This window comes from Castanea sativa, chromosome 1 (assembly GCF_040712315.1).
Source record: "Castanea sativa cultivar Marrone di Chiusa Pesio chromosome 1, ASM4071231v1".
Classification (NCBI taxonomy): Eukaryota; Viridiplantae; Streptophyta; class Magnoliopsida; order Fagales; family Fagaceae; genus Castanea; species Castanea sativa.
The window spans coordinates 30485399-30556790 of record NC_134013.1 but is presented as its reverse complement, the minus strand read 5'-3'; the positions used below and the strand labels follow the sequence as shown (position 1 = coordinate 30556790).

Sequence of the window (71392 nt, the reverse complement as noted above, 5' to 3'; positions counted from 1 at the left end):
CAAGATCTAGGTATGTGAGCACATTCTAATACATTACGTTTTAACTTTTAAGTCATTGACCTGTTTACAGATATCATTGCAAGTGATATCATGAGAATGAAATTCTTATGTAGGTCTCTGATGTTGTGTGTCTCAGCCCTCAATATGGCCTTTTAGATTAAAATTAAAATTATGTTTGTAATTTTGTTACTTTGAAAAGTGCTCCGATCATGTTTGTGATAAAAGAATTCCATAGATACAACAATTGTCTAATGACATGGAGTTATACTATCAATTGAGGATTTGCTTTTGCCATAAGGAGCTACTCTCTGAACAACTTATAAGTGAATAAATGGTGTAGTCACCATAGGGTTTTGTGTATTCCAAATTTAAAATCTTTATAACAATTCATAGTTCAATGAATATTTCACCGCCTGTGGACACAATACACATAGTTGTTGTAGGAAAATCATGCCTAGTGAATGCAATGCCAGAGTATGACAGCAGTATATGATATTCTTGTCTTGAAAATTTGGATAGGATCTCATATAAATTGCTTCCTTCTGAATCAAACCTATATTTTGTGTTAATTCACTAAAAATGGTCCATCTTACTATCCAGTTTCTGTTTGTAAGCTGACACTGATAACAGTATTAGAAATCTAGTTTTGAAAATTAGAATAATAAATTGCTTCCTATAGAATCAAACCTTTATTTTGCATTAATTCACTATTAGTGGTTCATCCTGCTATCCAGTTTCTGTTTGCAAGCTGACCTTTATCTTGCTGATGATAACATTATTAGATATTCTTGTTTTGAAATTTTAAATAGGATCTCATATTAATTGCTTCTTCTAGAATCAAACCTTTATTTTGTGTTAATTCATTATTAATGGTCCATCTTGATATCTAGTTGTTTTTAATGATCTCTATCTTACTCATGACTATTTATACCTGCACCAATTTAATATTGTAAATTAGCAGCTAGGATATATTAGCATGTTGAAAGCATTATGCTTTACAATGTTAATATTTTCTCTTCCTGTTTTCTTAGATTTTGAGTTTCTGAAATTGAGATGGAGACTACATTGTCTTGATGCCTACTTGCTAAGGGAATTTGAAATTCTGAAGAAGAGATGGCAAAACATCGGTTGAGGAATTCTATAAGGTCCATTTTTGGGAGTCATCTTGATTCAGAAAATGATGAACAGCTAAAAGGAGATAAAATAGGTGATTTTCTTTATCAAGATAATGTTAATCCATATCTATTTTAGATGTAGTCGAAGAGTATTTTGTGCAGTGAAATTTAATGGCAACAATTGGCTTAAGATCAATGTTAAATTATGATTACATGTTTTGCCTTAGCATCTTATTGTTGGCCTTCCCCTTATTAACATTGATTGATAATCAAATATAACCTGATTATGCAGAAATTGAGGGCAAAGTGAAAAAGATCTTGAAGCTTATCAAAGATGAAGATCTTGAAGAAAAAGATGGTACCCCAGAAGGAAACTCCAAAAAGGAACCACTTACTAAACTAATTGAGGATTTCCACCAACAGTACCAATCACTCTATGCACGATATGATCATCTAACGGGAGAGCTAAAGAAAAAAATTAATGGGAAACAAGGAAAGGAGGACAATTCTTCGTCTAGCTCAGACTCAGAATCAGATTATTCCTCGAAGGACAAAGGCAGTAAGAATGGACAAGTGGAAAGAGAAGTTCAGAAAATTAGAGATGACATTAAAACAGAACTTGAAGCAGCACTTCTAGAAATTGCTGACCTGAAGAGGAAGTTGACGGCTACAAGTGAAGAAAAGGAAGCTCTAAATATAGCATATCTTGCTGCTTTGAGCAAGATACAAGAAGCAGACAAATTCATTGAAGATATGAAGACTGAAGCTCAAAAGTTAGACACTGAAAAATCGAATCTTTTGGTTGAGAATATTGAACTGAATAAAAAACTTGGGACTGCTAGTAAGATAGAAGAAGAACTCAATAGAGAGAAAGATAATTTGATCGTAGAGAAAGAGACTGCCATCAGAAGGATTGAAGAAGGAGAGAACATTACAAAAGGCTTAAGAACCATGGCTGATCAGCTGAAAGATGAAAAAGTAAATCTAGAGCAAGAACTAGAAGCTGTTAAAGGGGAAATATCAAATATAAAGCAGCAGCTAGAATCTGCAGAGCAGCAAGTGTCAGATTTAAGCCACAATCTGAAAGCTTCCGTGGAAGAGAATGAATCTTTAAGCTTGAAATTTTCAGAAGTCTCAAATCAGATTCAGCAGGCACAGATCACAATAGAAGAACTTAGGGCTGAATCACATCAGTTAAAGGAGGAATTGGGTCAGAGGGAGAAAGAACTTTCAAATTTCAAGGATTTGCATGAGGTGCATGAGAATGAGTCATCTGCTCGAGTAAATGGATTAGAGGCACAAGTAAGAAGCCTGGAAGTGGAGCTGAAGTCGTTGCAAAACCAGAAACGAGATATTGAAGTACAGATTGAGATTAAAGAAACTGAATTTAACAATATAAAGCAGCAGCTGGAATCTTCTGAACAGCAAATTTCAGACTTAAGCCACACTCTGAAAGCCACTGGGGAAGAGAACAAATCTCTAACCTTGAAGGTTTCAGAAGTCTCAAATCAGATTCAGCAGGCACAGATCACAATAGAAGAACTTAGGGCTGAATCACATCAGTTAAATGAGGAATTGGGTCAGAGGGAGAAAGAACTTTCAAATTTCAAGGATATGCATGAGGTGCATGAGAATGAGTCATCTGCTCGAGTAAATGGATTAGAGGCACAAGTAAGAAGCCTGGAAGTGGAGCTGAAGTCGTTGCAAAACCAGAAACGAGATATTGAAGTACAGATTGAGATTAAAGAAACTGAATTTAGCAATATAAAGCAGCAGCTGGAATCTTCTGAACAGCAAATTTCAGACTTAAGCCACACTCTGAAAGCCACTGGGGAAGAGAACAAATCTCTAACCCTGAAGGTTTCAGAGCTTTCAAATGAGGTTCAGCAGGCACAAAACATGATACAAGAACTCATGGCTGAATCAAGTCAGTTAAAGGATAATTTGGGTGAGAGGGAAAGGGAATTTTCAACTCTATCTGAGAGGCATGGGGTGCATAAAGATGAGTCTTCAGCTCAAATAAAGAGATTAGAGGGGCAAGTTACAGAACTTGAACTGGAGCTGGAATCGTTGCAAGACCAGAGAAGAGAGATGGAAAAGAAGATAGAAAGTAAAGCAGCTGAAGCAAAACAACAGGGAGAGGATAATATAGAACTGCAATCCCGAATTTCAGAACTTGAAAAGATGTCAAAGGAGAGGGAAGACGCGGTTTCTGCTCTCACGAAGAAAATTGAGGAAAATGAGAGTGAATCCTTGTCTAGAATAGCAGAATTGACAGCACAGATCAACAATCTGCTAGTGGACTTAGATTCTTTGCGCACTCAGAAAGTTCAATTGGAAGATCAGATTGTGTGTAAAAGTGGTGAAGCATCATCTCAAGTCAAGGGCTTAATGGATCAGGTCAATGTATTGCAGCAGGAACTGGGGACCCTAAATCGCGATAAAAGTGAACTGGAAATGCAACTTGAGAAAAAAATTCAAGAAAATTCGGAGTACCTGGTTCAGATAGAAAATCTGAAAGAAGAGATTTTGAGCAAGGATATGGAGCAACAGAAAATTTCACAAGAGAGAGAAAGTTTAACAGCGCAAGTGAAGGATCTTGAATTGGAGGTGGTCTCTATATGCAACCAGAAAAGTGAACTTGAAAAGCAGATAAGTGCTAAAGTCCTTGAGAATGGTCAATTGATAGAAGAGAAGGTAGGGCTACAGGACAAAATTTTTGAACTGGAGAAAACATTAACTGATACAGGGGTTGAGTTCTCTGCTCTCCACGAGAAACTAAAAAGTGGAGAGAGCAACACTTCTGCTCAAATAACAGCCCTGGAATCAAAGATTAACAGTCTACAACAGGAGTTCAATTCCTTGCAGACCCAGAAAAATGAGATGGAGTTGCAGTTCAAGAAAGAGAAACAGGAACTTTCAGAAAGCCTGACCCAACTGGAGAATCACAAGATTGACTTAACAAGCAACATCACAGATCATCAGATAATTCTGAAAGAACAAGAAGATGCATACAACAAGCTGAATGAGGAATACAAACAGCTTGAATTTCAGCTTCAGGAATGCAAGGTAAATCTCAAAGTTGCAGAGAAGAAGATTAAAGAAACAGAAGAGGAAATCCATAAGAACATGGGATCCAAGGATGAGAAGGTGGCAGAGTTGGAACAACTTGTTGAAGACATTAGAAGAGACCTTGAAGAAAAAGAAGAGGAACACAGTACTTTGGTTGAAAATGTGCGCACAATTGAAGTTAAGCTCCGCCTGTCAAACCAGAAGCTCCGGGTCACTGAACAATTACTAACTGAGAAGGAAGAAGCTTTCAGAATTACAGAATTGAAATTCCAGCAAGAACAGAGAGTGCTTGAAGACAGAATCACTAGATTGTCTGGAATAATTGCTGCTAACAATGAAGCTCATCAAAGGATGATAACAGATATCTCAGAGGGTATAAACAGTACCATGACAGGAATGGAAACAGTGATCCAGAAATTTGAAGACGACTACAAAAATTATGAGAATTGCATCTTGGAAATGTCAAATGAACTTCACATTTCCAAGAACTGGGTTGTGGAGACAAATAAGGAGAAAGAACAGCTAATGAAGGAGGTAGAGCATCTTGTGGTGCGGCTGAAAGATAATAAAGAAAAGGAATTAGGGCTAAGAGAGAGGATCGAGAAGCTAGAAGTGAAGGCAAGCAAGGAAGAAGCAGAGAACGAGAAGCTGAGTAAAGCAGTAAACGAACTTGAGAAGACAGTAGCGGAATTAGGAAAGACGATGAAAGAAAAGGACGATGGTATGTTGGGTCTTGGAGAGGAGAAGAGGGAGGCCATAAGGCAGCTATGTTTGTGGATTGATTATCAACGCAGTCGCTATGACTATCTAAAGGAAATGCTTTCAAAGGTGGCTGCTAGAGGTCAGAGAGCAAGCTAAGTAACCTGTTCATTCTACATTGCTGTGTATGTCCATTTTAGTTTTGCACCGTGATTGTTTTTATTTATTTTTCATTTTTTCGTTTTTGGACAAGGCAGGCCACTGTGTTGATAAAACATTTTAGGTGATGCTTGAAACATAATTAGTCAGCACATATACAAAATTTGGATGCCAACTTAGCTTTCCTTGTTCTCTAATCTAGCCTTTCCAGACCATTGCTTCCTATTCGACTAACTACAACTTGAGGTAATGAAACGTGGAATTATATTGAATCCAGGAACGGCTCTTATAGGCAGTATTAAAAACCATAGGGGCTTTTGCTTGGAGGTGATAACGGGGTAGGGTGTGTATGACCCTAGGTGACTTCCCCGACAACAAAGAATCATTCAACATGATAGTAAAGTTAATAGCATCTTCAGAAGACTTGGAAAAAAACTTCAGAACAATTTATATAAAGAAAAATACAATTTACATCCTACAAGATTGGTAAATTATCATTTTAGTTCACTATGTTTAAATTGTCGTTTCACATTTATAAAATTCTTTAAAATGACGTCATTTTTTAAGAGAATTTACAAGGTCTTTTCAAACAACAATGGACAGAATGACAAAAATAATACATTGTAAAATTACCAAATTAAGATGATAAATTTAAACTTAATAGACTAAAATGACGATTCATGAAACTGATAGGGTGTAAATTGTATTTTTACCTCTTAATTAGTATGTAACTTCTTGGATTGAGGATTCCTCAAAACTATTTTTTGCCTAATTGCTCACAAATAATTTTGGTTTTGCCACACACCATCTTGATGAAAGATACTGGGCATTCATTGCATCCTTTAATAACATGTTGCCCAAAACCAAGGTTTAGTGCATATTTAGCTATGCCATCAAATAAATTTTTTTTTAAAAAAAAGAAGAAGAAAGAAACCCAATGCCTCTCAAACAACTATGGGCATTTGACCATATCCAAGTTTGCTTAGAGCTGCAACTACAATTTAAAATTTGATTATTGATAGGTATTTGATTTCCTTTTTTGCATTATCATTTTGTGCTACGTGATGATGAAAACTTAAAGAATTAATTACTATTATAAGAAATAATTAATAGTAATAACAAATAATTATGACGATGATGTTTTTTTGTTAATTTATTATTATTATTGTAAGGACACAATTCAAGTTCCCAAACTACGACTGGGAGAAAAATGGGCTTGAAAGACCTTTCTTTACAATGAATTTGTAGAGGATGGGCTTGTAATTTAGATTTCAAGGATGGTTTAGACAATTACAAAAAGAACGGGCTTTGGGCCCAATAGAACAGAACAAAGAATCGTTTGCAAAGAGTAAGACTGAGAAATCGTCCTCGGATTGTGTCCGAGGATGGTTTCTAATGATATTTCTCAAGTTTGGATACAAGTGTTGATTATCATTTACTATTGGCTCTATCTCTTTTACTCAGAAAAGTCTCTCTCTTCTTCGTATGCCTTTCCTCCTATTTATATCCTTTCCTTTCCCTTCATCACCTTCCACTTTTCTGGTTGCAATCCCCCTTTTTGGATACTTGTCCCATCCATTCTTCCCTAAAGCCCGCTGGGATTAGGGACCAAGTTCCAAGCTCGATGTTCAGGTCCCATCCTTCCATCTATACAGTCAGTGTATCAATTTACAGAGCTTTTAATGTATGGGCGGTGGTAGCAGCTTTATTTTTAGACATTCCACCGTTCTTTCTCTCGCCCTCCACGTATACCGTGCATCCCCATAATTGTAGGACTCATTATAATATAACCCAGGGATACCAAACTTCTCTTTCTATGTCCTCGGCCTTGAAATCCGAGGACAAATCTACTCCTCGGACGTGTTTGGATATGTAAATAGTCCACGGCCATTTTGATGTCTTCGGATTTTGGGTTTCCAGCCCAAAATACTTCGTTGGGCCATCCTTCATATGCTATTGGGCCCAATACCCCTACAATAGCCCCTCGAGTTTCTTTATTTTTTCACCTCGGGAGAAAAATAGAATCTCGACTTAAAAAGACCCCGTTACCTGCAGACTTTTGGCAACATTGTTGACAGAGATAACTTCGAATCACCCATCGCGTGTTCCCAATGCTTCGGTATGCGAAACGCCCCCGAATTGATTGTTGGCGCTTCTATGTCCCCCACGTTTCATTAATATGACACATATCCAACGGTCGAGAGCGATTCTTGGGTTGAGGCGGGAATTCGCCCGCTTTAAAACATCTTCTCGACATATAAATACTAATTTTCTTCAAAATTCTTCACACTACGAAACCTCATAACGTACCCGCCACACTTTTCATCTCCCCGTACTCTCTCTCTCGTCTATCAAGTACCCTGTCCGAGGTGACCGTGCTTTCTTCCTTTTTAAAAGTAAGTTCTTCAATACTCCGCCCTCCTTTATCGCCTTTTTGTTTCTTTTGTTTCTTTTCTTTCCCATCTTCTCTTTTCACTCGTGTCTTTCATCCTCGGCATAGTTATTTTTTCTCCACACCCCGCCTTTTTTCAAAAAGAATGGGTAGATTTGCGTCCCCGGTGGATTCAAACGAAAAAATAGAACAGCTTAAGGTTAAGTACAAAATTTCTGATGTATCCATTAGGTACCGTAACGAGGAAGAGTTTTATACAAAAAGAAAAACGGGGAAGTTGTAATCCCGATGATTGCGTTCATCGAAGGAATGAAAATCCCACATGGGAACCGTGACTAGGGATTATCTTAGGGCTTTTAGGTTGGCTCCCACCCAAGGTGCCCCAAATGTCTTTAGGATCTTAGGTTCCATAGACGCTTTTTAAATGAGAAGATGAACCTAGGGCTCACTCACCACGGCGTGAACTGGGTTTATAACCTCCATCACCTAAGCAAAAAAGATGAATATTACCTAAAGTCTAGACACCCAAGTCTAGGCTAATTCAATGTCTGCCCTGAATCAAATAAGGGCCTAAAATGACTTCCTCGATCATATCGAAATTGGCACGACGGCCTCCCCGTCCGACAAGGGAAGTGGACTCCAGGTGAAGTTTCTTTTACATACTTTTATCTTTCGTCTTTTTACTTACTCTTACCCACTTTTACTTGGACAACTTCGCAGATCCACACGCAGCGGATCGTCATCCTAACCTTGTGGATTTCGGGCGATTGGATAGGATCCTACAAGCCGAGATCTTCGTGCACACCGACGGTCAACTCCGTGCGGCTCATCCGATCCCCGGCTACACTCCAATATCAAAAGCCTTCGGGGCGCCGAAGTGCGTGATTAAAGCCCGCGATCCTCGTCTTCTCGGATTAGCGTTGCCGTGGAGGGTTTTTTGCTACCGGGGGGACTACCATTCCTCAAGGTACCTTGGTCACCCAACCAATCCAACCGCCACCATTTGTTCCAAACTGGGATTCCCACGCTTCCTTTCTCCACAATTTTAACCTTGGTGAAGCCGCATCTTCCTACCTTACCGTAAAGGAAGAAGAAGAAGAAGAAGAAGTTGACGTACTGATTCCGAGAACGCAGTTCGAGGTTTTTAATCAACTCTACTCTCCTGACGACTCAACTTCCATCCTCGGCACTTCTACCCCAATCTCAAAGGTTACTACTGAAGAACTTGATGTTATGGGCATTCAACGAAAGATTAAACCCAGCCTGAAAGATGTCCCGAGGTGGCGCCTCGACAAGGACCCTAGAGTCCAAGAACCTCCAAAAGAGGTGCGCCTCGACCAAGAAAAGGGTGCCGACAAACGCCCCGAAGCTAGGCTTCCTCCTCCTCCTCCATCCTCCCAAACTCAACGTGCCAACATAGCCGATCTCAAAAGAAAAAGGGATCAACCCGAAAGGGAAGGAAGTCGTGGAGGTAGGAAAGGGTTCTGTATCCAAGGAGCCCGAGGTTGAAAAGGGTGCAAAGCAAGCCCGCACCATACGTACTAGGTCGGAAAGAAGAACCGACTCAACAGCGGTCGTACGCGCCCTCGTATGGCTTCCTCGACCTTTCTATGGACGATGAGGTCATTACCGTGGATGCGTCCATTAGAAATTCCGATGAAGGGATACGGCCGCATGCGTCGCGGATGCTTTGGAGCAAGCACGTTACTCCCCGAGGATATGATCGAGCCGAGAAAGAAAAGGACCACACCGTCTTCATGACTTTGAAGAAGGAGCTTGCAATGGTGAGTTTTCTCTAAAACCTTGACTTTTGTTTTTATTTCCTATATATATCTATACGTCTAAGGTTTATATGTTTTGTTTGTAGGCCGTTCAATTCGCCCATATGGGCGGAAGAGATTGCCATTAATTCCTATAAGTCTCCGAGGCCGAGGAGGCTGTGCGTGAAACCGCCAAAAGATCTCTGGACCTTCATAAGAAGAAACTGCAGGAGGTCACGGCAAAATTGGCTAAGGTTGAGAGTGCCAAGGCGGGCTTAGAGGCCGATTCGAAAACGACGACTAAACAAAGCCGAGGATCGTGCCTAATGCTTCGCCAAGCCGAGGATAACCTCTTAGTAGCACGAAGGCTCGTAGAGGATCTTAAGAAAGATCCGCACGAGTCCGAGAAGGCCAAAGAAGAAGCCATCAAGGGCAAATAAGAAGACATTGAGGAGAATAAAAAGGCTGAGAAAGCAAAGGAAGAGGACGAGAACTCGAGGGACAAAGCCGAACAAGACGGTTATGATATAGGCGTGAAGGAGGTCAATGAAACCTTCAAGGCTCGTGGTTCCCGAGGTAATGTAGGTACTCCGCCTCCAAGTGTGGAATGAGGCACTTTCCCAAGCCGGGGGGCCGATGCCTCTTCCACTCTTTGGAAAGCGAGTGTCTACTATCCTCCCGCAATTCGCGCTTCTTCCATTCCCCGACACTGCACAAGAAGCCGCCTGTGGATCATCCGAGGATAAGGGGTGATTTGGCCGAAGACTCAACTCTTCCCGAAGATGCCCCCGAACAACTCGACCCCGCACAACAAAAGGCAATTGAACACGTACAGCCTTCAAGTGATCTTCGGGAATCTTCAAAGGAAGAGTTGGGTGATCAAGCTAACCCAAAAACCATGATAGATGATCCCAAATGCAAAGTAATTGCCGTTGGAGTCCTCTGGCCGCCCTTCCATCTCCTCAAGACTCCAAAGGCCCTCTTGAAGATTAAGCTCAAAACAGTGACTCCTTGTTGTCTTTCCTTTCTTTATTTTTATTTTGTCTCCAAGTGTATTACATAAGTATAGGTGCAAAAGTACTTTTTTGGAATTTAATACAAGAATGAATGTTTGTTTTTTAGATGATTCTTATACATATATTTTTTTTTGTTTTTATGCTGATCATATCATTCCATAAATATCATCTTCTCGTCTTTTACCAAAGTTACTAGCAACAACTTGAATTGAAATTTGATACTCCAGAGGATCGAGTAATTGATCCGAGGATCGAGGCATACCAAGTTTCACTTGACACTTAGATGAATAAATTTAAAAATGTTAATTTTCCCAAAGTAGATGATCCGAGGACCCGTACGTAACTTAGGTTCTCGTTTAACACTTAGTAAAGAATATCAATTTAGACGAGGTATGTGGTCCGAGGATCCGTGCATACCAAGTTTCACTTGACACTTAGATGAATAAATTTAAAAATGTTAATTTTTCCCAAAGTAGATGATCCGAGGACCAGACGTAACTTAGGTTCGTTTAACACTTAGTAAAGAATATCAATTTAGACGAGGTATGTGGTCCGAGGATCCGTGCATACCAAGTTTCAGCTAGACACTTAGTTGAATAAATTTATACTGTTTAATTTCCCAAAGTAGATGATCCGAGGACCAGACGTAACTTAGGTTCTGTTTAACACTTAGTAAAGAATATCAATTTAGACGAGGTATGTGGTCCGAGGATCCGTGCATACCAAGTTTCGCCTTTGATACTTAGATGAATAAATTTAAAGTGTTAATTTTCCCAAAGTAGATGATCCGAGGACACGTAACTTAGGTTCTCGTTTAACACTTAGTAAAGAATATCAATTTAGACGAGGTATGTGGTCCGAGGATCCGTGCATACCAAGTTTCAGCTTGATACTTAGATGAATAAATTTAAAGTGTTAATTTTCCCAAAGTAGATGATCCGAGGACCGACGTAACTTAGGTTCTCCGTTTAACACTTAGTAAAGAATATCAATTTAGACGAGGTATGTGGTCCGAGGATCCGTGCATACCAAGTTTCAGCTTGATACTTAGATGAATAAATTTAAAAATGTTAATTTTCCCAAAGTAGATGATCCGAGGACCAGACGTAACTTAGGTTCTCGTTTAACACTTAGTAAAGAATATCAATTTAGACGAGGTATGTGGTCCGAGATCCGTGCATACCAAGTTTCAGCTTGACACTTAGTTGAATAAATTTAAAATGTTAATTTTCCCAAAGTAGATGATCCGAGGACCGTACGTAACTTAGGTTCTCGTTTAACACTTAGTAAAGAATATCAATTTAGACGAGGTACGTGGTCCGAGGATCCAGGCATACCAAGTTTCGCTTGATACTTAGACGAATGAAGATAACGAATATAATGTAGTTTACAACAAAGAACGGCCGAAGTGCCCTTTATTTAGTAATAGTACCTTCGTAGATTATTTACATTCCGTGGACGTTGTACAACATTCTCGTCCAAATCTTCCAGATTGTAGGCCCCTATTCCCCGCGACCGAAGTAATACGATAAGGTCCTTCCCGCCTTGGGCCCCAATTTTCCCCACGCAGGATTCTTCATCGTGCCCAAAACTTTCCTTAATACTAAGTCACCTGGTCCAAGAGGTCGAAGTTTCACATGAGAATCATATCCTCGCTTGAGCTTATGTTGATAATAAGCTAGTCAACCATGGCGCTTTCTCGCCGTTCCTCAACTAAGTCTAAGTTTCTCATTAATAGATCATCATTGCTATCTCGAAATAAAGGAGCTTTTCTTCGCAGTCGGGAACCCAGCTTTCTAAGCGGGATTATTGCCTCGGCTCCATAAGTCATGGCGAAGGGTGTTTCACCCGTGGATCTTCGTGGTGTAGTTCTATACGTCCACAAGACATGTGGCGCTTCTTCCACCCACCTCCCTTGGCGTCACCCAACCTCTTTTTGAGTCCGCTCACTATTACTTTGTTGACAGCTTCGGCTTGCCCATTTCCTCGGGGATAAGCCGGAGTTGAATATCTATTCGTAATGCCCAGGATCAAGCGCCAGATTTCCGAAAGGCTTTGCTATCAAATTGTAAACCGTTATCCGAAATGAGTATGAGGGATGCCGAACTCGGTAACGATATTCTTCCATACAAACTTTTTTTGCTTCCGTGTCTCCCGATGTTTGATAATGGCTCGCTTCAACCCATTTGGTAAAGTAACTCCGTTCCCACGAGAAGCCACCGTCGGTTTCCCGTTGCTTTGGGGAAGGGTCCAACAATGTCCAAGCCCCATCGGGCAAAAGGCCATGGGCTAGATAGAGGATTTAGGACTCCACCTCGGTTGATGTATGTTTGGAGCGAACCTTTGACATTGGTCACATTTCTTTGCATAATCTTGCGCTTCTCTCCGCATATTTGGCCACCAATAGCCCCGATAAGGGCCCCGTGAGCTAAAGACCTTCCTCCTGTGTGACTTCCGCAAATCCCTTCGTGTAGCTCTTCCAAAAGTAGCTCGTTGCCTCGGGGTGTATGCATAGCAAATATGGTCCCGAAAAGGAACGTTTGTACAATTTTTGGTCCTCGGACAACCAAGAAACGAGTGGCTTTTCCGCGAACCTTATCCGCTTCAGCCTTTTTCTCCAGGTAGGATGTCATTTCGAGAAATGTTACTATTTGATCCATCCAACTAGGTCCTGCCCTAATTTGAAGAATTTGAGTGGAGTTACCATCCGTCCCGGTGGGCTTCGACGGATCTTCAACGAGGATAACTCGTGGTAGACTTTGTGCCGAGGACGTCGCGAGCGTGGCTAATGAGTCGGCATGGGTATTGCCACATCCGGATACATGCAATAGTAGAAAGACTCAAATTTAGATTGCATAAACCCGACCCGGGGTTAGGTATTCTCGCATGGGAATCCCTTGCTTCTAGCTTCCCTTCTACTTGGCCTACCACCACAAGATAGTGAGTCCGAGAACATTTGCACCGCCTTTCCTCCCATTTTATGAACCATGTTCATCCTCGCGAGGACCGCTTCATACTCGCTTCGTTGTTGGTGGCCGAGAATCCTAATCTCGTGGATTTCTCAAAAGTAATACCCTCTGGGGATATCAAAACTAATCCGATACCCGATCCCCTCTCGATTTGCCTGCTCCATCAACATGGACTTTCCATAACGGAGGCCCTTCACACGAAATCATGCCTACCGATTTTTACCCATGCCTTCTTGATAGTCTTCTAACGAAGGCTCGCAAACTCGCCACAAGGTCCGCGATGACCCGCCCCTTTATAGAGGTGCGAGGCATATACTTGATATCGAAAGCTCCTAGGACAGTTCCCCATTTGGCAATTCTTCCCATATAATCTGCACTTCGCAAAATTGATTCGAGAGGGAGTCGTGTAAGAACAACAACCGTATGAGATCTGGAAGTAATGGGGAAGTCTTCGTGTAGCATGTACCACGCCCAAGATAGCTTTTTCCAAAGGGCAAATAACTCCTCGGCCTCATGCAGAGATTTGCTTACATAGTACACCGGTCTCTCGGATGTTATTGTCATCTCTGATAAGAACAGACTAACCGCATGTTTAGCCACAGCAATATATGCAAACGAATCTCATCAACCTCTCGGTCGAGACATAACCTGGTGGTCGCGAGAGATATTCTTTTAGTCGTTGAAAGCCGTTGCACACTCTGGCCCATTCAAAACCCTTCCATTTATTTAATAACCGAAAGAAAGGCCCGCATCTGTCCGCGGACCGAGATATAAATCGGTTGAGAGCAAAGAAGCCATACTCGTTAGTCTTTGCACCTCTTTAGGATTCCGAGGTGGGTGTAAGTCGCTTATTGCCTTAACCCGAGCAGATTCACTTCAATTCCTCGGTGAGTCACCATATATCCTAGAAACTTGCCCGACCCCACACCGAAAGAGCATTTAGAGGCATTGAGCCGCAATTTATACTCTCTTAGCTTCTGAAAAGTGTTGCTCAGATCTTCCAGATGTGCATAAACTTCTTTACTCTTTACTACCATATCGTCCACGTATACCTCAATATTTTTTCCTAGCCGTGCCTCAAACATCCTCGTCATCATCCTTTGGTAGGTAGCCCCTGCGTTTTTCAAGCCAAAAGGCATTACCTTATAATGATAATTTCCCCGTAGGAGTGACGAATGCCGTCTTCTCCCCGGGTCCTCAACGCTAAAGGTATCTCGGTGATAACCTTGGAAAGCATCAAGAAAACTCATCCGAGGATGTCCAACAAGAGCGTCAACCATTGATCAATCCGAGGCATCGGAATGAGTCCTTTGGGCAAGCCTTGTTTAAATCTGTGAAATCTACACATACTCTCCACTTCCCATTCTTCTTTTTCACCACCACGTACGCTAACCATTCAGATAAAACACTTCTTTGATAGCCCCCGCCGCTTTCGAGTTCGAGCACTTCCTCTTCGACGGCTTCCGAATGTTCCTTTGAGGACCTCCGAGGTGGTTGCCTCCTCGGCACTACATTTGGATTGACCCTTAAATGATGACATATGAAGTTCGGATCAACCCCAGGGGCCTCATACGCGTTCCAAGCAAATACATCCATATTTTTCTTTAAAAATAAAATCAGCTCGTCTCTCTTCCCCGCGGCATTGAACTCCAACCCGGAAGAACTTTTCAGATCATTGTCTATGATAATTTTCTCCAATTCTTCACACGTTGCTTCATCTACCTCGGCTATGGGATGTGATTTTGATTGCTATGCTTCACCGTTAGCCGAGGACGAGTCTCGGTTCGACGACGAGAATTCCAGCCGTGACACATGTCGAGCCACAGACGACTCCCAAGTAACTCCACCACCCTCGATCTCCCGAATGAAATTTGATTTCGACATGCAAGGTTGAGGAAACAGCCCCTAACGCATGCAGCCAAGGTCTCGCCACAATAGCCGTATAGGAGAGCAGGCATCGACTACGATGAAATCTACGTCTACTACCTCCGGACTCCGATTGCACAAAGCCTAATCTGTCCCTTTGGAACGGACAAACTCTCCCTTCGAAGCTTATCAAGGGTGAGTCATATGGCATAAGATCTTCAACTCTTAACTTCAAGCCTCTAAATAGGTCGTGGTACATGATACGCACCACTACCTTGATCAACCATTACCCTCTTTACATCATAGTTCCCAATTCGAGGGTTACCACTAAGGCATCATCATGAGGCTGGATGGTCCCCATCTTGTCCTCTTCGCAGAAACTTAGGCTCGGCAGGATACTTGCCTTGATCCTCTTCGGCCGATCCCGTGACTCCTCGGCCAATGTTCGAGCAATCGACATTACCCCGAAAGCGAGCCGAGCGCTCCTACTGTGTGCCGCAAAAATGACGTTGATAGTGCCTAGGAGGTCCTGGATGAAGGACCGTCGTGGTTTGCCACTCCCGATTGGTTTCCTCGCCCGTTGGGTTGGTAGAAGCTGCCGCCTTTTCCCTCTTTAACCAATTGTTCCAGATGATTCCACAAAGTGCGACAATCCTCGGTGGTATGACCTCTCTCCCGTGATAATGGTGCGGGAGATTTTGGTTGCGTCTCAAAGTGGTCCCCCGCCATTTTATTTGGCCATTTGAAAAAAGGCTCATGCCTTATTTTCTCCAACACTGCCGCACCGCTCCCGAAGACGGTGTTGACCACTTGTGGGGGTATGTGGCGGCCTGCCCGGAAAAATCCCGCGTAGGCCTATTGTTGTTGTATCGCGTCCGACCCGAAATCCCTCCTTTCGTGGGATAACCTTCGCCTTGCCCTTTCCTCGCTGATCTTCCTCAACCCTTTTGTACTCGTCGATGCGATCTAGCATCGGGCCGACGTACGCTCCGACAGTTTCTTCGTTAAGGATTTCCTCAAGTCATGCTCGTTGGTAGGCCGACCTTGAAGGTCCTTATTGCTACATCGTCAAAGTCTCCGTCAATTTCGTTGAACATTTCCCGCACCGGTCCGAATATGTTTTCAGGTTTCCCTTCCCTCATGGCCATGGATAGTAAAGAATCCAATGGACGAGGAACTCTACCGCACGTGATAAAGCGAGAACCAAATGCCCTAGTAAGCTCTTTGAAAGAATCAATGGAGCCTGCCCTTAAGCCGTCAAACCATCTCATGGCTACGGGCCCTAGGCTAGAAGGAAAAATCTTGCATAACAAAGTTTCATTCTGGAATGCACCGCCATTCTGGGCCGAAGTGGCTTACGTGCTCTACGGGATCCGTCCGACCATTGTAAAGAGTGAAGGCCGGTTGTGTGAAGCGCCGAGGCAACCTTCCTTCTTCCAATCTGCGCGCGAAGGGTGACCGGAGATTTGGTGCAATGCTCTTCCCATTGCGTCATTTCCTAAGCCCCAGGGGGTAGTCTCTGCCACGTCTCCCATGCGGATTGTCTTCTTCGGAAGAGGCATATTCACACAGGGGAGTTCGGATCTTTGCCCGTAATTGTCATCCTCGGATCCTTCCGAAGAGGGGTCGAGAGGTCGGAGGAGTTCTCCTTCGCCTCTCGTGGCGCAATCTCCTCTTTAGGCCGTCAATCTCCTTCGCATGGCCACGGCATTTCTTTCATAAGGAGCTCTGCTTCCTCCTTGCGAATGACTTGCACTTCGATGGTATGTGTAGTATGTACACTTCCTCTCGGTTCTCTCCGTGATCGGGATGCAAGGAGAGATCCTCACGGCGAGAGCCCACGGACTCCGCACTGCGTTGTGGTCCTGATCCTACCATGATGTCCTAAACTTCCTTAAAGACTAAATTCCCACAGACGGCGCCAATTGTAAGGACACAATTCAAGTTCCCAAACTACGACTGGGAGAAAAATGGGCTTGAAAGACCTTTCTTTACAATGAATTTGTAGAGGATGGGCTTGTAATTTAGATTTCAAGGATGGTTTAGACAATTACAAAAAGAACGGGCTTTGGGCCCAATAGAACAGAACAAAGAATCGTTTGCAAAGAGTAAGACTGAGAAATCGTCCTCGGATTGTGTCCGAGGATGGTTTCTAATGATATTTCTCAAGTTTGGATACAAGTGTTGATTATCATTTACTATTGGCTCTATCTCTTTTACTCAGAAAAGTCTCCCTCTTCTTCGTATGCCTTTCCTCCTATTTATATCCTTTCCTTTCCCTTCATCACCTTCCACTTTTCTGGTTGCAATCCCCCTTTTTGGATACTTGTCCCATCCATTCTTCCCTAAAGCCCGCTGGGATTAGGGACCAAGTTCCAAGCTCGATGTTCAGGTCCCATCCTTCCATCTATACAGTCAGTGTATCAATTTACAGAGCTTTTAATGTATGGGCGGTGGTAGCAGCTTTATTTTTAGACATTCCACCGTTCTTTCTCTCGCCCTCCACGTATACCGTGCATCCCCATAATTGTAGGACTCATTATAATATAACCCAGGGATACCAAACTTCTCTTTCTATGTCCTCGGCCTTGAAATCCGAGGACAAATCTACTCCTCGGACGTGTTTGGATATGTAAATAGTCCACGGCCATTTTGATGTCTTCGGATTTTGGGTTTCCAGCCCAAAATACTTCGTTGGGCCATCCTTCATATGCTATTGGGCCCAATACCCCTACAATTATTATTAAACCATAATAACGAAAGAATTCCCTTATTTTTGTGACCATTTTGGGAGAACTCATTGTTTAAATTTTAATTGTCACCAAGATTGTTATGAGTTAACCACTTATAATTATTTTTAAAAACCAAATATTAGAATGTAAGGTGCTTAAAATGGAATCTTATGGGAATGTGACTTACAAACCAATTACTCTGTAATTTTATATCTTATATTATAAAAGAACCATCAAATTTGACGTAAGCATTAAATTTGTATTACCCAATAAATTCGTATTATCCAATGTGATATTAGTACCATTGAATTTGTCCAATAATATAAAGGGGCATCAAATATGACGTAGGTACAATCCTATGTGATATTTGTATTATCCAATGTGACATGGGTACCATCCAATTTGAATTAAACTATTAAGAGGATCATATGTGACGAATCTATACAATTATGTATAGCGTAGTTACAATCATATGTGACGTTAATAGTGAATACTATCCAATATTATATCCAAGTTAACTAAAACATAATGGAACCAAATTTAATTGTTTAGTAATGCATTCAGTTGGCATAGAATGATAAAACATTCTCTGACCCAAATGATAATGCAAAAAAGGATATCAAATACAAATCATCACATAGCACAAAATGTTAATGAAAAAAAGGCGATCAAAGTGTGGTGCCTCCTTTGTGTGAGGCCGTGGTGTGTATCCCTCCTCCACCTCGTCGTCTGAAGGGTTGTCATCCATGATTAGAGGAAATGATGGCAGAGGAACTAGAAGAGCTATGGAAAAAACTGACATTCATTGAGGATGAAGATGTAGGGATAGTACTAGATAGTAGTAGCACTAAAGCAGCGAAAGAAGTGGGTAAGTGTTGTACTGTGATGAAGATTCTGACCCAAAGATGCATAAGTTTGGATGTGTTGTGAAAGAATATGAGAATGTTGTGGAAGCCAAATAAAGGGGTCCAAATTTCTGAGATTGATGAGGATCTTTTCTTGGTAGAGTTCGGTGATGGGAGAGATAAAAAGAGAGTGATTGAGATGTGTCCTTGGAGCTATGAGAAACAATTAGTCCTTATTCAGGACTTTGAAGGTGAACTTACCCCAAAGGAGATTGAAATAAGATGGGCTCCGTTCTGGATCCAGATCTATAATCTTCCTTTGAAGAGCAGAACGAAGGAAACCAGGAAGGCCATTGGCTCAAGTTTAGGGCTAGTTTTGGACGTTGATGTCCTAGAGTCTGGGGTTCAATGGGGCAAGTGTCTCCGAGTAAGGGTGCGGATCAATGTGAAGAAGCGCTTCGTGCGCGGTAAGAAAATTACCATTGAAGGAGGCGAGAGCAGGTGGGTGAGCTTTAAATATGAAAGGCTCCCCAATTTCTGCTATAGATGCGGCCTTCTGAACCATGCTCTGAAAGATTGTAATGAAGGGCTTGAACACAGCAAAGAAGAAAGGATAAACGTCCTTCGATACAGAGCTTGGCTGAGGGGCGATCTGATACGTCGGAGTGGAAATGAGATGGCCAGATACGGGGTCAGAAATGATGCCGAGGGTAGCTTTGAAAAAACAGAGGTCAGGATGGTGAGGACGCCAAAGGTGTCAAACTTACCGAGGAGGGAAATGGGGGCTGGCAGGACTCATGGGTCTGAAAAGACAACTCTGAAGGTCAGCAACCCGATGCTAGGTAGGGATGACACAGTCTCTCACACACCCATGTCAGAAGATTTGCGTGAGAAAGAAAATCTTGAAAAGGAGGTAGGAAAGATTGAGGGAATAGAAGCTTCTTTGAGAAGTCAGGTTCAAGTACAAAGTTCTGACCAAGCTGAACCTATAGTTGGTATGCAGTGGGAGACAGCTAACTTTCAGAAAGTTGATAAAGTGCAAATGGGTGCTTTGGCACCAATCATAAAGCTTGAAGCAAAGGTGGGGGTCCCAACTAACTTAGGCCCTGAATTAGGCCCTTTTGCTATGTGCTACGATAAAAAGGATGGGAGGATAGCGGCGCAGACAAAGGAGAGTGTGGGTGGTGAGTGTGATGGATCAGGATTGAAGAAGCCCGTGGGAAAGAAACCTATTGGGCCGACTTTAAGCCCTAAAAAACTCTCTAGTATGTGCTTTGAAGTAAAAAGCCCACAACCACCTCTACGTGAAGTGACTAATACAATTGGGTCTTTGCCTACATAACTGATTAGCCAAGGAGGAAAGTGGACTAGGCTAGCACGTGCGGCCCCTGAGGGTAAGGAGAAGGAGAATGTGGTGAATAAGGTGAGGGTACGCCCACCAGCTGAAGCTTCTGACTCCTGAGCACAGAAATGCAAAGTGGTGTGTAACAATGGTTTTGATAACCTTTCATCGATGGTGGTTGTCCCTCAGCCCCGCTGTTCGCCATGAATTGTTTGAGCTGGAACTGCTAGGGGCTTGAGAACCACCGGCAAGTTCGAGAGCTTTCAGACATAGTGAAGGCAAAAGCTCCCAAGGTGATTTTCTTGATGGAAATAAGGAAGAAGAATTCATATTTTGAGAGGTTGCGTTGCCGGTTGAAGTATGATAATTTGTTCATCGTCCCAAGAAAAAAATTGGGAGGTGGCCTAGCTTTATTATGGAACAATGATCTGAATTTACATGTCAGGACTTTTTCACCATGGCACATCGATGCGGTGGTAAATCTAGGAATTGATGACGCCTGGCGTTTGATGGGGTTCTACAGAGCTCCGAAAGCGGCCAACCGGGAAGATTCTTGGTCAGTACTTCAACATCTTGCATCTCAATTTGTGTTGCCATGGGTGTTTGTTGGAGATTTTAATGAAATTGTAAAAGTGGATGAGAAATCGGGTGGGGCTGTGCAGTCTGAGAAACAAATGCAAGATTTCTGCGATTGCTTGGATTTTTGTGGTCTAAAGGATCTGGGTTACTCGAGTCTGCCTTTTACCTGGCGCAACAGGAGGTATGATACTGGTTTAGTTTGGGTTCGCCTAGATAGAGCAGTGGCAACAGTTGAGTGGATGTTAAAATTTCCCACTACACGATTGCATCATTTGCTGGGTTTGTCCTCTGATCACAAATCCATATGGCTGGCTTCTGATGATCCCCATAAACGGTTTTCCCGTGCTCAGAAGCCATTCAGGTTCGAGGCAATGTGGCTTAATGACAAGCGTTGTGAGGGAGTGGTTCACTCGGCATGAGATATGAGCATTGATGGCGATCCAATGTGCAAGGTGATGAGGAAGGTTAGTGATTGTCAAACCCAACTCCAACTGTGGGATAAAAATGATTTTGGGAATGTCAAGATAACCTTGGCACGAAAGAGGAAGGAATTGATAAAGGCAGAGGGTGAATCCATGACTGGTAGGTCACATGCCCGTGTGAAAATGCTTGCTAAGGAAATATCTAAGCTGATGGAATTTAAAGAGCGGATGTGGAGTCAGAGGTCAAAAACAGAGTGGTTAAAGTATGGTGATCAAAATACCAAGTACTTCCATTGTCGAGCAACGGAAAGAAATAAGAAAAAATTTATTTCGGGGCTTGAGAATGAGCAAGGAGATTGGATAGAGGGGGAGGATCAGATTGGGGAGATGTTTATTAGTTACTACTCTATGCTTTTTTCTATGGCAAAGCCCATTGAGTTGGAGTCGGTTCTTAAGGGGGTGCAACCAAGAGTGACAGAGGCTATGAATACCGAGCTGCTTAAGCCTTTTGTGGTGAAAGAGGTTCAAATGAAGCTGGATACAACTCCTGGACCAGACGGCCTTCCTCCCTTATTTTATAAGAAGTTTTGGGGTAAGATAGGCATTGAAGTTTCAAAAGCAGTCATTTCAGTGCTAAATTCAGGTATGGTCCCAGCAAACCTTAACCACACCTTCATTTCATTGATTCCAAAAATCAAAAGTCCCAGGAAAGTCTCGGATTTTCGGCCTATCAGTCTGAGTAATGTGCTGTATAAATTGATAGCTAAAGTATTAGCAAATCGGCTTAAACCCTTACTGTCTAATCTGATCTCAGAAACTCAATGTGCCTTTATGTTAGAAAGACTTATTACTGATAATATTCTCATTGCTCACAAGACATTACATTGGTTGAAGGCTAAGCGAACTGGTAAGATGGGATACATGTCCATGAAGCTTGATATGTCAAAAGCTTATGACCGTGTTGAGTGGGTCTATCTGGATAAGATCATGGAAAAAATGGGATTCAACAAGAGGTCGATTAGTTTGATTGCTGGCTGTATCCAATCTGTTTCGTACTCAATTATGGTTAATGGGCAGCCTCACGGCCTTATTAATCCAAGCAGAGGGTTGCGCCAAGGCGATCCATTATCGCCCTATCTTATCCTATTGGTGACGGAAGGGTTACATGCCCTCTTTAAAGAGGCTTTGGAAATTGGAGATATAAGGGGAGTTTCCTTATGTCCGACTGGACCACAAGTGTCTCATTTGCTGTTTGCAGATGACAGCTTGATTTTTTGTAGAGCCATAGTAGCAGAAAGTGTGAAGATACTATCTACTCTCTATAAATATGAGCAAGCTTTGGGACAGAGTGTTAATAGAGGTAAGACCAACCTTTTTTTCAGCTCCAATACTCATCCCCAGGTTCAAGAAGCTATTCAAACCTTCTTGGGTGTCCCTGCAATTCAGAGATATGAGCAATATTTGGGATTGCCTTCTCTGGTTGGTAGAGCAAAGAAGAAGTCCTTTAGTCTCATCAAGGAAAGGATATGGAAAAAACTCAAGGGGTGAAAAGAAAAACTCTTGTCTCAAGCTAGACGTGAAATTCTCATTAAGACTGTTATTCAAGCAATTCCTACATATACCATGTCTTGCTTCAAGTTGCCAAAAGGTCTAATTAGAAATATCGAGACTTTAATTAGAAAGTTTTGGTGGGGATATAGAGGGGAACAAAGAAAGATTCATTGGATTAGCTGGGACAAATTGTGCCAACCAAAAAATGAAGGAGGGATGGGGTTTAAAGAGCTGAGCCAGTTCAATGACGCATTACTGGCTAAGCAGATTTGGCGTTTGGAAAATAATGAGACGTGACTTTTTCATAGAGTTTTTAAGGCCAAGTTTTTCCCGCACAGTTCTGTCCTAGATTGTGAAGTCTCTAATAAGGGTTCTTATGCTTGGAAAAGCATTATCCAGGCCAAACATGTAATTGACTTAGGCTCGGTGTGGAGGATTGGGAATGGGCAATCAGTGAAGATTAGGGGTGAGAGGTGGATCCCACATATTGCAGCTTCAAAAATTACTTCCCCTGTCTTGGGGTTACCTCCTGAATCAAAGGTTTGTGATCTTATTGATAGAGAGGAGCATCAGTGGAAAATTGCCTTGATTGAACAAGAGTTTCTACCCCATGAAGCAAGCATCATTAAGGGTATACCTCTAAGCATACAGGAGATTCCAGATAGCAAGGTTTGGCTAGCCTCAACTCATGGTGAGTATACAACCCGGACTGCATATAAGTTAATGGCTTTGTCAGAGAGGAATAAAAGATCAAATTGCTCAATCAATAGAAGTAGTAGTCAGCTTTGGAAGGGCATATGGAATTTGCAGGTGCCCCACAAGGTTAAGCACTTAATTTGGAGAGCAGCTAATGAAGCTTTCCCTACTTTGCACAACTTGAAGCGTAGGAAGGTGGTCCAATCAGCCTACTGTCCGAATTGCAAAGCTGATTGGGAGGACACTGTATATGTGTTATGGGGATGTAACGTGTTGTATGTTATTTGGGAAGTTGATGCGGATTTGGAGAAGAGATTTAAAAGTAAGTTTAGTGCTTTTTGCTGATCTGTGGGAAGTGTTGCTTCCTCTTAGAAACAGAACTGATGGGAACCTAGTTGCTATAATGATGTGGTTAATCTAGAACAGAAGGAACTCTGCTAGAATGGGGGAATCTGTCATCAAGTATCACAATATTCGAGCCAAGGCAGAGGTTTTTTTGTTGGATTTTAAATCAGCTCATGGGCAGGTGCAGAGGGTCTCTATAGTGGGTTCACGAGCTGTTAGATGGATGCCTCCCATTTCTCCACTCTATAAATTAAATTTTGATGGGGCCCTTTTCAGAGATCAAGGCGATGCAGGACTAGGTGTGGTGATACGTGATTCAAGTGGACAAGTAGTGGGTGCTCTGGCAGAACGCATCCCAATCCCCAAGTCAGCTGCAACCGTTGAAGCTCGAGCCTATCGTCGAGCTCTACTCTCTGCAAAAGAGTTAAGTATCTATGAGATAGTTTGTGAAGGTGATGCAGAAGTAATTGTGAGAGCTTTAATGGCTAAAGAGGTGGAGAATCCAAAATATGGTCATGTGCTGCAGGACATTTTGTTTTTAGCTTCTGATTTTCGATTCTGTTAATTTACTCATGTAAAACGTTTACACAACACTATTGCCCACTTTCTGGCCCGACACTCAAAGTCGGGTGATGAGTTGCAAGTTTGGATTGAGTCCATTCCTGATGATATTGCTTCTCTTGTTATGAGGGATTGTTTGTAATCTTTTCAAAGTTTGAATGAAATTTTAGGCCGAAAGGTCTGGATTCTCAAAAAAAAAAAAAAAAAAGATTGTAGTTGCAGACCTGTAACTCTTAGCAAACTTGGATATGGTTAGATGCCCATAGTTGTTTGAGGGGCACTGGGGCAATTTGGATTTTCCTTTGATGGCCTAGCTAAATATGCACTAAACCCTGGTTTGGGCAACATGTTACTAACGAATGCAAGGAATGTTCAGTATTTCTCATCTAGATGGTGTGTGGCAAACCCAAAATTATTTATTACGGCTAGTCTGGACGAGTTTATTGGACTTAACAAATAAGCTGAATAAAAGTGCAATTGTACTTTAAAAAAATAAAGTTTTATAAAGTTGTGCATGAGCTAAATAAGTTGAAACTTAAAAGATATGACATATAGGCATAAAAATAAACTATGACAAACAGGCATGGCTTTCAACAACAGAAGGTGTTAAGTACTAGACCTCAAGAACTCATCATGATCAGGGTAGCCATCCTCATGTTAGGCACAGAAGCATGCAAGCAGAAGCTCTTCACACTTCAGGAGTAATCTTAAAATTTGGTTTGTGCACATGGTATTATAAGCAAACGTATTGACAGACAATAAGGTGAAAAACGTCAGTTGTAATGGTCAAATAAGTTAATTATGGTTGGATTTTTTCTTGACCTAATACATTCATTTTGCTCCCAAAAGAAGCTGTTACAACTTACACCACATCCATCATATTATACAAAATCATTTCATTCACATATCCAACAAAGCAGATTCAGCAGAAATAGTATCACAATCAATACCTGCATAGATAGAAAAAGGCAGGGGAAATAACCAAAAGATCTAAGATGGCAATTCTATTTTATAAACCGGTCACCAGAATTACAAATGAGTAATAAATTAACTTCACTGGGAAGATATCAGAATGCATCTAGTGCATCATACTTATTGCAATAGCATAAGAATATGAATGCTAAAAACTAAGGTGGACAAATGGGCAATATCTGGAAGGAATATCAACATGATGCTAAAAGTGGGTTTCTAAAGATTCCTCCTAACTGGAAAGAACACAATTCCCGATAAAATACCTTCTCCTAATAACCATTTCTTCTGCTTGCAAAATTAGCACAAATGTTGGAAGAAATAGCTTTAATTTTCCCTTGCTTCAGTCAGATATCCTCATCTCAACTCCAAGAACGTCCTTGACCACCTCGTATGTCACGAATGCAATTGCTATGGATGGGACCACCTAAAGAGAATAGCAACACAATTAAAAATGTTCTCTTCCCTAAATAACATTAACAGACAAAATGAAGTTTGATATAATAATCTCCTCCAGCAAACAGATTGATATTTGAATTTCTTAAAAAAGAGAAAATGAGGATAAAATATATCTATATCCACTCAAGTTACCAATTAATAGATAATGTAACTCCTTTCAAACACATGCTAAAAAAAATTTAAAAATAAAATTTAAAAAAAGAAAAAGAAAAAGAAAAAGAAATGCAGTAACATTAGTAGGTGATGGATGTGTATAATATCAAAAGGCCAAATGAAGCAGAACATGAATAATTAAATACACTATACCTTCACTGAATTGGGGACCAAACCCTTGTACAACGCTCCAAATCCCTCGTGCCGAACTGTTTTCCTGAAAGCATCAACCATGCCAGTATATTCAAGAGGTGTCTTGCTCTTCCCATCAGCAGTCAGGACAGATGAAGCATCTTTCCAGCCTACCATCTGCATTCTTCGTCGAATGACATCAAGAGGGTAAGCAACAGTCTGACCAACAGTTCCAGCAGCAGCACCACAAGCAAGTCTTGTTGTCACACTCAGCTCAGAGTTTTCAGCCAGTCCAAAACGTTTAGTTTGAATCAACCAGTCTTTCAAAGATTCGTACACGGCAAAGTTGAGACCCACATATGGAATCTACAAACACCATACAGTAATCACAAGCCCCTTCATATAGAAATGAGAATTCAAAATCTTCTGTGAATATAGTAGTGTTAATGTACAGATAAATTTCTATGACCTAGTAAAGGATAATATTCAATAGTTAGCAGCAGAGGAGCTTAAAAATCATTAAGTATTTACTTACAACTCCTATAACAGAAGGTAGCCAACCTCTGTAAAGAGCCCGAGGGCCTTCTTCCCGGAAGACTGTAGAAAGAGCATGGAAGATTCCCTTATATTGGCGAGGAGAATTTTCTGTCTGAAAAAATAAAATACAAAAACAAAGTTAAGCCAAAGTGATTAGATGAAAAGGTAGTCCTGCACTTCGAAGACAGTAATTAGAGGAGCTAATCACATTTAAATTCCAAATCAAAACTGCAAACAATACCTGGACAGTCAGCCGACCCCGTACCATGTCCATTGGGTAAGTTGCTGACATGGCAATAATTCCAGCACATGCACCAGCTCCAAGTCGTAAAAGAGGAGTAAGATTTGCCTCTTCTGCATTAGATGATGAAGAAATGTATCTTTAACCATCATCCACAATCATCATTATAATCTCCCTCTCTCCAACATCCACACCCCCACAAAAACCCAAAAATAGGGTGAGAGAGAAAGAGAGATGAATACCAGAAGCAACCATTCAATGATAGCATTATGCAAAATTTACAAGAAAAGAGCGTTCAGATGAGCTTATTTTTATTGGCTTCTTTGGTTTAAAAAGAAGAATGTAAAAATACAGATCTACCTAAGGCTTTAAAAAGGTGTACATAAGAGGTGAAAATAAGATGCCATTTAAAACTAAATCAAACAGACAACCCCACCCCCCCAAAAAAAAATAAAAAAGGAGAAGAAAAGTATCATTTCTGAAAATCCAACAATAACAAAAGAAAAAGAAGACAGTGGATGGTCATACCATTCCCAGATTGTTGACGATAAAGCCATAAAATTCCACTGTTTACAACAAGTAAGCAAAGGGAAAAGAGTAATTATTAGGATACAAAAATGAATGTCAATGGGAATCAAAAAAATATTGGGGAGAGGGGGAGGAGGTTAAGTGCAGCAACATACCTAGATGCTTGCTCATAACTAAAGAACTTGACAGCTGAGTTTGGGACAATACGAGCACAGTTAGTTCCATTTCCTTTAAACATTCCTCTTATACCCTCAGTTCTCCATATATATTTTAAGCCTTGAATCATTCCATTGTATTTGATACTATGAGGATTTTGAACCTGCATATTCCAAAAGCAATAACCATTCATTCCAGCTAAAGAGATGATGAAATTGTATACATATAAAAGTAAAACATTCTCCCCAATGCAATCATGAGAATCATGAACAATAGCATCTCTCTCTCTCAAAAGTAATGTAAATAATCATTAATATATATCTGCTCACTAAAAGGGGAGCCTGGGGAGGGGGGGGGGGGGGGGTTTGAAGGGGGATTCAGATGGTGAAGAAGAAACTACCTGGAGCAAAATTTTTAATCTTTCTAGAGGAGCAACAGCACTACGTGAGCTGCAGCAGAAAGTACATAAGACTTGTTAAATGTAATAAACTACAAAGTAAAAAGCTTGCCCAAGAATGCATGTTGCAAGAAAGAATATCTTGTTGCTAACCCTAGCAATAACAATGGTTAAGTGTATTGATTCAGGTCAGGCCAATACATTTTTCTTCCAGTTCAAGGACCTCAAATGAAGAAAAAATTCTGATACATAGCTAGACCATGCTTTCTACTCCAAGGCATATGGTTGTAGATAACATTTTCCAACCTTATTACTATAAGTAACATTTTCCAAAAATATTTTATAGTCTTTATACTCAAAACTCGGTAAAAATGCCCTGACACCTCGTGAACTTTGGAGTAGTTGCCTTGACACCCCCTAAACTTTTATTTTGGCCAATTTAGTACCTAAACTTTATTGATGCGTCAAATAGCTGCTTTCATTAGTCCCGCTTAATAAATTTAACATCTACACGTGTGGATGACAGCAGTATTTGCAGGTTCAATTTTGACATAGAAAACTTAGAAGAGAGGATCAAACGAATTGGACTGCTTCATTCCTAGGCCCACCTAAGCCGGAGTTTGGGGTTCTTCTGCCGCTGCATTCATGGTCCCGCTGGATTTGGTTCAGTTTTCTCCCTTTCATGCAAGACAGAAATCAAATTAAAACTATTTTTTTTCCAACCGTTGCTTTCTGCAGATTCTTCGTCAAATTAGCAATATTTAAAAAGAACCCTTTTGCTAGTTCTACCATTCAAAATTAATTCAAACCGTTGTTTTATGCTGACTTGTATACATATATACTTTTTCTACCTTTTTGGATTTTTCAATCTGATGAACACCATCCACTGGATTTGGTAAAGTTCTTCCTCTCTTAGTCTGGTCAAAACTTCAGGGTGTGAATATAGAAAACTAGTTTGATTCCATGGATATTTGAGTTGTTAATTAAAATTTGGGAGAAAAAGAGCGGGTTACCAAGAAATTGTGTTTAGGGATGAATTGGAGACCATAATTTCTTTTGGGTTTCTTGATTCCATAGCTTGAAAATTAAACAGAAAGAGAGAGACAAAGATAGAGCCCTGAATAAGCTAAGAAATATGGGGTGTGGTTCCGGTGGGTTCACCTAGCTTGCTCCTCTAGTCCTCTTTCTCTCCTAGTTTTTTCTCTCTAAATTGAACCTGCAAACACTTCGTTTTTTATAATTTTTTTTCCCACACGTGATTAGAACGTTAGTTTATTAAACTGAACTAACGGAAGTAGCAATTTGACACATCAGTAAATTTCAAGTACTAAATTGGCCAAAATAAAAGTTTAGGAGGTGTCAAGGCAACTACCCCAAAGTTCAGGCAGTGTCAAGGCATTTTTCCCCTCAAAAATCTCTCATGTGCCAAACATGCCATATCACATTTCAATCCCTTAAATCTTCTATTCAATCCCAAAAACCATACATTTGCTCCCAAAACATACAACCAATTTCCTAAATGCTTGAAAACTACAACTTGTAGGTAATGAAACAAAATCCTAATTCCTTAAACCTCATAGATTAGATTTAACTGCTAACGCTGTCAGTAGATTCTACAACTTAAAAAGTACAATAAGTAAAGTAGAGAAGTAATCACTAAGACTTTCTTCCTTTTAGAAATAGAGTGAATGGCAAAGTCATGAGTTCAAAACCCATCGGGTGAGTATGTAACCAATCCTAAAAATTATAAACAAATAAAAAGTCACAAAGTCTTGATCTCCGTAAGATTGATACTGCCTATGGAGCCATGCAATAGTAAGAATGTAATAAATGTAAACATAATCTCATCCTAATTAGCACCGACTACAGACCCTTCACAGTGAGAACTATATAAAGCTCATTCCACATTCAAAAACCCCCACCTCAACACAGGCAACCCACAAGAATATCAGGGACAAAAAATTGGGAGCACCAACATATAAGGGGTATAACCTACTCAAAAAAAAAAAAAATTCCAAGCATTACCCCTGGAAAATTTGCTCTCACCCCCATCTAAACCTCCCAACAATCTGACCAAAGGATATAACCTAAATCGTCACCGTATATTCTTCCGATAAACACCAAAAACCCAAAGCCAAGAGCTTTGTAGCTCGGTGGCATTACCCGGTCTTCTTATAAGGAAAACCAAGGTTCAAATTCTCCCCTCCTCTACTCGTTGTAAAAATTGAATTATTAGAACACCAAGAACCCAATACAGAAATTAAAAAGTAGAATAAATAAATAAAATAGAATAAAACCTCATGCAGCTCTAAAAGCAACCATTTAAAAAAAAAAAAAAACCCAAAGTTGATAATTGACCCAAATTGAAATTTTACAATTCTAAGACAAGAGCAGCATGACTTTATGTGTGTTTGTATATATAGATAAAAAAAAATCAAATGACCTCTCATTTAACAAAATATAGAACATAAACCCCAAAAAAATAATTAAAAATTAAAACTTGTTCAATGATTAAAGCAAATGAGTAGAAACATAAAACAACAACAACAAGTAAAACAAAACCAAAAAAAAACAGAGAGAGAGAGAGAGAGAGAAAGAGGGAGAGGGAGAAATGATTCAGAGAAATTCAACAAAAAACGAATACAGATCGAAAACAATCACAGAAAGCAAACAAAGAAAAAAGCGAAAAATGAAAACTCACACTCCACCGGCGACGCCTCCTGCGATGAGAGACTTGCAGATGCTGAGTAAGGCATGGCTAGGGGCTTTGACACCTTCGCTTGCGAGCTTGGCTTCCTCGGCGAGGTTTACGATCGTCGAAACGGCAGACTCGCCCGTCGTTTTGCTCACCACGTCCTCGGAAGCCATCAAAACAGTCACTGCAAAAAAAAAAAAAAAAAAAAAAAAACGCAGCAAACCCTAGGGTTTCACTGTCAAAACGGCTCCGTTGACCGGCGTCCGACGACGACGACGTCGTTTTTTAGCGAGAGTGAGTGAGCATATTTGCGAGAGACGGAAGCGTGTTTTTTTTTTTTTTTTTGGTGTGTTTTTGGTTTTGGTTAGTTGGGGGAAAAAAATAGTGAATGACTAAAAAAATAAATAAAAAATGAAAAAGGAAAAGGAATAATTACGGTTAAAAAAAGAAAGAAGAGATTTTATATGGAAACAGACAGTGCTATGATGTTATCACGCATACGGAAATGAAAACGCCCAGTCGTACAGACTCGCCGCGTTTGGGTGATTATCTATTATTTGTGATTGGGGTAAAAAAAAAAATAAAAATAAATTGCAATTGGATTTGGGCATTATAGGAATAATTTTTATTTATTTATTAGAAGTTAGAAAATTATAGGAATAATTTTTTACATGAAAAAAAAAACTCTTCCCCTATTTTTTTTTATTTTAGAAAACAATAATATATACATATATATATCTTCTGTATATATTAAGAGGATTCAGAAAGTTAGTTATTACTTTTTTTACAGTCAACAATACCCACAAATTAATTAACCAACAACTTAAAAATAAGGTTAAAATAGTAAATTGACAAAAAAAATATTAGTTATTGCTTTTTTTATAGTAAAAAATTTCTCTACCTAAAACTTAAAAATTAGATTAAAATAGTAAATTGATAAAAATAATAAATTCTTACTTTTACGTTAAAATGTCTTCTTACTTTTAATATATTCCTACTTCCACTCAATAACTTAAAAAACTCTCCACATATTTATCTTGCCCACATTTTCTTAATAGAGTTATTCGTAAAAAAGAAACGTGTACAATAAAACTTCCACACTTTTCTTCTCAAAAACAGAACTTCCCCCTTCCCCACTTTTCTTCTCAAAAAAAGAACGTCCCACAACTCATGCTTGAAAGAAAATAACCACCCTTCAAATACAATAAGGAAAAACTATCCCACGCTAAAAAAAAAAGTGTTAGATTAAACTATCCCATGTTTCTTTTTGAAACTATTATTTGGATTTATTACTTTATCAAAAAAAAATTTATAACTATTACATCATCAATTGGATTTGGATAAACACTCAAAAGCTTCTAATTGAAAAATGAATCTTATTATCTTTGAAAAAAATATCCTATCTATTTTTCCAAATTTTGATGAAAGAAAAATTATAATACTAAATTAAAAAAAAAAAGTCTCATCGCACAAGCGAAGCGCATGTGATGAGGCTAGTACTTATTAAAACACATGAAAATAAAAGTAGTATATAGAGGTTTTTAACAACATTCTATATTGTTTATTATTCCTTATGTCGGTGGAATAGGGCTTTAAAAGACCTTTTTTTTTTGAAGTAGAATACTTTAAAAATATATTTTAAATGCATTATAAATTAAAAAAATTTAAATCAAATGTGTAAGATATAAAATTTTAAATCAGACCATTTAGTCTGAACATTATAATTTACACATTTTGGAATCTTATAGTACATTCTTTTATTCTAAATTTCATTTTTATAGTAAAAATTGCATTTTTTATTAAGTTTTGTATCATTCATGGTTTTATGGTTTTAAAGGCTTTATAAAATTTATTTGAATTTGTTTATTTGCTTATGATTTTATGATTAATGGTTTTTGTGTGAGTCAAGAAGAGTTAAAGGAAATTGGGTCTAGGCTGGAATTTGGGAAGGCCTAATCAGATGTTCAAATGGATTACATGAGCTCAAATAATTTAAGGAAAGAGATAGTATGAAGAGGGAGTTGGCCCGAGGAAAGAATAGACCGAGGAGGACGAAGAGTTGTTGGACCATGCCAATGATGTTGGTTGAAGGAAGATAATAGTAATTAATCCAAACAAGAATTGGAGGAAACTTTTTGACAAAGCCACCGTCCCCTCCACATTAAACGCTCTGCACCACCTAAGCATGTCGTATTAATGGCTGAATGACACCAGAACAATGTCTCAACAACCTATTACATGCTAGAGTTATAAATAGGAAGAGATCTCCCATCTGCAAGGATTGAATCTAGAAAACAAGAGAGAGAGAGAGAGAGAAATCACTAGTAATATTGAGAGAAGCTTTGTCTTATATTTCTATCTTAGAACAAATATTCATTGTATCTTACACAAATTTGGTTTGTACTTGATAGGGAATATTTTCACTTGTTAAAAAAAAATTTCCAACACCTTCGAGTCTTCGGTCACCAAAAACATCATAAGCTTACCAAAAGTATAGTTGGTCACAAAGGAAATGTGACATTGTGTGATGCACTCCACCCTGACGGTTGTCACATATCAATGGGTCATCAAGTACTAAGAGGTCGTCAAGTATCTTCCCTGACACTGCACGACACCTTCCGCCTTGACGGTCGTCATGTATCTATGGGTCATCAGGTACCAAGGGGTCGTTAGGGACCAAGAGGTTGTTAGGTACCCTCCCTGACACCGCGCGACATGTTCCACCCTGACAGTCGTCATGTATCAGTCGTCAGGTACCAAGGGGACGTTAGGGACTAAGAGGTCGTCAGGTACCCTCCCTGACACCGCATGACACGTTCCGCCCTGACAGTCGTCATGTATCAATGGATCGTCAGGTATCAAGGGGTCGTCAGGGACCAAGAGGTCGCCAGGTACCCTCCCTGACACCGCGTGACACCTTTCGCCCTGACAGTCGTCATGTATCAATGGGTCATTAGGTACCTAGTGGTCATCAAGTACCTTTCCTGACACTGTGCGACACCTTCCGCCCTGACGGTTGTCATGTATCAATAGGTCGTCAAGTACCAAGGGGTCGTCAGGGACTCAGCGGTTGTCAAGTACCTTTCCTAACACCGCGTGACACCTTATGCCTTGATGATTGTCATGTATCAATGGGTCGTAAGGTATTTTCCCTAACATTGCGCGACCCACTTCGCCCTGAAGGTCGTCAAGTACCCTCCCTGACAACGCGCGACATGTTTTGCCCTGACATTCGTCATGTATCAATGGGTTGTCAAGTACTAAGAGGTCATCAAGGACCTTGCAGTCGTCAGGTACCTTCCCTGACATCGCGCGACACCATCCGCCCTGACGATCGTCATGTATCAATGGGTCGTCAGGTACCAATGAGTCGTTAGGTACCTTCCCTGACACTGCACTACATGCTGTGCCCTGACGGTCGTCACTTATTAAGAGGTCGTCAGGTACCCAACGGTCGTTAGGTACCTTCCTTGACACTGTGTAACACCTTTCGCCTTGACGATCGTCATGTATCAATGGGTCGTCAGGTACTAAAGGGTCGTCATGGACCAAGCGGTCGTCAAGTACCTTCCCTGACATCGTGCGACACGCTTCACCCTAACAATCGTCACTTATCAATAGATCGTTAGGTACTAAGAGGTCGTTAGGTACCCAACGGTCATCATGTACCTTCCTTAACACCACGCAGCACGTTTCACCTTAACGATCGTCACATATCAATGGGTTGTCAAGTACTAAGGGGTCGTTAGGGACCCAGCTGTTGTCAAGTACCTTCCTTGACACCGCCCGACATGCTCCGCCTTGACGGTCGTTACGTATCAAGGGGTCATCAAGTACCCTACTCATCGACACTAACTCGTCTAAATCGATGAGACACTTTTGGCAGACGATCTACTATACTCGTCCAATCAACAAACCAACTTGCACACTAATAAGGGTATTTTTGTCCAACAAAGTCCTTTAAGCACTTTGACCCATCAGGATGGAATACTCCGCCACTGACTCGTCAAGGTTTGTGCCTTTTCTGGTAGGACCTAGCTGATAAAGGTGTTTTCGCTAATAAGATTCAAGGCACAACACACAAGGAAGGCAACAATTCCTCTCGACCCGTCTGCTTCCCATTAGCGGTCAGGGATCAAAGGGACGACACCATGAAGGCTGACAACCCCACGACACCTAACGGGCATCCGCTTAAAATGACGGGTACCCTCAAGAGAAGCAAGAGACTGACGGGTACGAAGAGGCTAACGGGTTCGAAGAGGTCGATAGATTCAGCATAAGCTAAATTTGATCCCCACGAATGTCTATACAAGGAAATATCGTATACCCCATGATTGACCTTAATCAAAGGAATCTCTTCAAGGAAAAGATCTCGCAAAATGCGTGTATTAATGAGGATCTTCCCTACAAAGAAAGACCTTCCCCACTAAGAAATGAAGGTCGGCTCTACGCTACTAAAAAAACCCCAAAGCCCTCACAAATTAAGGTACGCACAATTTCTTTGAAGCTCATACTCTCTAGTATTGTTAGAGCTCTCTTCTGACTTAATCTGTGGAGGGTCTTTGGCCGGTATCCCACCGGTGCCCTTTGATTGATTCTTCTTTTTTTTTGTTTTTCAGGTGCATCCATTGACACGTGTGTGGATAATCAATTCACTGACAATTTTTGTGCATCATCAGTACTATTTCTTTACATTAAAACGCTAATTTGGATTCAACTGTTGGTCTTAGAAATCCACCTCTAACAAATTGATTGTCTTGGACAAAAGCCTAGCCCATTATCCAGGGCCTTCAATTTTTGACCATTACATTTTTAATTTATAGACGTGTAATATGTAAAATCACACACATACACACACACATATATATATATATATATATATATATTTTTTTTTTCATTTCTTTAAATTTTTAATTTTTTGTCAATACTTCACTGAGGTTTAAAATTATAAATTCATTACTATACTCCGAAAGAGAGGATTCAATATTATAAATGATAGATGGTTATTCTCTAAAGTAATATAGGAGATTTAGAAAGAAAAAAATTTAAAATATTAGTGATTTTGTCAGTATTCGACCGGTTGTAGACAATTTTTATATAATCATAATAGTTTTTTTTTTTGAAAATGATATAATCATAATAGTTTGAAGGATGATAGTATATCAAATTTAATAATTTAATGATTTATATTTATAATATATGATTTACTCTAGTATTAAAAGGATTATGATTTCTACATTATGATACTATATAATTAAAATTAGTTAGTCTTTGTTAGTGATTTCGATAAATTACACAAGTTTCTTGTAGTGCTTGGTTAGTTTTAAGTTAAATACTATTTATAATTAAAATCTAGAACTTCTAAAATAATTTTAATTCATATCCTTTAATGAGTCACTATTAACTAAAAACAATAAAAAGTTCAAATAAATTGATTTGTTTTTTAATAATTCAATAGTCTTAACTAGACAGGAGAGATTTAGACCTTAGATGTCTCCATTGAAAATACCAAAGAAATTAACTAATTGAACTATAATGTTTTTGACAAAATCCTTTAATGTGAAGCTATGAGATCTATGGTACAATAAGAAAAATTTTAAATTATATAACGATCAATCATTTAGCTACTGTCACCAAAACATTCACAATAAAATATATTAAAAAAACTATATAAACTCATATCCAAATCATATATAATAAAAATTGTAACATACAAGTCATCACTACACTAAGTGGATACTCTCTCCTTTATTATTGTTTACCCTTTTTTCCTTCTTTATGTGATGTAGCACATTGTAAGTACATCAAAATAATAAATATAGTTGTTCTAAGTTAAGCTTTATTTTCAAAGTTTCAAAAAAAAAAATAAAAAATTTTATTACTTTGATTAAAGTCATTCTACCAAGAATTTATAGAAATTTAAGAGAAAATTTATCATTTATTTATTATTATTTTAATAATCAACCATGACCTTGTGTTTTAATGATAAAAATTGGGTCGTATTCATCATATTTGCATTGTGTAGCTCAATTTGAGTATTACAATTTATATGACACAATTTTGCTATGTAACTCATTATAAGTACATTACAATTATTCACATTGTTTACTTTAAGTGAAACTCTATTACTAAAATTTTCAAAAAATAGAATAAAATAAAATAATGATACAATAGAAACTTAATTGTCTAAAGTTCAAATAACATTTTTTGGTGTTTCCAATGAAAAATGTCCAAAATTTAAATCCCTCATTTTCAATTATCGAATTATTAATAAATAAATAGATACAGATTGGATATAGATGGATCATAGAGATGTTGGATTTATAATGAGCTAATTGTGTACACTAAGATATCTTACATATCATGGATATATGCTCAAAATCAAGATTGATGTTACTATACAGGGGAAAAAAACTCTCATGCGCCTAGCACATGAGATACCAGCTCCTATACAAATGAGATAACCGATAAGTTCTCATGTGTATGATTTATCCTGGAATGTCACTATTTTCATTAGAGGCCAATATTGTGGGTCATTTGATGCTTTAGTCCCCAAATGGCAACAAAAGCTTTTTTTGTTGCCAGTGTCCAACACATAGATGAAGTGATAAATTGTTTGAATTTTTTTAAATTTCGATGTCATTATCTTCTTTTCAGAAATAAAATACAAAACTGGCTAAGAAGTCGATGTCAACATTTGATAATGTTCAATTTCAATAAAATTATAACCACATACACACACAAAGGAAAGAAACAAGTCGAAGCTTCAGATGCTTTTCAACGTTAATACATTATATAATAGCATAACCTTCAATTTTTAACTTTTTTTTCCCTTACTTTTATTGGCGGATAGCAGTATTGAAGTCAAAATTTAAAGCAAGGAATGTGGAACATAATCTTCAACTTTTACTTTTTATTATACCCAACTTGATGTTGATTTTCCATAAAAAAAAAAACAAAAAACAAAAATAAAAAATTTGATGTTTGATTTTTCCAGGTGGCCTAGATTATCCTAGACCAAGTGAAAGTAAATTTGTCTCATTGACATGGCGCTTGGTAAGGGAAAATTCACATTACTTCTAGCATTTAGATTCTTAAAAATATGAGTCCTTGCAATTTAGATGCCTAGAAATGTAGTTATTACTATTTTTGTTTCATTGAGAATCTTTTAAGATGCCTAGGAATGTGAGATGATAATGTTTGGTTTATTCTCAGGAATCTTAAATGAATTATTTATTTCTCCAATTTTATCCTTAAATTTGAATGTGAACTACCAAGTCCTTTAAAAAAAATTATTCCTCTAAATAAATAATGAAAAAAAAATATAAACTATTAATAATTTGTTGAGCAACACACACACAACAACAAAAGTGAATACCTCGCAAAAATAGAGGGTCACCTTCAAACTTTTTTTTTTTCCACACATGGAACCTAAATAGAACATTATTGAAGAATATATCAACAGAGTTACTTATTCTGTTTATGTTATATTGGCAGGAAAAGATAAAGACAATGGAAAATATATTGATGATTTGTTTTATATTTTATCTTAATTGCTTAAATGATAAGAAAAATTGTTAAAATTGTCAATTTATAGAAAATACAACTTCCTTTAAACTTGAGAATTTGGATACCCACCTGTTTTAAAGGGAATTCACATTCTTATTGAGGGGGGTTTAAAGGGAGAATCCAGATTCTCCTGGCATCTGATTCCCTGACGTGATTTGCAATTAAATATAGGAATCTTTAAACATTCTTAGGAATCCTAAAATATTACCTCGTACCGAACGCCACATCAATGTGATAGTTCCAACGCTTGTGCGTTTTATTTTCTTTATTTAATTAGAATCTAATACTTCATTGTATTTGCTTCTCAAAAAAAACACAAAAACAAAAAATACTTCATTGTATTTTAATGGTGAGTTCTAGTTTGCTAACTTAGCTCAACTAGAAAGTCTTTTATAATTAAATAAGAAATATATTTACAATAAAAATTTATAAAAAGTAATCTCAAGAAGCTAACATTATAAATTAAAATTCTAGCATATCTATTTTAAAAAAATATTTATTTCAATGAATATTTCAATTCGTTTTTCTCTCCACATAAATATAAATAAATAAATAAAAGATGAAGAGGAAGAAACAGAGGAAAGAATCTAATCCTTAGAAAGTATCATCAACCTTTGCCTTTTATCAATGCCGTGTTGAAGACTCTTTGCCTTGAATATTCTGGCTCGAGTGCTCGGCCATGACAAGATATCTGAGGAGCCCAATCCAAATTTGTTAACTTGCCCAACCCACATGCTCGGCTTAGTTGGGCCTATTTACAGAATCTTTAGAGTCCCACTTTAACTAGTCCACGAGTTCATATTAGCTTATTTGGGAATGGGATCGTCATGCTAACGCCAATGAATTCTAGATTAAAGTATACTCCTGAATTTTGATTAAAATTTGGAATCACTTTTGTTTTGGCTCTTTATTATTTAAAGTTTTCACCTCACCTTTGGTTTTGTTTTTATATTGGCTATACAGTCTATTTTTAGTAATATGATATTGTAAGGATATAATTCGAGCCCAGACCCACAATCAGAAGGGAATGGGCCTAAAAGTCTTTTTTACAATGGAATTTGTAGAGAGTGAGTTTGAAATCTAGGTTCTAATGATATTTAAATAACAAAGAATGATGAGCTTTGAGCCCAATGACACTTATAAGGAGTTGTTTATATGAATATGAATGAAAAACCTCTCATCGGACACAATCCGAGGATAGTTTATATTAATGCTCCTCAAGATAGATTACAATTGTGGATAGTCAGGTTTTCAATGTACTTTTTCTTTTTCTCTTCCAAAAAATCCCCCCTCTTACCGAAGGTCCCTTCTCCCTTTTATACTCCCTTCTTCTTCTTCCCTTTCTCATCCTCCATCTCATGGTTAGACCGTTGGTTTAGATACTTGTCACATCCACCTTCCTTGAAGTCTCTGGAGATAGAGGCTAAGTTTTAAGCCTGATGTTCAGGTCTCACTTCCTCATTAATGCGGCCAGAATATCAGTTGCAGAGCCTTTAATGTGGGGACGGTGGTAACAACTTTATCTTAGATATTTCACCGCCCTTCTTCTTATCCCCCACGTGTACCATGTCTTCCCTATCCTATAGGAATTTCTAGAACATAGCCTGTGGATATCAGACAACCCTTCTCCTACCTCGGCTTCACCTCGCCAAGGATACAATCTTCCTCGGACATATTTATTCAGACATTATCTCTTCTTATGAGTTAATGTTCATACACCTTTGGACCATTCCACGTCCTCGGACTGGGCTTCTAGTCCGAAGAATACTTTTGGGCCACCCCACATATATTCCTGGGCCCAATGACCCTACAGATATTATATGAGTGACATGGTTTAATGAACGTCACTTATTTGACACTTAACGGTCAAATTATTAATAGAAATGAATGACAGAGCAAATATGAAAATGGAATCAAATATGAAGGGTTAAAATGAAATTTCTAAAAGGTAAGGGATTAAAATGAAAACAATTTTGGTCTATATTATACTTATCTAAAAAATTTGAACTATTAAAATATAGTAAATTTAATAATTATTTGAACTGTACTATTCTCGCTTGTGGATTCAAGTCAAGATCAACTAACAAAGCAGAGATAGTATCCAAATTATTTGTTACCATGATAAATTAATACATATACCAAAAACTTAAACCTATTGTGAATTTTCTCATTTAATTTAATCTCTAATAGTTAATGTCCATCAAAAAATGAACAAATACAAACGAACACTGAACACAAATCCGGGAGATCAGCAGTACAAATGGCTGAGATATGAGAGGCCACCACAAAAAGACATAAAAGCCGACCATCCAATGGAGTAATGCAATCTTTTTGTTAGTGAAAATCAATGTTATCGTGATGAGATCATGAGAATTAATTAGAGATATAAAGGTTTAGATATCCGGCTCTAGGATTTTTTTTTTTTTAAAATAACTATAAAAGCCAAACTATTTTATTAGTTAGTCAAGGTTTGAAATTATTTTGGTATATAAAAACTCGAGTCTGTTAGAGTCGATTTCACTGTAGGAAATCGAGTTTTAAAGACTCGATTTCCATGAAGTGTGTAGCTAAGGTGGAGTAAAAAAATCCACGTGGAACTCGAGTCTCTAAGACTCGAGTTCCCTCCAGAAAACACCCAACACGAACCAACGCTATGTAGAAAACCCAAAAAACACCAACGCAGGAAGAAATCACAGCAACGCAGCCTAGAAACCAACGCAAAAACCCATAAAACACCAACACAGGAAGAAACTGTGAGTTTTGGGTTTGGATTTTTGCTCCGATTGAGATCGTGATTTGGGTTTGGGATTGAGAAATGAATTTGGATGAGGGGTATGGATTTTTTCTCCAATTGAGATCGTGATTTGGGTTTGGGATTTTGAGAATTGGATATAGATGAAGAAGAAAGAATTGGCTTGGGTTTTTGGGGGCTTGGAAGAAGGGAAGAAGATGGTGAATGGAACGTGAAATGGAGAAGAAAGGAAGAAGATGGTGAAAGACCTAAATGGAGAAAAAAAAAGAGAGAAAAAAAACGAAGGTAGAAGATGGTGAACAGGAACTCGAGTCTTTAAAACTCGAGTTCCACGTGGATCTTTTCTCCACCTCAGTTTTGCCAGCACACAGAAATCGAGTCTCTTAAACTGAATTTGTTATAGTGAAATCGAGTCTAAAAAACTCGAGTCGTTAGATACTAAAATAGTTTCAAACCTTGGTTAACTACTAAAATAGTTTGGCTTTTATAGTTATTAAAATAAAATCACCGGCTCCATCCTATTCTTTTTTCGCATAAGTGGGACATGAAAATTTTGATGCATGAACTCCAAATATTAGAGACACTGTTTTGGCCAATGGTAGGTGGCCTCCTTGTCGTCTAGTGTAGGCAAATTAATTTTTCCTAAAACTTAAAGAAACAAGTTAAATTGATAATTCAACTACTCCAACTGCAACAACTTTGGAGCCCAATAAGATTGTACCAAACGTCCAATATATATATTTTTTTAGTTCAATGGAGTATGATATAGCCATGTATAAGACAGTTTTTGGGGATGTCAATTCATTTTTCTCCAACAAATATACGTCAAGAAAAAGAAAACAAAATGATTACTCAATCTCTCTATATATAATAACGCTTAAAAGATGATTTGGGTATTGCAAAAAAAAAAAAAAAATGAAGAAAAGAGAGGAAGAAGAAGAAGAAGAAGAAGAAGCTGCTAGCATATGGGACTGTGGGAGTCCTTTATATGATTCACATGAAATAGCGTCACTTGGTCATCTCCTTGAGAGGCACATGATGGCCTTGCCCTTTTCATGTAGCTCTAGTCGGTTTACTATACCACCAACTACATCAAGCTCAAATAAGGGCTATATGGCAAAGAAGGAAGGTCTCCATGAAGTGGGATCAGTCACCAAATTTGTAGGGAGTAAATTGTGGAAGAGGAAGATATCTGGGGAAAGTAAAGAGAAGGCCAAAAAGCTTAGGATCGGATTTCATGGTATCTGTAGAAGAGTTGGTTTATGCAAGAAAAAAATATTAGAAAAACGAAAAATGAAGATTATAGAGTAAATGGAGGACTAATTACCATTCATAGGGGAGTCCAAATTGCTCACTGCAAGGGATAACATAGTAGTAGATCAATGGTGGCTACAAATTGTTGCAGAGCAGAAGGCAAGTGATATAAACATATTGTGTAGATGAGTGAGAGTGAAGGGCCTAGTGATTAAAGGAACTTGTACAGATCATGGCTGGAGGTTCCATATGCATGAAACATTCATCAAGTAATTAGATTGCTGTTTTTTTTTTTTTTTAATTACAATTTTTAGTCTGTGCGTGGTATATGAGCCATTGATTTATAGTCAAGGTTTCAACTTGCAGTTTGTTTTATCGGGGTTTTTTTTTTTGGTGGGGTGCCGAACCAATAAAGAAAAGATATTCATCACAGTATAATTTTTGTTTTTAAGAGACCATGGACCTGGAAAATTATTAGATACTTTCCAGCATGGTAATATGATGTTTCATTTTCTTACATTCTGATAAATCTTACCATAAATTTAAGTAGTAAAATTTACTATTAATGTGATCAAAAATGTTATTAAAGAGAACATCACATCATCGTATTTTAGAGTACCTAATAATTTTAAAGAGTAATCATAATAAAATAATAAACGCCATAGATTTTGAATCTATCGTACTTATCCACACCAAAAACAAAGAAAAAAAATACAAAAGCATAAAGTTTAGAAATTCAATATAGGAAGTTCCAAAAAGTACAACGATTGAAATTGGTATTGCATACATATAAAAAAAATAATTTGTTTAAAAATCATCTTTGCTCGATTTTCTTGTACAAGTTAAAATTGTAAAAAAGAAGAAAGGGAAATACAGAATATCATGAATTTTATGGTATTTCGCTAGACATTAAATGTGTTAATTTATTGGATGAAAGAGTGCAATAAATTAGTTCGGAAGGTTAGAAACAGTGTTACGTCTTAGGACAAAGGAACATAACATTCAAAAGTTTTTATTTAAATTAGATTTTTTTTATACAAATTTTCTAATTTTATATTTATTAATACTTATACTAATTAAATATGTATCAATATTAATCATAAAAAATATAATATTTATCATGTTAAATTATATTTATTATCAAGAATGCTTATTGGGTAAGGTGAGGCGTCTTTAGAGCCTCGATAAGTGTTCAAGTGTCTCAAAGAAACTGTAAGGTAGTTGAGACGAAAACCTCAATAAAATATAATTGAAAAAAAGATAGTTTCATAATTAGGCAAAAATAGCTGTTATAGTACTTTAGTTTAAGTTAGTGGTTCTCTTTCTCTGACTCTCTTATCTATAATTCTATATCCCTTCTCTTCATTTTTGCAACAAAATATAAATACTTTTTGAGATTAGATTCAATAAAGAACCTATTGTAAGAATTAAATTTTATACCCCTTAGTAATATTGTGCTACCTCAAAATCACACTCTAAGTAGGACACAATTACTCAATACAATAAAAACAAACCCAAACGAAGCTAGTACATGCCACTAAGCCAAGGGGAAAAAAAAAAGTACATGTCACTAAGCCAAAAAGTCATAAAAAATGTTGCTAAGCCTTGCGGTCAGAGTTTGGAAAAGTCGTCACGGGTTTAATATATTTATATAATTGACTAATGCATTTTTTATTCCCTCTCTTATGTCATATATAGCTCACTAAATTAAAGTGTATCCATACGTAATTTAATTATCTTTTATTTTCATTAATTGACTTGTAATTTTTAACACTTTTGAGTGTTATGTTCCTTTGTTCTATCTAAGACCTAGGTCAAAAGCTGAACCATGGAAATTTTTGTGTTATCTGTGTGATTGTTTGTTCTGTTTTCTATTTCTATTTTGCATAAACTCACTGTTATTTGGCTACACAACAAATAGATATTTATGCTTCTGCTATTCTCAACATATTGGTATCAAAGCTTCCGTTTTTTCAGCAAAAGACTAAGCCACCACACCTATGGAGGATTCGACAACTTTTACAGACTCCTTATTGAAAATTTTCTCCCACAATAGTTGCCATAATCTCTATTACAGGTTTAAGAATCATCTCTCTCAACATAGTTTGTTTCGCTTTCAAGTTCCAAGTGTGTAAAATCAAGCAAATATTCATTATTTTCCCAACTCAATTATGGATGTCAATAGGGTAGATTGAGGTAAAATCATGGGTACAATGGTGATTCCAAGAGTGGTCACTAAAAAACTTAAATTATACAAAAGTTAATAAAGAGATATCTTGAATATATCGACGGCCCCAAAAAAAAAGTAATACAAGTTTTTTCTACTAACACAGAGAAAAAGAAAAAAATGGACTGATAAAAGATAAAGTAGGAATTGAGAATACTGAGATGAGAGTAATAAAGTAAGAGAATTGAAATGATAATAGAGAAGAGAGAAAAACTTATGATATTTGCTGTAACTATGAGCTGAGTCATTAAGGAAATCAAAATTATTGCAATTGTAAAGCCAAAAAGAGCATAATTGCCAGCACTGCCAAGGAAAACTCATGAGCTACAATATTATTCTTAACTTCCTTTTTCAAGGAAAAATGAAATTAGAGATTATTTTTATGTAATAGGTTAAAAGAGTTACAAATTTGAATAATTATTTTTCTTTTTCTTTTTGAATAGGTTTTCGGTTGAATCATTTGTTAACTCATTTTTGTTTGGTCTAGTTTTTTTTTTTTGGGAGTTATTTTTGTTGTTATTTGTGCTTTTTTTTTTTTTGTTATTTAAGGGATTTTTTTTATGGGGTTTAAGGGGTTAAGGATTATGTTTGTGAGAACAAATTATTTTTGAAGTAATGTTACATCTATAACAATTTTAAAAAAAAATTTATGCAATAATTTTTTTATTAGTGGGTTAAAAACTAATGTCAATATTGAGACGAAATTAGAATTAGTAAACGCTTTCCGCTTATTAAATAAGATTTGTAGTGAAATTATTGTAAAAATATTGTAAATGTTGCATCATTTTTATTTTTATTGAATCAAAATTCTTATAATGTTCAAGTCAGGGTGGTCAATATTTTTATTATGGTAGTCTAAATAGGTTAATTTAGCGTGTGTGTGTGTGTATACACATTTTTTTGGCAACTCAGGGTGGTCCTGTGATCACTCTGAGTTACAAGTAGTGTCGCCCCTGCATGAATACCCTATTCCTGTTTTTGGACTAGAATAACTCACGTGGAACAAGAGCAAGACAAGGCAAGGTAAGGGTATTTTGATATCCTTGGTCGTGACACACTAATACTAATGAAAAACCCTTGATTTTAATAATTAAAAACTATCCAAAACAATAATTGAAATCATGTTTAAGTAGAAACATCAATTCAATAATTAAGAACAATCTAAATTATTAAACATTTAGAAATTTGAAGTAGAGAGACTCACATGACAATTTAATTTGTCCTTGAAAGTATGGAAGAAAACATTGAAACTTGAGTGAGTTTCACCTTATCAAGTTTAAGTTACGTGCATTGCACGCTACATGTGTGTGTATATGCATTAAAAATTATCTGAATTTAACTTTTTTTTTTTTGTGTGTAGAAAAGAGGTGGTGTAGTCTTACCTTTGTCTAGCTAATTCTTGTTATAGTCCCTCTGTAACAAGACACTTAAATTTGAAAGCATGAAAGAAGACACTAAAAATTAAGTGAATCTCACCCTACCAAGTTTAAGTACTGTGTGTTGCACGCTACATGTGTGTGTATATGCATGAAAAATGATCTAAATTTAACATTTTTGTTGTTGAAAAGAGGTGGTGTAGTCTTACTTTTGTCTAGTTAATTCTTGTTATAATCCCTTTGTATAGCGTGTGTATATGCATGAAAAATTATCTGAATTTAACATTTATTGTAGGAAAGAGGTGGTGTAGTCTTACCCTTGTCTAACTAATTCTTATTATAATCCCTTTGTTTTGTGGGGAGAGAGAGAGAGAAACGCTTCTTTTGAAAAAATAAAAAATAAAGTCAGCGAATAATATATAATAGCTAAGATATTAATCTTTGGAAGTGGTATCTCATACATATTAGTATTTCAATTATGGGTTTTGGCATTTAGAAGTTAGCTCATAGTAGTTAATAATTAAAAAATTACTTTGGAATTTTTTTAAACCAATCCCTTAAAAAAGTTTTAGTAAAGTTTAAATCACATTGATAAATTATCTCTCTATTCAATTTTTTTAAAACGCGTTAATGAAAAGTTACTAATAAAACTATTATTAGTAAAAATTTCTTAGGCTTATATATTTAGCTTTGTTGCAAAATTTATATAAACTCTTCTCTTCTTTTTTTTTTGAAGACTATAACACAACCAAAAACCTATAAACAACAATTTAAATTCAATATAAAGAATATAATCAAACTTATTCGTAATTTAAAATTAAGAAATTAACACAAATTATAAATTAAGATATAGATTTAGGAAAAGAACAAAAAATAAACCTGTTTGTTTTCTTTATCACTTTGAGAGATAAAAGTGTGAGTATATAACTAAAACCTGAACTAATTATTGTAGAAGAGAATAAATGAATACAAAAGTTTAATATTATGAATTGGGTTAAAATGTATGAGAGAAGTTTTTACTAATTTTTTTGAAGTTAAAGAAAAATAGCTTAAACAAAATGAAAAAATAATAATGAAGATATAATGCATACCTGTCATGAGATTTAGGCATTCACATGTTGGAATAAACTTCACTTCAAAAAGGATATATATATATATATAGGTAGTGTAAGTGCACAATTGTACCCGGACCCAAAAACAAGTGTTGGGCTCAGGCCCAATGAGCCTTATACAATAAAATTTGTAGAGTATGGATTTGAAATCTAGGTTCGGGATGTTGGAAGTTTGATTAACAGGCTAGAGTGCCACTATCTGTGCAAATGATAAACGAATATGACAAAGAGACCTCCTCGGACGTAAGCCGAGGACGAGTTGTATAAATATTCTCTTTCTATGCCAAAGTTTACAATCCTTAGTTCCTATTTTTCTCAGCAAAAGGTGCAGATCCCCCTCTCTTTCCTCTCTCTTCTCCTTATATACTTCTTCTTCTTCACTGGTTTATCCACATGTCGTACAAATCTTTCCCTTTGATACTTGTCACATCCACCGCCTTCTTGAAGTCTTCAAACAATAGCAGGGAGGCTGAATTCTACTGTTCATAGCTCACTTCCCCATTAATGCGGCCAGGGAGGTAGATGCAGGGTCTTTAATGTGGAGGTAGCAGTCTTTTCCTTAGATATTTCTCTCACATCCTTGCTTCTAAAAGGTGCTTGGATTACCCTCTTACCCATCAGTTTTTCCAGAATTCTGCCTCTAACCCGTTTAGCAAGTTCTAGGGTCATTGCTGGGCCTGTCCGAGGAGACATTCCTCATCGGAAAACCCCTCGGACCTTTACAGTGCAGATTAACTTGTAGGCCTAGAGGCCCTAATCAAAACAAACTGGTACCAGCCAATCAGGCCCAAAGCCCAAATGTTTATTCAAGAGTTTTTACCCCCCACAATAGCCCCTCAAAACTTTATTTTGCCCCTCCCATCCGAGGAGAGAAATAGAGTTTTGATCCGACTAGCATACCTCCCACTCGCTTTGTAAACTGCCACGCGTGTATGGGTCCTTTCGTTACCTGAAAACGCTTTTGACACTTCGAAACCCAGAATGCGCGCATTTATGACCGCAAGTTACATTCTGTTACCCACATTCAACGGTGAGATGAACATCCAACGGTCCAGGTTGGCTTTGAAAATTTGAGCGGGAGAACTTTAATTTCGAGGCCGCCTCCCGCACGTCAAAACGCCTGGGAACCTGTACCTTCATTCATTCTTTCAGAGATCTATCGCATCTAAGTGTCAATCATCACCTTTTCTCTCCAGAAGCTTGTGAAGAATCGCATAACCAACTCCCGTAAGTTTTCGCTTTTCTTTATTCATTCCTTCTCGGCTTCTATCCTCGGCCACCATTTAAACTCCTTTTCTTCCTTCAACTTTCATTTTCGCTCTCACCAAATGGGTAAATTTAAGTGTTTGGTAGATTCTGACGCCGGTATGGAGGGTTTTAGGGCCAAGTACCAAATTCCCAATGACATAGGCTTGAGATACTGCCCAGTAGAAGCCGTATGTAGCGCTAGGAGAGACAGAGAAGTCATCATTCCCATGATTGCCTTCATAGAAGGTGGGATGACTTTCCCCATAAGAAATGTGACCAGTGAATACCTTCGCAACTATAGGTTATGCCCAGACCAGTGCGCGCTAGACGTGTTTAGGGTCCTAGGTAGTGTCGACGCTTTGAACGAGCAAATGGGCCTAAACCTCACATGGCACGACGTTGCCTATATGTACGAGTGCCACAAACTCAAAAATGCAGGATATTACATTAAATCCCGGTCTAGCATAGTTAGACTGATTTCCAGTCTTCCTAAATCCAACAAAGGCATGAAGGACGACTACCTCATCACCTCAAAAAACTGGTATGACGGTCCTCATTGCCTAGTTAAATGGGGAGAGTCAGGTGTGACTCCTTAGGAGCTAAATTTCTTAACCCGTGATTCAATCCCATTACCTTTACCGTTTCAATTCATATTGCACACTATTACTTCTTGTCTTAATGTTTATCACTAATCTGACCATGTTTGTTTTCTCGGATGCCTTTTTTCTCACAGATAAACAACAAGTACGTTCACGCCTCAGCCTTTGCATCGTTTCTGACTTGAACCATGTCCTCCGCTCTGAAGTATTTGTCAGCGAGGACCTACAAGTGAGGGCTGCCCACCTGATACTGGGATACGACCACATATCAGTGGACTTCCAAGAAATTGAAAACGCAATCATTGCGGGGGATAGGCGACGCAGAAGGATAGACGTGGCAAGGCCAGGCTTCCTTTCCAATGGCGAAGTTCCCGACGATCCCACCACCATTTTATACACACGCCCTATCGCAGCGATTCCCCTTTCGGCGCATTCCCAGACAACTGCCGTCCGAGAAGAACAGGCGTCCTCGCAACACTCGTTGGACAAAGAGATAGACCAGTTTCAATTCGAAGACGTCGAAAGGCCTTGAGGAGATCCACTTGTTATTCTCTCGGACGACGAGCGCGTGCCCGCCAAGACTTCAGGGATACAAGGTTTGGTGATTGCCCAGCCTGACTCCAGTTCCGAAGAAGAAGAAATGGACGCTCTAAAGCAATTGATGCACAAAAGGGGCGTGAGTGTCTCCCAAAAGGAAGCAGGTGGGTCGCAGGTCCCTTCGTCCTTGCCCCCACCCCCTCCTCCCTCCGATCCTAAGCCTCCCGTTGCGAAGCTTAAGAAGAAAAGGAAGGGTGAGGCCGAGGAGGCAGATGGGGAGAGGCAGAAGAAGCTGAAACAACAACAACAACCCCAGCAACAAAAACCTAGTAAGGGCAAGGGACGTGCCTCTTCAATGGAAAGCGGGGAGAATAGGGACCTTGCCGAGGTGCGCCATGCACCGGCTAACTGGTCTCCCGAGCTTAAGTTTGACGAGGCACCAATCTCTTGCCAGTCTAACATTAGGGCGTTCCAACAAGGCCATGCTCTCCACCTGGCCGATGCCTTGGAACGTCCCCTTCTTCTGCCCAAGGACATGGAAGCACTGGACAAGATGAATTAGCCACATCTGTTCCTTTTGCTAAAAAGGGACTTGGCCCTGGTAAGTATTTGAGTCTTATCCTCGCCTTATTTTTCATTACACCTTATTGTAAGAAACATTCTTATGTACTGGAGACTTGTGTTATTAATAGTGCATTCATTTTGATATTTCATCACAGGCCATCTAGGAAGTCTTTGCTGCTGAGAAGTAGGTGGAGGATTCTCGAAAGAAGGCTGGACTTGAACTGGAGCTTAGGAAGGAGACCGAGAAGTCCTTAGGTCAGGCCCTTGCACAGAATGAGTAGCTAACCACGCAGCTGGCGGAGCTAAAAAGGGAAAAGGATGGTGCCGAGGCCAGCCTTAGGACAATGAAGACCTAGGTGAAGGGGTAACGCAAGCTTCTTCGTCAAAAGGATGAAGAGTTATCCAAAGATCAACAGGAACACTCCGACTTGAAGAAGGAGCTTGCCAGGATGAAGGACGAGGCTCGTACCTTCAAGGACTCTATGGAGGCTGTGAAGAAGGCCGCTTACAAGGAAGGGGTAGTGGCGACAGAAAACCAGCTAACTGAGGAGTTCGTCGGGCTGTGCCAAGAGTATTGCCAGCAAGTTTGGGAGAAAGCCTTAAATGTGGCAGGGATTCCCTCAACTTCGGAGTTGAGGAAGCCCGAAAAGTTTGGCTTCCCCTAGACATCCAGGAGATAGAAGAACTTCCTCCCGTCGCCCCTACCCCTGAGACAGCACTTTCCATGCTCCCTCCTAAGATCCCAGAGCCCATACCTACTCCTACAGAACCTACAAGTTCCAATAAAGAGAAGGAACAGGGTGAAGGTGCCGAGGAGGCTACGAGCCAAAGCGCCGAGCCTAATGTCCCTCCACCTGTGGCAATAGACAAGGGAAAACAAGTACAGTCCTCATTCGAAGTAGAGCTAAAACGCACAGAGGCTGCCAGCACTTCGGAGCAGAACCTCCCTTCAAAAGCTTAGGGTCTAGGCTAGCTAGGACTTCTCCCTTTTCTTGCTATGTAACAAATTTTTAAATTTTTTGCTTGGAATGTACATTAACAGAAATTAATGACAAACTGTTTGGTTTGATTTTCATTTGCCTTCCAATTTTTTAGCATAATAATGCTAATCAGGACAAAAATGAATGAATGGAACAATGAACACCACTTGCAATATTTTAATTTGTCATGACTTTAAATAGAAGCACACATACTTAGCTTATACTTTGCAAATCATGACCGACGAACAAAACATATGTGAAACAGAAATATACAATAAAAAACTTAACTTAGAATTTAACTTGGGACGTAAAGCAATCCAAGTGTTTCATCAACTCCTCAGCACTAATGTGATATGGTTTTTTACTGATGTTCTCAAAGTAAAGGGTTCAAAGACTCAACATAACCAAACTTCCTTTCTAAAACAAGTAGGATGCCAATTTTTACAAGGCATGTGGTTCGAGGACCATACATGTCCAAGTTTTTATCTAATACTTAGAAATTACAACTTGAGATGTTAATTTCCCCAAAGTAGAAGGTCTGTAGACCTGACATAACTAAGGTTCTGTTTAACACATGATAAGATATCAATTTTCACAAGGTATATGGTCTGAGGACCATCTATGACCAAGTTTCTGTTTGATACTTAAAAATTGTAACTTGAAATGTTAATTTTCCCAAAGTAGAAGGTCTGTGGACCCGACATAACTAAGGTTCTGTTTAACACATGATAAGATATCAATTTCTATAAGGTATGATGTCTGAGGACCATCTATGACCAAGTTTCTGTTTGATACTTAGAAATTGTAACTTGAAATGTTAATTTTCCCAAAGTAGAAGATCTGTGGACCCGACATAACTAAGGTTCTATTTAACACATGATAAGATATCAATTTTCACAAAGTATGTGATTCGAGGACCATCTATGACCAAGTTTCTGTTTGATACTTAAAAATTGTAACTTGAAATGTTAATTTCCCCAAAGTAAAAGGTCTGTGGACCCGACATAACTAAGGTTCTGATAAGATATCAATTTTCACAAGGCATGTGGTTCGAGGACCATCTATGACCAAGTTTCTGTTTGATACTTAGAAATTGTAACTTGAAATGTTAATTTTCCTAAAGTAGAAGGTCTGTGGACCCAACATAACTAAAGTTCTGTTTAACACATGATAAGATATCAATTCCACAAAGTATGTGGTCCGAGAACCATCTATGACCAAGTTTCTGTTTGATACTTAGAAATTGTAAGAGATAAACCCAAGTACATATTGATAATTTGAACCACGAACGATAAAAGTGCTTTTTATTAATAATAATACATTCGTAGGTTGTTTACATTCCAGGGGCGTTGTACAATTTTTTTCATCTAGATCAGCTAGTTGATATGATCATATGCTTGCTACAGAGATGATCCGATAGGGTCCTTCCCAATTTGGTCCTAGCTTTCCCCATGCTGGGTTTTTGGCAGTACCCACAACTTTTCTCAACACCAGATCCCCAGGCGCTAGTGGCCTTAGCTTCACATGGGCATTATACCCTCATTTAAGCTTCTATTGATAATAAGCCGTTTGGACCATAGCGGCCTCTTGCCGCTCCTTAACCAGATCTAGACCTTTCTCCAAGAGACCATTGTTATTTTCTGGGCTAAAAGAGCTCGTCCTTAGCGTGGGGAAACCAGATTCTAAAGGTATCACCGCCTCAGCCCCATAGGTAATAGAGAAGGGTGTTTCTGCAGTGGATCTAAGCGGCGTAGTCTGATACGTCGATAAAACATGTGGTAGCTCCTCTACCCATCTACCCTTCGCGTCATCCAGCCTCTTCTTGAGTCCACTGATGATGACTTTATTGACGGTCTCAGCTTGCCCATTTCCCTGAGGATAAGCTGGGGTGGAGTATCTGTTTTTAATGCCTATGTCACTACAGTACAACCTGCAAACTCTACTATCGAATTAAACGCCATTGTCTGAGATAAGTGTGTAAGGTACTCCAAATCTAGTAATAATATTCTTCCATTTAAACTTCTTGAAGTCGATATCTCTAATATTTACTAAGGGCTCAGCTTCGACCCACTTGGTGAAGTATTCGGTTCCCACGAGTAGCCATCTTTTATTTCCTACAGCTTTCAGAAAATGCCCTACTATATCCAATCCTCATTGAGCGAAAGGCCAAGGACTAGATAAAGGATTAAGGACTCCCCCAGGCTGATGAATGTTAGAAGCGAACCTTTGACATTGGTCACACTTTCTCGCGTAGTCTTGAGCTTCCCTCTGCATATTGGGCCACCAATATCCCTGAGTCAGAGCCCTATGGGCTAAAGACCTTCCCCCAGTATGGCTTCCGCAAATTCCCTCATGCAATTCTTCCAAAAGTGCCTCCGTTGACTCAGGGTGTACACATAACAAGTATGGTCCGGAGAAGGAGCGTTTATACAATTTCTGATCCTCGGACAGCTAGAAACGGGGTGCCTTTTGACAAATCTTATCTGCTTCAGACTTGTCCTCGGGAAGAATATCGCTTTTTAGAAAAGATACCACAGGGTCGATCCAACTAGGTCCAGGCCTTATCAGATGGATACGGATGACACTTGCAGTGGTCAGAGTTGGTTCTAGCAAGTCTTCAACGAGGATAATCCTAGGAAAACACTAAGCCGAGGATGTCGCCAAAGTGGCCAACGAGTTTGCATGTGTGTTTCCACTTCTAGAAACGTGAGAAAGGATAAAAGAATCAAATTCGGATTGTAAACACCTGACCTAGGTCAGGTACTCTTGCATTCCTAGATTCCTAGCTTCCATGGTCCCCGTCACTTGGCCTATAACTAACTGAGAATCCGAAAACATATGAACTTCCTTTCCCCCCATTCTACATACCATATTCATACCAACCAAGACCGTTTCGTACTCGGCCTCGTTATTAGTGGCCGAGAACGTCAATCTCAATGATTTTTCAAAGACAATTCCCTCAGGGGACACCAAAACAAGTCCAACCCTTTGGTTGGCTGCCCCATCAACATACACTTTCCAAATCGGTGGTCCTTTGCTCGTGATCATGCCAACTGACTTTTCATCCATGTGTGATTCCTTTGTAGTTTCTTCTAATGATGGTTTGGCGAACTCTGCCACTAGATCCGCGAGAACTTGGCCCTTCATCGAGGTGCGTGCCATGTATTTGATATCAAAAGCTCCCAGAATAGTCCCCCACTTGGCTACCCTCCCCGAATAGTCAGCACTTCGCAATACTGACTTGAGAGGCAGTTGGGTCAAAACCACCACAGTGTGGGGCTGGAAATAGTGAGGAAACTTCCGCGTGGCATGGACTACAGCCAGAATTACCTTCTCAAAAGGCAAATAACGCAATTCAGCTTCATTCAAGGATTTGCTGACATAATAGATCGGTCTTTGTACCCCACCGTCGTCCCTTATAAGGACCAGGCTGACTGCATAGACGGCCACAGCTAGGTATGCAAACAGGATTTCATCAACCTTCGGCCGAGACATAATGGGTGGTCGGGAAAGATATTCCTTAAGTTGCTCGAAAGCTAAAGCACACTCCTCGGTCCACTAGAATCCTTTCCATTTATTCAACAGTTGGAAAAAAGGTTTGCACCTGTCAGCTGACCGAGAGATAAACCTGCTGAGAGCAACGATCATCCTGGTCAACTTCTGAACTTCCTTTGGATTCTGAGGTGGTTGTAAGCCTTGGATGGCTCTAACCTGCGCCGGGTTCACCTCTATCCCTCTATGAGTCACCATGTAGCTCAGAAACTTTCCGGAACCCACCCCAAAAGAACACTTTGAGGCGTTAAGGCGCAGCTTGTACTTCCTAAGTATTTGACAGGTGTCGTTGAGATCTTTTACATGCATAGGCACTGCCTTACTCTTTGCTACCATATCATCCACATATACCTCAATGGTCTTTCCAAGTTGCGATTCAAACATTCTGGTCATCATCCTTTGGTAAGTAGCCTCGGTGTTTTTCAACCCAAACGGCATTACTTTATAGTAATAGTTCCCTGTTGGAGTAATGAAAGCAGTCTTCTCCTGATCACCTGCCGTCAATGGAATTTGGTGATAACCCTAGGAGGCATCTAAAAAGCTCATTCGAGGTTGCCCGACCGTAGCATCCACAAGCTGATCGATGCGTGGCATCGGGAACGAGTCCTTTGGGCAGGCTTTGTTTAGGTTTGTAAAGTCCACGCATACTCTTTACTTCCCATTCTTCTTTTTCATCATGACTGTGTGCGCCAACCATTTTGGGTAAAAAACTTCTTTAATAGCACCAGCCCTTTTGAACTTAAGCACCTCTTCTTTGACAGCCTCAGAATGCTCTTTTGAGGATCGCCGAGGTGGTTGCCTCCTAGGAACAACAGCAGGGTTGACATTCAAATGATGACAAATGAAGCTTAGGTCAACCCCCGGGGCCTCATAAGGATCCCAGGCGAAGACATCTATATTGTCTTTCAAAAACTTGACTAGTTCCATTTTCTCCTGGTGTGGTAATCGTATCCCCACTTGAAAGAACCTCTCGGGATCATCAGCTATTAGAAACCTCTCCAAATCTTCATATATGGCTTCCTTTACTGTCACCGCATCAGGCGCATCCAGAGTTGTTAATTGCTATAAGTCCTTCACAACCGAGGCCGAGGACTCTGATTTGGCTTGATGCAGTATTGCAGCCGATATGAATTGCTTTGCCACTGCTTGGCTGCCAAGAATTTCTTCGATGAGTTCCCCCGAAGGAAATTTTACTTTAACATGCAAAGTTGAGGAGACAGCACCCAAAGCGTGCAACCAAGACCTGGCAAGGATGGCCGTGTATGGGGAATATGCGTCAACTACAATAAAATCCACCTCGACCGTTTCCGAGCCAGACTATATAGGCAATTGAATATGTCCCTTCGATATGACAACCTTCCCTTCGAAGCTTATTAGTGGGGAGTCATAAGGTGTGAGATCCTCCAGTTTTAACCTTAGCCCTTTGAATAAGTCAAGATACATAATATCCGCGTCGCTGCTTTGATCGATCATCACCCTTTTGATGTTGTAATTCCCTATCCTCAAAGTGACCACCAGGGCGTCATCATGGGGTTGGATGGTCCCAACCTTATCCTCCTCCGAGAACCCCAAGACAAGCACAGTCCTTCTAATTCTCTTCAGCTTCGAGCCCGACTCATTGGCCTGGGAGTGTGATACCGCCATCACCCTGGTAGGACATGAACCGGTCCTGCCAAGTGCAGTGAAGATGACATTAATCGTTCCCAAGGGCGGCTAAGATGAGTTGTTCTTTTGATTATTTGAACCTGACTGACTGCCTTGCTCGTTAGGTTGTTCTTTTGATTATTTCAACTTCCCTTCGCTAACAAGCTGTTCCAGATGGATCCAGAGGGTCCGACAATTCTCAGTAGTATGACCCACATCCTGATGGTACTGACAAAAAAGATTCTGATTCCGCTTCGTAGGGTCCCCTGCCATCTTACTGGGCCATTTGAAGTAGGGTTCCTTACGGACTTTCTCTAGTAGTTGGTGCACTGGTTCTCGGAATACAGTATTAACTACTTGAGGAGTGGCTGAGCCAGACTGCCCAGAGTAATCTCTCCTCGGCTTGTTGTTGTGGTACCTGTCCGACCTGAAATCCCTTCTCTCCTGCAGGATAACCTTCGCCTTACCCTTACCCTGCTGTTGATCTTCCTCAACCCTTTTGTACTCGTCAATACTGTCCATGAGGCGACATACACTCCATACGGGCTTTTTGGTGAAGGATTTTCTCAAATCATGATCAGTAGGAAGGCCCACTTTAAAAGTATTAATCGCCACCTCGTCAAAATCTCCATCTATCTCGTTGAACATCTTCCAATACCTGTCGGAATATGCTTTCAATGTCTCACCCTCCCTCATGGCCATAGATAATAGCAAGTCCAACGGTCGAGGAACTCTGCTGCATGTAATGAACCGAGACGTGAATGCCCTAGTAAGTTCCCTGAACGAACTGACAAACCCCGACTTTAGTCCATTGAACCATCTCATAGCAACAGGTCCCAGGCTAGAAGGAAAGACTTCGCACATCAAGGTTTCATTGTGAGAATGCACCACCATCCTCTGATTAAAGTGGCTCACATGTTCTACCGGGTCTGTCCGGCCATTATAAATGGTGAAGGTGGGCTGGGTGAACCATCTAGGAAGCCTTCCATTCTCAATCTTGCGTGAGAAGGGCGATTTGGAGAGTTTGTGTAATGCTCGGCTCATAGCATCGTTCCCCAAGCCCCTAGAGGGAAGCTTCCTATGCTTACGGCCTGAAAGGTCATCCCCTTCGCAAGAAAAGGTTTTGCTAGGGGGAGTCCTAGACCTTGAACTATAACTACTTCCCTGGGATTCTCCTGAAGAAGGATTGGACGGGGGTGAAGCCTGCCTTCGTCTGACACGGCATAGCTTTTTCTTGAGGTGGTCAATCTCCCTCTACATGGCCCTGGCATCATCCTCATAGGTGGCACTGCCTCCACCACATGTATGACTCGCGCTAGGATATACGGTATGAACACTTCCCTCTCGATCCTTCCGGTGCTCAAGACGCTTAAAAAGATCTTCAGGCTGTAATCCCTGAGATTCTGCATGGTGTGAACCTAAACCTGCCATGATGTTTCAATTCCTTCAATGCTAGATTTCCCACAAACAGCGCCAATTGTAAGTGCACAATTGTACCCAGACCCAAAAACAAGTGTTGGGCTCAGGCCCAATGAGCCTTATACAATAAAATTTGTAGAGTATGGATTTGAAATCTAGGTTTAGGATGTTGGAAGTTTGATTAACAGGCTAAAGTGCCACTATCTGTGCAAATGATAAACGAATATGACAAAAAGACCTCCTCGGACGTAAGCCGAGGACGAGTTGTATAAATATTCTCTTTCTATGCCAAAGTTTACAATCCTTAGTTCCTATTTTTCTTAGCAGAAGGTGCAGATCCCCCTCTCTTTCCTCTCTCTTCTCCTTATATACTTCTTCTTCTTCACTGGTTTATCCACGTGTTGTACAAATCTTTCCCTTGGATACTTGTCCTAGCCACCGCCTTCTTGAAGTCTTCAAACAATAGCAGGGAGGCTAAATTCTACTGTTCATAGGTCATTTCTCCATTAATGCGGCCAGGGAGGTAGATGCAGGGTCTTTAATGTGGAGGTAGCAGTCTTTTCCTTAGATATTTCTCTCACATCCTTGCTTCTAAAGGGTGTTTGGATCACCCTCTTACTCATCAGTTTTTCCAGAATTCTGCCTTTAACCCATTTAGCAAGTCCCAGGGTCATTGTTGGGCCTGTCCGAGTAGACATTCCTCCTCGGACAACCCCTCGGACCTTTACAGTGCAGACTGACTTGTGGGCCTAGAGGTCCAAAATCAAGACAAACTGGTACTAGCCAATCAGGCCCAAAGCCCAAATGTTTATTCAAGAGTTTTTACCCCCCACAGGTAGAGTTTCATTTGATATAGAATTTAAATCCAATTGGAATTGAGATTTCTAATCAATTTGTTTGTTGCTATCACATAAGTCCCATAAAAAGTGGAATAAAAAATAGGTCATATGAATAGAATGAAAAAAGAAAACATTTTTTTTATGGAAAAAAGGAAAATTTTCTTTTATAACAAAAAAAACAAAAGGAAAAAAAAAAAAACAAACAAACGTTTGTTTTTTTTAGAAGAACAACGAGTAGAGAGATTGAGTGACTGAGAGTAGAGAGATCGAACCTGAGAGATGGAGGCGAAGGTGGCAAAGATGAGCTAGCGAAGTTGCAGACGAAGAGCAAAGATCGGCGACGAGCAGAGATTAGCGAAGAGTAGAGATCGACAAAGAGTAGAGAGATCGTTAGAGGAGAGAGCGAGAGTAGAAGAACTAAGTCTGAGGTCTAAGGGTGAGTTCTGAAAATCCTTTTAACCCATTTATAGTCTGGTCCGGTCAGGTGGCTTGAGTTTTGGAAGAAGAGACCCACCGCCGACCGCTGAAGTAGTCGGATTGGGCGGTGGATAGTTTGGGTCCAGTCGGTTTAGCCGGGTGGGTCGGTTCTGTGGGTTGTTTGGACAACCCTAATGCTACATGTGTGTGTATATGCATGAAAAGTGATTTGAATTTAATATTTATTGTAGAAAAGAATTGGTGTAGTCTTACTCTTGTCTAGCTAATTCTTGTTATAATTCCTTTGTGTAGCATGTGTATATGCATGAAAAATGATCTAAATTTAACATTTATTGTAGAAAAGAGACGGTGTAGTCTTACCCCTATGTAGCTAATTCTTGTTATAATCTCTTTGTTTTGCAAGGAATGAGAAAACCCTTCTTTTATAAATTAAATAAAAAAAGTCAATGTTAATATATAATAGCTAAGATATTAATCTTTGGAAGTGGAATCTCATACGAATTAGTACTTTAATTGTGGGATTTGGTAGTTAGAAGTTAGCGCATAGTAGTTAATAATTAGAAAATTACTTTGAAAATTTTTTAAACCAATCCCTCAAAAAAGTTTAGTAGAGTTTAAATCACGTTAATAAATTATCTCTCTATTCAAATTTTTTTTTTAAAATCATGTTAATAAAAAGTTACTAATAAAACTATTATTAGTAAACATTTCTTAGGCTTATCTATTTAGCTTTGTTGCCAAATTTATTTAAACTCTTTTATTTTATTTTATTTATTTTTTCCGAAGAATATAACACAACCAAAAACCTATAAACAACAATTTACATTCAATATATAGAATATAATCAAAATTATTCATAATTTAAAATTAAGATATTAACACAAATTAAAAATTAAGATATAAATTTAGAAAAAAAAGAAAAGAATAAACCTGTTTATTTTCTCTATCGCTTTGAGAAATGAAAGCGTGAGTATGTAACTAAAACTTGAACCAATTATTGTAGAAGAGAATAAATGAGTACAAAAATTTATTATTATGAATTGGGTTAAAACGTATGTGAGAAGTTTTTATTAATTTTTTTAAGTTAAAGAAAAATAACTTTAATAAAATGAAAAATAATAATGAAGAAAAATGCATACCTGTTATGGGATTTAGGCATTCACATATTGGAATAAACTTCTCTTCAAAAATGATATATATATATATATATATATTAATATATTGGTAGAGTTTTATTTGATATAGAATTTTAATCCTATTGGAATTAAGATTTCTAATCAATTTGTTTATTACTATCTCATAAATCCCATAAAAAGTGTGTGGGGAGTAAAAGGACTCAAGTGGGTATGTGGGCCTTTGGGCTCTAGCAAGGAGGGCCGATCTGTTCATAAGCTAAGAATTTGTTAGTACTATGAATTGGCCCGTATGCTGAGGGTCCGAGGATACAGCCGAGGGTGAGGTCCTCCTCGGACCGTTCCAAGAGAACTCGGAGATTCACTACAAAGGTCAAGGAAGAATTCTGAAAAGACTGTTGGTTAAAAGGGGGAGACCCTGAACCTTCTAAATGCACCAGTGTTAAAGAAAATATCAAGAGCAAAGGCTGCCACCTCTGCATTAAAGACTCTGCACCTACCTCCCTGGCCACATTAATGGGGAAGTGACCCCTAAACAGTAGGGCTGAAACTTCTAGTCACTATCCAAAAGGCATCAGGGAAGGAAGTATTTAAGGGGGGTGAAGGCCAAAGAGATGGGGGGTCGGGAACTAAAAAAGAAATTAAGAATTGTAACTTTTAAGAAAGAAAGAGAAATAATATAGAAGTAGTCCTCGGCTTATGTCCGAGGAGGCCTATTTGTAATTATCGTTTATTATTTACAAGTGTTTGTAACTTTTAGCCTATTATCAAGTTTTCAGTACTTCTAACCTAGGTTTCAAACCCACACTCTACAAATTTCATTGTTTAAGGCTCATTGGGCCTGAGCCTATAGCTTTTTTTGGGTCCAGGTGCAATTGTGCACTTAAAAAGTGGATTAAAAAAAATGTCATATGAATAGAAAGAAAAAATAAAACTTTTTTTATGGAAAAAAGGAAACCTTTCTTTTATAGCCAAAATATATATATATATATATTTTTATTTTTTAGAATAATAAACATTTATTATATATAGATACTTTTTATTAAAAAAAAGAAAAAAAAAAGAAAGAGAAGTTGTTTACTTTAAACTCAAATATTTATTACCTTATTTACAATTTTTTTTAACTTTATCCAAAAACATTTTTGGTAAATCGGTATGAACAACAATTATCTTAAAAAAAAATTGCTGCTGAATATGTTGCTTTTTTTTTACCGGTATTTTTTTTACCCAAAGTAATATAATTTAAATTTTATAAAAAAGAATAGATGAAGATTGTAGTTGTTTTTTGTTTTTTATGTGTTTTTTTTTTACACGTAGTAATATAATTTAAATAAAAAAAAGATTAGATGAAGAGTTTGAATTGTAATCAAATTAAAATTTTTTATCAACTTATAAATTATAATAATAAAAGGATTAGACAAAGAGTTTGGATTGTAACCATATTAATATTTTTATCAATTTAGAAATGATTGAAGAAGAAGAAGATAAGTACAAAAAAAATTATACTAAGTTTTTAAAAAATTCTTAAAAAATTCCTACAATATTTTTTTTTGAGAAGCAAATAAGTTCATATTATTAAGTTAAAGCAGAAAAATCGGAAAGGAATACATCCTCTAAATCACTAGGTAGTTCTTCTACCCATAGATCAAAATCTGCGGATGAAACCACTCTCTTAGCTAAGGCATGAGCCAACTGATTACCCTCCCTTCGAACATGCTGAAAAAGACAAGCTTGCATAGCTGCCCTTTGATTACGCACATCCTCAATGACATTCCCATACAAAGTATTACACCACTCTTTAACTTTCAAGGCCTGAACTACCTTCAAACAATCACCCTCTACTACTACCTTGAAGACACTCAACTCTTTTGCAAACACAATAGCTCGAAGAGCAGCCAAAGCTTCAGTTGTTTCCACAGAATGAGGCAACCCAATTTTCTGACTTAGAGAAGCAATAACATGACCGGTACAATCCCTTATCACCACCCCCAATCCAGCAGAGCCCAAAAGAGTCAAAAATGGCAGCATCATAATTAATCCATAACCATACTCTTGGCTCTGTAGTGCAGCCATTTGGTATAATTACGGTTTCTAAGTTTAAATTTTATTATATATTATATGATATGATATATATACACACATACCTCTACCTGAATATTTGTACGAAATGCTGGCAGTAAAACATAAGGAATATCTTCTTGTATCAAACACCGGAAGAACGTAACTTTTAAACTATGTGAGAGGGAAAAAAAAAAAAAAACTCTGTGAGAGGGCAAATATGAAAAAGAAAGAGAAGTCTTGTTGTGGTGGCAATCGCATTGCATCCATTTTTATGCAAGCCTAATTTCATGTGGGTTTGGGCCCAAAACATGTCCAATGGGTTTGAGCAAAATTTGCCATTTTGTAACCCATGACATGTTATAAAGGACAGTGATAAAAAAAAAAAAACGAATAGTCAACTCACCACTCAACAGAGTTCAAAAGCAGATTCGGCAAGGCCCAAATAAACTAAAAATACAGTCCGTCATGAAGAAGAAAACATAGAAGCCAGAGAAATAGAAAGTATTTTTTTTTAATTTTATTTTTGAAAGTAATAGCAAGTAGTTTTAACTTTTAATGGATATTCTGTATATTCATTAGTTTTCAGGAACTTAGTAGGAATCAATAGAATAACCTTAAAAGAATGTTTATTGTATTCCATTCGCTTTCTTTGCATATCTCTAAAAATTGGAGGAACGCTCCTCTCTTTAGTTAAATCATAAATGAAGATGAAATAACAATTTTATCCATGGTGATATTATACATTTCTTATTTTTAATTCATTTTTTATATAACTCCAAATCACATTATTAGGATTATTTCACTTAATCAGAAGCCTTAACTTAGTTGACACTTTTTTATATTTCAAAGATTGATATGGTCAAGTTCAAATCCCCCTCTCTCCTAACTATGGAACTATGCCAAAAAAAGAAGAAGAATTAAATCATTTTCATTAAATTAATTTTTTGATTTTTTTGGGGTAAAGTATTCATTATATTTCATTCTTTTTTCATAAACCTCAAACACGGTAACTGACAATCTTTTGCCCTTTTTTTAAATTTTTTTAGAGAAAATATTTTGCCATATTATAGCATAAAAGATTATTACACTAGAAAATATTTTGTACAAAAAAAAAAAAAAAGCATCGGTTAATCTGATGATGTCTACCAAAATTAATATGGCACAGGATTTTTTTTTTTTTTTTGGAGAAAAACATACACACACACATATATATATATAAGGGAAGGTGGATAAGATAAGAGAATACGATCACACGCCAATACCAAAATTGCATGCGGCAATTAATGTCGCGGAGCAAATTATAAACCCCTTCTCAATATCACACATTACTGATGTAGGACGACTTAACAACACTGAGTATCTTTTTATTTTTAGAAAAACACACACACATATATGGCACAGGATTATTTTAACCAAACTCTTCCAATTATTGGCATGAAGTAATTACTTATATTGGTACTCTGATATTGTTTTGGGGAGATGATATTTTCACATTTAAAATAATTTTATTTCACATCATCTCTTCTTCGTTTTTTTTAGAGCAAAGTTCATAATATCCATCTTTTTTTTGAGAAAAAAAAAAAAAAGAGTTAAACTTTCATGAAATATCCATCTGATTGTGTATGGCTGAAGAATTTTTAAAGTTATATTTATGATATATTCGAGCTCATTGATTTAAACTTTCATTTTCTGGATGAGTATCTTTTAAATTTAAGGAATTAAAATATTATAAGAGTTACGAAGATAATATATATAATAATGATTCATTGATGTTGGATGATATGGTATCCCGATTGTTGGTGATATTAGTGGTAGTGACCGTGATAATCACCGTAATTGTGGCATTGCTAGTGACAGTAGAGCTTGGCAGCAACAGTGGTGATATTAATGGCAATATTGTAGTGAATAGTGATAGTGATAATGGAGACAATAATAGCGATAGTGGAGAATATAAAAGTCTAATATTTAAGAATGAAATTGTTTGTAAAGTTGAAAAACAACTCCTAATTAATTTGTGACTATTTGGAAATAATTTATCTAATTTTTTGCTTAAAATATTTTACTGAAAATGTGCTAAAATATACTTATATTTTGAAAAAAAAATTGAAAACATGAGAAAAATCAAGCAAAGTAAGGTTTTAGAAACCTGTGCATAAAAACTAAAAACTAAAAGTTAAGCTTATAAGTTGATACTAACCAAACACAAAATTTAAACATGAAATTTAAATGCTTAAAATTTTGAAGTTCAAACACTACTGTGTAGTTGTTATAGACTTACAAATGTCATTTCTAGAATTTGGTGTAAATGTCAATTTAGTTATTGTAATAGACTTATAAACATCATTTCTAGAATTTGGTGTAAATGTTAATTTAGTTGTTGAACATTCAATTTGAACAATTAATCCCTAGATATAAAGTTTTTAACAAATCAAACATTCTGTTAATACTTTTATTAAAACCTAACTAACGTAATTATGAATATGCACATGATTTTTGTCATATTATCAATAATTCTTTGAAAATATTATGTGGCTAAATTCTCTAGGTTTTAGCAAAAAGATTAAGAATATGTTTTATTTGTAATAAATCTAATATATAGGATTCAATTGTATAAATCCAGAGTCTAATGAGCAAATTGACACTTGCATAGAAAGTTTATAATTGTAAAAACTCTCCTAAATATTAAAATAACCATCTTACTATCTCAAGTCCAAATTAAAAATAAAAAATAAAAAATAAACTCTCAAATTAAAACTTATAAAATTAAGGTATACTTTTAGAGGATAAATTAGTCAGCTATTTTTAAAAACTTTTTATAAAAAAATGAATAACTTTGTTTTTTTTTTAATTTCTAATAAAATTTTTAAAAAATAAATAATTAGTATATGTCGTAAAGGGATTAGGGTATACATTAATTAATCAAACCTAACTCATAATATTAAAAGGGTCATACTAATGAGTACCCTTAAGGTAATAGTTAACGATTCATTTTAAGAAAGTTTTGTTAAAACTTTTATAAGAAATGAAAAAAACTGTCAAAATATTAATTTTTTTTTCTTTTATCATAAAAACTTTTTTAAAATTAATTATTAATCAATGCTCTAAGAGCATCCGTTATTATTTTTCATTCTAAAAATAAGTTAACTTGTTCGTAAATTTTGGTGGGGTTAAAGAGGGGAACATTGGAAAATACATTGTAAAAAATGAGAGGAGTTATGTCAACTTAAGAAAGAGTGCGGCATGGGTTTTATAGACTTGTGTAAGTTCAACGAGGCTTTGTTGGCAAAACAAGGGTGGAGGTTGGTTCATGACAGACACTCACTGTTTTATAAGGTGTTTAGAGCCAACTATTTTCCTCATGGGTCTGTTTTTGAAGCTACTGCATCTTCGGGGTCTTATGCATGGCAAAGCATCATGAAATCAAGACATTTGATTGAAGCTGGTGCAAGATGGAGAGTAGGAGATGGTCAACATATCAAAATCTTCAGTGATAAATGGCTGCCAAATGGGAATGGAGTTATATCTTCTTCCTCGAGTGAGCTTCACCCGGAGGCCACAGTTTCCGAGCTCATTAATCAGTCCTCGGGTTGGTGGAATATTCAACTAATTGATTGCTGTTTGCACCCTCCTAATGCAACTCGGATCAAAGCTCTTCCACTTTGCTCGACTCCACAGCCTGATGTGTTGATTTGGCCCCTTGAACAGTCGGGGAAGTATTCAGTCAAAACCAAGTATAGATTGTTGTGTGAAGCCCAAGATTTCGTTGAAATTTTGCCTCAAGCCAGCATTGAAGAAAGGGGTTTCTGGAAGAAGTTTTGGAGAATTCTAGTACCAGGAAAAATTAAACACTTCCTTTGGAAGGTTTGCACAAACTCCCTAGCCACTAAAGAAAATTTGGTGAAACGCAAAATCCTCACTGATGCGGCCTGTACTCGTTGTTCAAGTGCTTCAGAAGATATTCTTCATTCATTGTGGCACTATAATGGTCTTAAGGAGGTACGAGAGAAAGACTTTGGTTGGGTTCTTAGGTTCGGGATGGTCTTTATATCATTTGGAGATTTAGTAAAGCAGGTCTTCACAAAATCAGAGACAGTTGCTCTGTTTGCTACGATTACGTGGTCAGTGTGGTATCACAGATTCAAGACCCAATTGAACGAAAGCACGAGGCCACTGGATCAAATTGCAGGTTTTGCGAGAGATTATAGTCGTGATTTTAAGTCTCTGAAGCGTAGTTCCCCCTCTATTTGTAAAATTACGCTTAGGCGTTGGAGTCCGCCTGCACGTGATATTTGGAAGATTAACTTCGACGGGGCAATGTTTGGTGAATCTGATGAAGCTGGGGTTAGGGTGATTGTTTGCAATTCTAGAAGTGAGGTAAAGGCGGCTTTGGCGAAAAAGATCAGAAAGCCACCATCAGTGGACACATTGGAGTTGTTGGCTGCCTGAAGAGCACTTTTTTCTTAGGAATTGAGTCTTGACAAGTTGATTTTTGAAGGGTGTTAAATATTAGCATTGATACACCATGTTGAATATGCTATTATGGATGCGGAAGCGAAAGCATAAAGTATAGAACACAATAACACAAGAGGATTACGTGGTTCAGCCTAACGGCCTACATCCACGGAAGAAACCCTAAAGGGTTACATTAATAATATATTAAAGTGTAGTACAAATCCTGTATTATAATGAACCATAATATGTGTATATATAGTAGACTAAACCCTAAACTAATAGACTTCTAGTACAAGTAGGAAACTTGGCTTGCACACAAAGTAGAATTAAGCTTGGGCTTATGCTAATCGGCTAATATATCTCTAACAAAAGGGATTCAGAGCAGGTTACGAGAGCCCTTCAATGGGGCGGCTGGGACTTTGCTTCGGGTGGACATCTTATTCGAGATATTTTATGTATTGTTAACTCTTTTGTAAGTACCTTTTTTTCTCGTGTTTGTAAGCAAGGTAATGCAGTAGCTCATGCCCTAACCCATAGAATTAAACATTGTTTTTCTATTTCAATTTGGTTGGAGTCCTATCCAACTGATATTGCATCTTTTGTATTAGCTGATTTTCGGTCTTTGATTAAATAAAGTCATCCTTTTCCTTCTCAAAAATGAAGAAGTAAGACATTGAAATAAGTTGTGTTTTTTCCTTTTCTTTTGGATATGCTTTTAGTTTTCTCTACTAAGTTCTGGCTGGCAGGTACAAGTACCGAATATGCAATTTGTTTAAGAAGTACATATAGCATTCATCGCAAGGTCGGCAATTTCATAATTCTGTGCCCACTTCGAAATTGGACTAAATAATTGCAGAGTTAAAATGTGCCGCGTGGCGACTTGTCAACACGTGTATTGACTTTTAGCTAACAAGCTGTTTCTGACAGGGATAGAATAACAATAAACTAACTACCATTGCATATACTACTACTACGAAGTAAAAAGAGAGTTGTAATCGGTTTGCGGTAAAATGATGTTAGTAATAGATTTTATTTACTCCAATTTCATCTTATTAATCACGAGTTGTAACAAAAAATTCTGAAAATAATTATGTTCTGAACATTACCCATCTACTCATACTAATAATATTTGTATTTATATTTGTTCTCATCATTGGGTCAGAGGTTTTTTTTTTTTTTTTTCCCTAATTCTAAAAAAAAGTATTTTATTAATTTATGATAGTTCGATAGCCTACAACAATGAGAGACTGGTATAAGTTAAAAATACTGAATGTTCCTACTCTTAAACGTTTTTGTTGAAAATACTAAAAAGTATAAGTTAAATTCAAATTCTTAGCAACAATAGAACAATTATTAGATATATAATTGATATGATATTATAAACTTAGGGAAAAGTTAACAAATGCTATAAAAGTATTGGTTTAAAAAAAATTAATTTTTTTTTAGAAAATAAACAATTTATTTTGTTGACATTTTTTATATTTTTCATGAAAGTAGAATAAGAAACTTCCTAAAATAGCTCATTAACAAATGCTGTAGGACATTTATTAACATAATAACAAGTATATCTAATAAAATAATGACATAAACTCAAAAGGGTCCTAATAAAAAGTTTTGTAACTCAATTATTTGATACATCCTGGTTTTTGCAATAGGAACATCCAATGTTTAAATTCTTCCTTCCCAACTATCGAATTACATATTTAAAAAAAAAATCAAATTATTTATATAAAATAAAATTCATACGAAAAAGTAAAATTTTATTATATTTGATGTTTTGTTTTTATTAATGTAAAGTATCACGTGAGCAAGACTCAATCAATAAACTCAATTACATATTATGCAAAGTACGTACGATCGGGCTAGGCTAACTTGATTGGTTCACATCATCTTCAAAAATCAAAATAGAAAACGACATATCCATCTACTCCACGATTACTTCTCCAAAGTCCAAGGTACAAAGTGTTAAAAATATACAGAACCAACGTAAGCTACTCTTGTCTGTTGCTAATCAGACTTTAATTATAGAGAAATCAGTATATACTTTATAATTAAGAATTTCCTTGGTTTAATAATCTTATAAAGTATTTTGTGAACAAGCTAACACCGTACGTGTTCTTCAATATTGAAGCCCAAAGTTTCGTTGCATCATATTTTGTATAATTAAGAATAATGTTGACGTAGTCAATATATCATACAATTTTATATAGAAGATATCATGTTAGAGTATAATAACTAATAGAAATGTAGTTATTTATATAAGAATTCCTAGTTTCCAATCCAGAATAAGCATGAAGAAATTAAAAGTGTTTCTTTATCTTAGTCTTTTGAGTTGATTTGTCAATCTCTCTATGTCTTGGTCTACTCTGAATAAAATAGATAACTTGACATTAGCTTATCGAGGATGATTCTAATATAGTTCATAACTTATTATAATCAACTATGAATTTTTCCTTGCCCATAAGAACTTGGACAATATTTTTCATAATTCTTCTTATAATTTGTTGACGTGGTAAATTGTATTTGATGTATAATATTACCATCGGGTTGTTGGTATGGTAGTTATGAACACTCTTACCATCGGCTCATGTTCACTAATATCTTAGATGAGGTTGCGTGTACAGTTATGGCTCATCTGAATCTCTTGTTTCTACAGGCCCAGGCCTAACAAGTTGTTGGATTTTGTGGAGCCTAGTTGTGTTTGACCCAGATTATGACCTGATCCAAAATAATGTTGTTACAGTTTTTAATGAGAGATTTTCTGAAACTTAGTCTATGGAGCTGAGGCTTGGGCCAATAGGCACAAGCCGTAGTTTGACCCGTTTTTGTAACCCATTGTGAATCTTGTGTGCAGGATATAAAAACTTTTGTTTTGGAGATTAGGGTTTCAATGTCATTTTTTAGAGAGAAAAACTGTATTGCGAAATCTGTATTTTTCCCTAAGAATAATGAAATCCTTGCAAGTCCATGGACGTAGACAATTTGCCGAACCACATAAATACTGTCTTGTGTGTGATTATTTTTTTTCTTTAACATATATTTTTCTCTATTTTTGCATCTCACAGGTTTAGAAATTTCGTATATATTCCCATCACGGGTAAACTGTCACTATGACCATGCCTAAGATGCCAACTCAAGTCGCCCTCATTTTTTCCTTTTCCTGTTCATCTGGGTAATGTTCGTTGTAGGCAGCATCTCAAAGTCAGCATTTTTCATTTCTCATAAAAATAATGTCAAACTTTCCTAAAATGAATTATTAACCATTTTTCTAAAGGCATCCATTAACATGACCCAAAAAAATTGATATATAATATTAATTTTTTTTATACATTAATTATATTGTATCAAACTAATAATTTATTTATTTTTATATCAACTTTGGAAGCGTTTTGAGCTTAAGGCTCTCTCTGACTTTGAGATGCTGCCTGCAACGAACAGTACCCAGATGACTCAACATGGAACACTCATATAGCTAATCGCCTAATACAAAAGTCATATATTGAACAATTTAAACTAGCATTTAGGCCGTGTACAGTAAAGTGAGAAAAAGTAAAAGTCGCTGAGTCTATATGACTCAGCTTTGCCCTGAAATGTTATTGTCACTGACGCTAAAATACTGCATAAGGTTCAGAAATCAGAAGGTCAAAAAGGAATTATTAAACTCAATTTTCGATATATCTACTTGGCATAGTGCGCCCCAAACCCCATATCATTGCGAGAGCCGAGAGAAATGAATAATTGCTTTGTTAACTCTAGGATGGTGTCACAAGTTGTGGTATGACGAGTTCTGATTGGTACAGTGATGGTGGCGAGTTCATGTGAAAATTAATGTCTATTAATCATAACTTGCTATATATGCAGCAAGTTGTGCCACAAAGTGAGTTGTAGTCGGTGAAGAGATGATAATGAATTCATGTGGAGACACCTTATATCCACCATAACTCGACATATGTACAGTAAAGTGAGAAAAAGAAAAAGTCGTTCAGTCTATATGACTCAGCCTTGCCCTGAAATGTTATTGTCACTGCATAAGGTTCAGAAATCAGAAGGTCAAAAAGGAATTATTAAACTCAATTTTCGATATATCTACTTGGAATTGTGCGCCCCAAACCCCATATCATTGCGAGAGCCGAGAGAAATGAATAATTGCTTTGTTAACTCTAGGCTGGTGTCACACCTTGTGGTATGACGAGTTCTGATTGGTACAGCGATGGTGGAGAGTTCACGTGGGATATTTCTCTTCCGATCATAACTCGCTACATGGATGAGTTGTGCTACAAGGTGAGTGGTAGTTGGTAGAGAGGTGATAGTAAGTTCATGTGGGGATATTCCTTCATCAACCATAACTCAATATATGGCGAGTTGTGTCACAAGTTTTGACATTAGCATTAGTCTTGTTAACTCTACCTGAATAATGCTTACCGAATTATTTTACAATATTTTTACAAAGAAAAATGTTAACGGATGTCATTTGGATAATGGTTAACAATCCATTCTAAAAAAAATTATGAGAAAAGAAAAAAATGCAATTAATATTTTGACAACTTTTTCATTTTTCATAAAAATGGTATCAAAATTTTCCTAAAATGGATTGCTAACCACTGCATTTCTTATTGATTTTTAGCTGAGCTCATCAATAACATTACTTTTTTATTTATCAATAATCACTTATGCACTTTATAAAAGTTTTTGTAAATTTTTTTTTATCTCTAGAAAATTTTACTACTTTGGCTTAAGTAATGTTATAACCACAAATTATTTTATAATATTTTTATAAATTGTTATTGTGAACAATTTCTTACTAGTTCTCATCTGGTCCCACTAATAACATCACTTTTTTATTTACTAATAATCACTCATCACATCAGCAATTTATAAAAAAATTATCAAAAAGTTTGTATTTTTAGCATTTTCCTTTTTGCTTTGTTTATTTACCATTTAACTATTTAAGTTATCCAAGAAGTCCAGGGATTTACTGATGAATTTTTTATTTATGTCAAAAACAAACCTTGACAAATTATAATTACTAGATTATAAACCTTTTAATGGACTATAAACTTTTTAAGCATTAAAATCGATACGAATGATGCTCACCATACTATTGTTGTATATGACCTAATTGGTAGTTATAATAACAATAATGTCTTTGGTAAATCACCTGTGGCTCTTGAAATTACTAATGGTCCATTTGGATTAAGGGAGAATGAGGGAGAGTAAAGTAAAATTAACAAAAAAATCAGTTTATTCT

The 71392-nt window shown here is 37.8% G+C and overlaps 4 protein-coding genes across 7 annotated transcripts in view; 3 read left to right on the top strand and 1 right to left on the bottom strand.

Moving 5' to 3' along the window:
- The window catches only part of LOC142642063 (uncharacterized), an 8205-nt gene extending 2968 nt beyond the window's left edge, over window positions 1–5237 (top strand). For all 4 annotated transcript variants that reach the window (XM_075816418.1, XM_075816432.1, XM_075816424.1 and 1 more), the window contains exons 3-4: window positions 1032–1207; window positions 1408–5237. In XM_075816418.1, the coding sequence (XP_075672533.1) occupies window positions 1114–1207; window positions 1408–5045 (3732 nt within the window). In that variant the 5' untranslated portion in view covers window positions 1032–1113 and the 3' untranslated portion in view covers window positions 5046–5237. The remainder of the gene's footprint in view (window positions 1–1031; window positions 1208–1407) is intronic.
- Window positions 5238–18542: 13305 nt separating this feature from the next.
- LOC142624738 (uncharacterized) lies at window positions 18543–20965 on the top strand. Its single transcript, XM_075798476.1, has 4 exons — window positions 18543–18648; window positions 18787–19894; window positions 19976–20048; window positions 20198–20965. The coding sequence occupies exons 1-4, from the start codon at window positions 18543–18545 to the stop codon at window positions 20963–20965; spliced, it is 2055 nt and encodes a 684-aa protein (XP_075654591.1).
- A 2692-nt stretch (window positions 20966–23657) lies between these two features.
- LOC142624725 (uncharacterized) lies at window positions 23658–24125 on the top strand. The gene has a single exon (XM_075798453.1). It carries the CDS (start codon window positions 23658–23660, stop codon window positions 24123–24125), a length of 468 nt encoding a protein of 155 aa, XP_075654568.1.
- Window positions 24126–25099: 974 nt separating this feature from the next.
- Window positions 25100–30758, bottom strand: LOC142621648 (mitochondrial adenine nucleotide transporter ADNT1-like). Its single transcript, XM_075794960.1, has 8 exons — window positions 30395–30758; window positions 27697–27745; window positions 27296–27459; window positions 27141–27178; window positions 26613–26725; window positions 26370–26483; window positions 25856–26200; window positions 25100–25517 (listed from the first exon to the last, which is right to left on the bottom strand). Exons 1-8 carry the CDS (start codon window positions 30559–30561, stop codon window positions 25434–25436), a joined length of 1074 nt encoding a protein of 357 aa, XP_075651075.1. The 5' UTR covers window positions 30562–30758; the 3' UTR covers window positions 25100–25433.
- Window positions 30759–71392: the final 40634 nt, after the last annotated feature.

What these genes read in the sequence shown, in the direction of transcription:
- LOC142624725 (XM_075798453.1), top strand. Translation starts at nt 23,658, where the DNA reads ATGGGGGAATCTGTCATCAAGTATCACAATATTCGAGCCAAGGCAGAG.
- LOC142621648 (XM_075794960.1), bottom strand. Translation starts at nt 30,561, where the DNA reads ATGGCTTCCGAGGACGTGGTGAGCAAAACGACGGGCGAGTCTGCCGTT. An exon ending in GGAGGCGTCGCCGGTGGAGT is followed by an intron (nt 27,746 to 30,394) that starts GTGAGTTTTCAT and finishes TTTCTGCTGCAG; the next exon opens with CTCACGTAGTGCTGTTGCTC. An exon ending in GATTAAAAATTTTGCTCCAG is followed by an intron (nt 27,460 to 27,696) that starts GTAGTTTCTTCT and finishes TGGAATATGCAG; the next exon opens with GTTCAAAATCCTCATAGTAT.
- LOC142624738 (XM_075798476.1), top strand. Translation starts at nt 18,543, where the DNA reads ATGGCAGAGGAACTAGAAGAGCTATGGAAAAAACTGACATTCATTGAG. An exon ending in TAAAGCAGCGAAAGAAGTGG is followed by an intron (nt 18,649 to 18,786) that starts GTAAGTGTTGTA and finishes TTTTCTTGGTAG; the next exon opens with AGTTCGGTGATGGGAGAGAT. An exon ending in AGGAGAATGTGGTGAATAAG is followed by an intron (nt 20,049 to 20,197) that starts GTGAGGGTACGC and finishes TGGAACTGCTAG; the next exon opens with GGGCTTGAGAACCACCGGCA.